We start from the raw sequence: 72,089 nt of genomic DNA, 5'->3' as shown, positions 1-72,089 counted from the left end.
AAATTAATAACAAATTTGGTATTCATTTTGATATTTTATTAGGCATTAATTCACATGAATAAGTAAAAATTTAAATTAGATTTTATTTTAAATTTACTAGAATCTCGTGATTGAAAACTTGTTTTGTTTGATACGATATCATCAGAATATGACACCTATTAATGCCGTAGTATTATCGATTGTAACATTAACATTTCATCAACAGTCATTTCTAACTTCGAGCCTAAACGAAGAAAAATTGTATGGAAATCGGATATGATATCCTCATAGATATGCAGCATAACTATACCATGATTCAACTAAAAGATTAATGATAGACATTGAAATGACAAAGAAAAGTAAATTTGGAGTCAAAGGACAACTGCCCTTAACCTTCCGTAACTCGCGCGGTTGACTACCTGCGTCAGCACCACGCTAATGCTGAGTACAAAAAGCGAGATTTTTTCAACGTGTTGTACAAAATACAACAGCGCGATCGCTCGAGGGTTAATATTTTTGTATAGGTAATTATATTTTGTTAACGAGGTAGGCGTTGGATAACTGTCTTTGACACTCCTGAAAATTTTCAACCTTATTCCACACCAAGACACCGAAGTGTACAGAAGCTTTTTACGATTAATAAAACTTGTTCGTTGTTGTTTGAGCCACGTCTGTTCATTCCGTCCAGCCCTCCCCACACCGTATTCCTTCATATTTCCTTCTGATTATATGCACTACAGCAAAACAAATGTGGGAGATATTCACGACATCCCAGAGCCACAGGCATCGGGACTCAAATTGAATGACATCGAGCAACGAATTGAGTCGCATTCGGCTTCTCAGCTTTTTCCCTCGTTACCCGGGGAAAATGATGACATTGAAAAAATAAGGCATCCGATAGGAAAAATATTTAACTACAATAATTCTATCGGGTATGGCATAATGTCGTTTGGCATAGTCTTTTGGAATAATGGCCAAATGGCATAATCTGGCATAATAGTCGATTGGTAAAATGGCCGTTTGGCATAACAATAAGTGAAATGGCATTCATCATTTTCATGTATGATAAATATCTGTGTTATTTTCAAAATTTCAAACATCACGAGATTCATCATTTTGGTACGGAGCTACAATGAATCCTTTTTCGCGCGAGAATTCTTTAAAAAGGTAAAATATGTGTCCTTCAACAGTAGAATGACCGTGAATTACTTCGGTTGGTCATATCTAACTTCATTTGGCTTTTTGAAACCTGTTGAATTCAAAGTTGACCTCAAATCTTTCCCAACCAAGCTATACAACCAAGTTTCAGGAAACTTGGCCGAAAAATACCCCCTTATAACGAAGAGAACAAACCTGTCGATAATATCCTGTCACCCTAAAAAGACTTACTAAAGTTCAAGCCAATTTAAATCAAGCATGATCATTACCCAGAATCAGCAAATTATAAATTTTGTGTCAATATGTAAGTAAAATAAAATACTCTGGTAGATTTAACAAATATTTTGTGAATATAATTAATATTAATAAAGCATATTAAACCTTTTTTGGATTTGTGAAATCAAATCTTGTTATCATTGAGTTTTTGAAATGATAACAAAATGATATCTCAATTTGATATTAAATAAAAACAATTCGGAAAGAAAACTTATTTTGATTTCATTTTGTTATCAATAACAAAATGAGTTATCAATTTGTTATAGGTTTGTTCTCATTTCCTGCTCGGGATGTGAAACCGTCTGAGTATTGATATTGTCCTCAATCGACCGCTGATCCACCTCGGTTGGCAAAAAGCAGGGGAGTAAGCTGGCTGTCAACTGGGAACAAATTGCGCCTACACTGAAAAACGGCTTGCAGTAATGCCAAGCATAACAATGTTTTTAAATTTACTATGGCAAAACATGATCATCGACCCACCAACGCTTCTTGTGTGCGTTTTGTTTCTTCTCACATCAACCGGTTCGATAGCCGAGTGGTAGCGTGCGAGCCTGGTGATGTCAAGGTTCTTGGTTCGAATCCGGTTGCCAGCAGAAACTTTTTTTAATTGAAAATCGAGTCCATGGTAAAATTGAAAACATAATTCTGTTGAATTGAAACGAAAATCAGTCTGCACAAATTTAGTGGCGTTGTGTATTTAAATTGACCCTCAGAATAGTAATTTTCACCGCAAGCCGCCGTTCAGTGTACCTTCTACTCAATTTTAGTACCATTAGAAGGACGTAACGGCCAACCAAGAAAATATCTATTTTCGTTCGCAAAATTGATTTTAACACCGTTTTATCATGCTAAAAGCAAGTCAGCATGTGATTCAAACATAATCTCACACATTTTATTTAGATTATATTAAAAAATGTTATTCCGAAAAAAATCAGTGCTTTGTTTTCGCCATTATGAAAATTTGCCTCTACTCTCGCTTGTTTTTGTTTTCGTGTTGTTTGCAGTGCGGAAATCGGTTGAAAATTAAAAACTCCCAGAGCGGTTCTGGTGCCTTAATATGAGGATAATTTAACACTACAACTCAAGAAATTTCGATAATTACCTAAAAAACTGAGCATCAACACCGAAAGGAAGAGAAAAACGCTAATGTTTTTACTATTGTTGATGTTTATAAACAACTACACAAAAGATGTTTACAAATTAGAACCAACAGCAGATGGCGCGCAGGTGGGCATGTTTGGGTGGGCGTAGAGGGTAGGATCTACCACCCCTGGCAAAAAGGCACTCTCTCCTTGAAAGGCAAAACGCTTTGAAGTTTTTCGGCGAGAGGCTGGCACAACCTTAACCCTCTAAGAGCACCTTTAACGGTGCGCTTCTATACCCCGTTTGGCAGCCCTCCATCATTGCAGCAAACTTTACCGGTCGCTGCTGGATGCGCTCGCAAAATAGTAGCGCTATGGGTGGGTGACCAAATATAGTAGCGGGACAGTTGCGCTGCTAAAAATTCTATGTGAATATGACAGCCCCCCCGATACGAATCAGGGTGACTAATTTGATTGCTACCGTTGTGGAAAAGGGTGGTTAAGTCAAAATGGTAGCGCTGCGCGGGTTGCTCGAATAGTAGCCGCCGTTAATGTTGCTCTAATACCCAACCCCGCCTTTAGACGGGGTATAGTTTGAGCATTTTTGTAATTTTTGTTTCGTGGACAATCAAAATTTTTATATTTTTGGCTAATGTTTAGGACTGTTCTGTATATCTCAAAATGGTTTTTGGTGTCTTTGGAAACGTAGTCTAGAAACTCAAGCGGGTTTTCTCGTGCATTACGTTTCTTTTTGTTTTTCTTTTTCTATCTTTTCGCATCTCTTTAAACTGTCATGCTTACACGCCAAACGTAATATAGGTAAAAGCAACGAGATTTAAACATTCGAGAAAATAAATATTTGTTCCATTCTATTCACCACAGGTAATAATCGTTAGATTGCCTTATAGAAGTTGCGATGCGGCGGCGGTCAGACGTCAAACTCGTTTTGACATCGATTTTGACACTGACAGTGCTTTTTAGTTGGGTTTTGCCCCAACCAGTGAACATTCAACCATCGAGACAGCCCATATAGCGAGCCTCCAACGAACGAATCGGCACTGTACGTGGGTTTTAATATACCGTACATTGTATGGTACATGTATGCTGCCCATGATCGCATAGTCCACGTAACCACCATTGACAATGTCAGCATTCACAAGCTTATATCTATCACATGTGCATAATTGTGACCAGTTTTATTCAATAGAGCACAAGATCTAATCACTAGCTAGATGTCAATGTGAAGAAAAAACTAAAACTTTCCATAATTCATTGTTTGAATTTCAAAAGTGTGTTGAAAACTACAGTGGCGCTTACGTCAACTATGTGAATATGGGCAGTATGGTTTCAAACCATACCCCCTGGGCTTGGATTATATCTTCCAGGGAGCTTTGATTTCAGGCAAGTGGCCGATGTGCTTTGCAGTAATGACAGATGAATGTATAATCAATGGCAAACAATTATGTAAAAATCAGATCTTCAAGTCATCTGATATAGTTATACTGATCATGATGCTGCATAGTATATTGAACATTTGTCGAAGTCATTTATGTGCCGGGAAAATATAATTCCAAGTTGGTGAGAATATTACAAACTGAGGGAGGGTAATAGACCCAGTCAGACCCCTGAATGGGCAATGTGGGTTAGTGTATGGGAATGCCATTGAAGGTTTGTAATATTCTCCGAGGCTTTCGAAATCCAACAGGGCGCGTCCCCGGGTTGCGGATAGGGGGAAAAGGGAGATTTTTCGCATTTGTACTGTAATCAGCCAATGTGATATTATCTCCTATGGTGTTGTAGTGCGAATGAATGATCTCATTCTATGGGAATTCGATCCTTGCAATTGTATTGTTTATTAACTTCAGGGTCTCCAGTTAGCCTAGTGGTTAAGGCTATGGATCGCCAATCCGGAGACGGCGGGTTCGATTCCCGTTCCAGTCGGGAAAATTTTCTCGACTCCCTGGGCATAGTGTGTCATTGTCCTTGCCTCACAATGAACAAATTCATGCAATGGCAGGCAAAGAAAGCCCTTCAATTAATAACTGTGGAAGTGCTCGAAGAACACTAAGTTGAAGCGTGGCAGGCTAAGTCCCAGTGGGGACGTAGTGCCACAAAGAAGAAGAAGAAGATTAACTTCAATTTTCTAAGCTTGACAAGGTTTTGAAGACAAACATGAGGTGAGAGAATTGCCTAATAGGAAAGTCACATCAGCAAAGCTTTTACATATGCAAATGCTATCCATGGGGTCATGTCTAGCATTTAATATGTATGGCAATGACTCGTTCTTATCTAGTAGGGGTACTACAAGACCACGCGGACAATTCGAATAAAGGCCTAATTGGGAATAATATATTTTCCAGAACTGAAAGGACATTTTTTCCGGGGTGACTGGTGAGTCGGAGAGGGTAGAAGTTTCCGTTTGTTATAATTGACAAAATAAAAAATCGGGCGCTTTTTCTTTCTATGACTTGCTTGGAATTTTGTAAATTTTTTGTTTTTTTTTTTTGGTTTTGGAAGGTATGCGATTTATTATTGAGCCTTAAAATTATTTTGCATCTGAATAGCATTGATATTGTCAAGTCTGTATCAACACCCTAATCCCACACCAAAATACCCTTTTCCTATCTGTAACAGCCGAATGTTCCGTCTTTTTTCCGATACACGCGTCGCACACGGAGTCAAGCCGTCTGTCCGTCTGTACTGCTGACCGTCGAATGCCGTCCGAACGCGAGCGTCACTTTCATCCCCACTCGTCACATACACATACACACGTTCTCGCTTGTTCTCTCACACTCGTTCCTAGCTGTCAACACCCGTTACTGAAATATATCATCTTTGTGCAACTTACCCGTTCATGAAGCTGTCTAATATCTAACCGTTACATTCCTCCCATTTTTTAGTAATATAGTTGTTCTTCTAATTTAATAAAACTTTATTGAATGATTGGCATACCAATACTCTCACCCGTATGTTTGTTCAAGTCGAGGTTCAAATTACGAAATCGTCCCATCTTGTTGGTCGTCTGCAAATGCGCTTCGGATGTCTATCGCTAGGCTGGCTGTCTGTGGTACAATGCTCCACAGGATCCAGAACTCGTTCCGAAGTTTCGTCGTCATCTCCAGGCCTGGATTCCGCTTGTGCCAACTTCTTCAAGTGTGAACTGTTCCGTTTATAAGTCTTACCTGCGTGACCGTGAAAATTTTAAACATTTTATATCCCCAAAGGTTCGTATAGCCAAAGTTTGGGCCATTCGAATTAGCATTTAGTTCTTACCCGTTTCCTTCGATCGTATGGTGATTTCTCCTCCTTTGATGTCTGTAACTTCGAATTCTTCAGGGCCGAAATTGGGCTGGTATGATCCAACCTTCGAGTTCTTCAATAAAACTACATCTCCCCTCTCCAATTTATGTTCCTTGGCTTGTCGAGATTTATCACTTTGAACTTTACGTTGCTCTTTCTGAATCATATCTCTATCTCTAGATGATTCCAAGTTCAAACTCGGAGGATGGTGAATAGATGGTATGCGGTTCCGAATTTCTCGACCAAACATCATTTGTCCGGGCGATAACCCTGTCATCTCTTGTGGTGTTGAGTGGTAGAGCGTCAAGTACTCGCAGAGATCAGTTTTCCAATCTGTTCCCTGGATACTACTGATTTTGATTCGTTTCCCGATATTTCGCATCTGCCTCTCTACGGCACCATTTTGTTCGGGCCAATATGGTGTAGAAAGGTTTAGATGGATGCCGTAGCTCAGACAAAAATTCCGAAACTCAATCGCTTTGAATTGTGGGCCGTTGTCTGATGTTATTGATCGGGGGATGCCGAACGAGCTAAACATTCTTAGAAGAGTTCCTATCACCTTTTGGGTTGTTGCGGGTTTCATCGGCTCCACCTGTACAAACCTTGATGTATAGCAAACGACAACCAACAACGACATCTCCCCCGGAAGACCTTCTTTGAAGTCGATGGCCAGATCTTGCCAAGGCATGGTCGGAATCCGGCGGGCCATAGGGTTGGGTTTGTCCGGGAGTGCTGTCATGCTACAGGGTTTGCAATGGCGGATAATCGTGTCCACCAGCTTATCCATGAGTGGAAACCATATCTTGGATCTGAGCATGGCTTTCATGGATATTCCACCTTGATGCCCCAAGTGCGCCAAATGTACCACTTTCTCTCTCATTTGTTTAGGAATGACGATTCTGTCCCCTCGCAATATTAATTCTCCGTACAGTGTTAAATCATTTTTAACCGTGGCTGTCTTGTACTCGTTCGGTACCTCATCCCAGATCCCTGAATACAACGCATCCTTGACCTTTTGAAGCTCATCATCGGCTAAAGTAGCTTTTTCGAGTTCTTCGATGGACAAAACCGATGGCTTGATTTCGTCGGCTAGCCAACCAATAACGTCCGAGCCAGAAACGCAATCTTTTACACCTTGAGACAGGCGAGAGAGAGGATCAGCCAAATTCTCTTTACCCGGTTCGTATTTCACCGTGAAATCAAAGCTCTGAAGTCGTAGGATCCATCGCTCTATACGCGCTGATGGTTTCGACTTCACCCGATTGAAGAGGTATTCTAAGGGCTTGCAGTCGGTAACAAGGGTGAAATGTTTTCCGTACAGATAAACATACAATTTCTCCATGGCCCAGATGATAGCATAGCATTCTTTCTCTGTTTGGCAATACTTTTTCTCGAATTCCGCCAAGCTTTTAGATATGCATGATATCGTCCGCGATACCCCGTCCTTTATCTGGATCAAAATGGCCCCTAATCCGTAAGGGCTGGCATCGGTTACCAGAATCGTCTCATCATTGGGATCGAAGAACCCGAGGTAGTCCGCACTAGCAATCATTTGTTTGATCGTATTTAACTCTTGGGTGTGTGTCTCACTCCAAACGAAAGAACTTTCCTTGTTCAAGAGGGATCTCATATGGAACGTAAGGGCTGATAGATTCGGTATGAACTTTCCCACGAAATTTACAAGACCTAGTAGAGATCTTAACTCAGAAACAGATGAAGGGGGTTGCAGGCTCCGAATAGCTTGCACTTTTTCGTCCGTTGTTCTAATTCCTTCGGTAGATACAATATGGCCTAGGAATTCTACGCTGGAGACCCCAAAAACCGATTTTTCTTCGTTGATTTTCATGTTGTATTTCTGAATTCGGTGGAGCACTTCCTTTAGCGCTGCATCATGTTCTTCAATAGTTTCTCCATGGATTAGAAAGTCGTCCATGTAAACTACCAGCCCTTCAATTCCCCTGAACAAGTTCTCCATTTCTCGTTGAAAAAGTTCTGGAGCCGATTTTATACCGAACATCAATCTGGAAAATCGGTATACCCCACTCCTAGCCACAAAAGTAGTGATGTTCCTGCTCTTTTCGTCAAGTTCAAAATGGTAATAGGCTGCTTCAAGGTCAATTTTAGATAATTTTGCAACCTTCAAACAAAAATCGATCAGTAATAAAACAAGTTCAATGACATATTTCCCATCTATTGTTTATTTACATACCTTTTTGATTCCGGATATCGCGTCATCGATATTTGGCATCGGGTAGTTTTCACGCCGCACTGCCTTGTTGGCAGCTCGCATGTCGACACATAATCTGATCCTCCCATCAGATTTTTTCACTGGAACCAGGGGTGACACCCACGTTATGGGCGCCTCTGCTCGTTCAATGATGTTTTTCTCCAACAAATCCTGAATCGTGCGTTCTACGTCGGCTTCCATGGACATCGGAAATCGACGTGCAGCTTGAGCAACGGGCAGCACCGAATCTTCAACTTGGATGGTCAACTGAACATTTGGTATCTTTGGGAATCCTTTACGAGATTTATCTTCGACAGCCGTTTGATCCGTAGCAGATACTTGATTTACGTGGTACCCGATTTTTAAAATCCCCAGGGCAAAAGCTGTTCCTTTGCTCAATAGGCTGACCTGTCCACCTGGTGCTACCAGAACGTGCGACCAGATTCCAGCCTCTTCATCGGGAATTTTGATCTCAGTTTCGAAAGCTGCACTGAAGAAGATATTTTGATCCGAAGCGAAAGCTTTGAAACTGATTTCATCATTCTGGGGTTTGCGTTCGTTGAGAATTCGTGCTCCTTTATTTATCAGGTGATTGTAGGTTTCTTCGTCGATGATATTCGCTGGGGATCCTGAATCGATGACCATTCTGGTTCTTACTCCTCCAATGTCCAGTTCGAGAATTTCGCTCAGCTCTTCCGATGTCTTCACAAAAAACACGCCTTTCTCTGTTTCCGTGTCGCCACCCACAATTGCGTGAATCCGTTTAGCTCCATACATCGACTGCTTAGTGGTGGACTCGTCATGTTTACGTTTACGGCAACAGATCCTGAAGTGTCCTTTTGTCCGACAACTGAAACAGTCCACGTTTTTCGCCGGGCATTTATCCGTTTCTCTGGCCAAATGCCCTGGTTTGTTACAATTGTAACACTTCCTGGAGCTCTCCGTGAACCTTGAGGTTAGTGGACCTCTACCGACAACCTTTTGGACTAGTCCGTGTTCTCCGTACGACGTAGAGGGTTTCTCGTATTCTCTCGATTGTTTCAGCACCTCTTCAAGAGTTTTTCCCAACGATACCACTTCGGTCAACGACATCTCCGTTGTCAAAAGTTTCTTTCTGAGTTCAGCTGAACTACAGCCTTCAATTATTTGATCAACGATCATATCGTCCACGTCGGTAAAGACACAACGGTTGGCCTGGTCACGCAGTCGGAACACAAATTCTTCGAAAGACTCTTGGTTGCCTTGTCGCATCGATCTCAAAAGATGTCGTTCAAACCTCTTGCGCAGCTGAGGAGCGAAATATTGATCGAGCGAGAGAATAGCGGACTCGTATTGCAAAATAACCACTTCTTCCAATATTTCTTCGTTTTCCCCGACGGTTTTCTGTACTTCCCATTTGGCGACCTTGTCATAATACGATTGAAGGTCGATACCTCCCAAAACCAGCAGGAGGTTGAATTTCTCTTCGTCTTCTTCTATTTTGTTAGCTTGCAAAAACCGATCCAAGGCTCGCTTCCACTTGATCCAATCATTCCTTGGATCTGTGCCCACTTTAAAAGGTGGCATCGCGGACGCATCTATAATCAAAACAAAGATAAAAAAAACGTACTTCTTAGCTTCTCCTCATCACATGTTTTTCAATTTTGTCGCAAATCTCAAAACCGTAAGCATTGGCTACAATCTAACATCACTTCACTAGGAAATTTTGTATTTAGTTTCTCCTTTACCCATCTGTTATATCTTCTGCTTGTTCCGATTAAGATCTCTGGTCAGTGATTCAGCACGTAGCCTACACACGGTGAATGAATTGTATTGCACGGGAATGATCCACTTGAAACACGAAGTCAGCACGTAGCTAGGCACGAAGCGCACTTTATAGATTCATGCACGAAGTATTCTCTCATCCATGAAATTCTTAATCATCGCACGAGGCTTGCACGAAGCATTTCATTCTGTTCCAAAAAAAATATTCCATCATGGCACGGAGCCGTTCTCACCACGTCAATCAAAATCGCACGTAGCATCCGATCGTAATCACGAAGTACTTCCTCTGCATTAATTTTCAAGTTGATAAACTCCTATGTGTTGGTCGCTCACTAATTCCATTATCACTACCGTCCGTTTTCTCCGCCAGATATTTTTCAACCGCCATTTTGTTTTTCCCCATGCCAATCCAGATAAGCCACGCCACTCCATATCAGATGAAATTTCACTAAATTCAGCCTTTTTGTTGGTCTCGTATGCCTTTTCAACTCATTTTTATTCTTTTCGTACATTAACTTACCGATTTTTACCGTCGCCGCCATTGTAACAGCCGAATGTTCCGTCTTTTTTCCGATACACGCGTCGCACACGGAGTCAAGCCGTCTGTCCGTCTGTACTGCTGACCGTCGAATACCGTCCGAACGCGAGCGTCACTTTCATCCACACTCGTCACATACACATACACACGTTCTCGCTTGTTCTCTCACACTCGTTCCTAGCTGTCAACACCCGTTACTGAAATATATCATCTTTGTGCAACTTACCCGTTCATGAAGCTGTCTAATATCTAACCGTTACACTATCCCATGGCGTTTATGTGGTCAGCAAAGACTGTTCAGCCATTATCCCTCCAGTCCTTATCATCGGCTTTGGACTGACTTGCGCTCTCATTGCCCCACCAAATGCTGCAAAATGAAAATGAAAATGAAAGTATGGTTTCAAACCATACCCAGGTAATAACGAATATCACTGTTGCGGACCCCTCGACTCTGGAGCGATGTGAGCCCCACGTAGGTATGGTGACGTTTGTCAGTGTCATTGCTGACCTGTCATTCGTAAACTGTCAGTGAGAATGAGAAGCAGTTGTTGAAAATTGTAGATGACAGAAGTTTATTTCAACGATATCAAGTATTTTGTGAATTTTTCTTCCATAAATTTTATTTCATTATTGTTATATTTTTGTAGATTCCGTAAAGTATAATTATTTACCCTAGTTCTATGTGTGAATTGAATTGTAGTCGGACACTAAGCTGTAAGAACATACATGAATTGAGAAATTAGAATCGACTAATAAAAAATACTTATTGCTGCTTTAGCAATACCCAGCAAAGAAAAGCGAGTTGCTTAAAGACGCCCGAAAGACGGAATTCACACGAACAATCACCCAGTTCGCTGATCTCGAATGACTTCTTCAGTTTCCTCGCGAGTGCTTCAATCATCGGTGGATCTTCACTCATTACCACGAGATCGTCGACGTATACGAGGACACAACACTATCGTCCTTTCACCTGCTTCCGATACAGGCACGGATCGGAATCACATCGTTGGAATCGCTGTCGTACCAGTTCTTCGTGTAGCTTCTGGTTCCACGCTCTTGCTGCCTGCTTTAGACCGTACAAGCTTCGGTTCAGTCGACACACTTTACGTATTGCTGACTAAAGCCTTGTGCCACCAGTCGAGCCTTGAACCGCACAATTTCTCCGTTGATGTCACGTTTCATTTTGAACACCCATTTGCATCCTACCGCTTTCCGTCCTGGAGGGAGATCAGCCAACGTCCAGGTATTGTTGGCATGAATCGACTCCAATTCCTCCGCCATCGCCTTTTTCCAGCTCTCTACGTGCGGCGACGCCATCGCTTCCCGGTAGTTCTGCGGTTCGGTATTCCCTCCGATTGTGGTTGTCCTTCGGTCCGAATTCGTAGCCAAACATTGGTTGGGATCGGGTCTGTTGTCCATCTCGCCAAAACCCTCGAAATCGCTTGAATCGTCCGACCTGACCTGAGAAATATTTTCTACGGGGAATCGTTTGCCTTGCATTTAGGGATTCCTCTTGGACTTCTTTCGGGGATTCCTCCTAGAATTCATTCAGGAATGTCTCCTGGAATTCCTTCGGGTATTCCTCCTGGATATCCTTCGTGGATCCATCCTGAAATTTCTTCGGGGTTACCTCCCGGAATTTCTTTGATGGTTTCTCTTAGAATTCCTTCGGAGATTCCTTCTGGATTGGTTCAGGTATTCCTCATGGAATTCCTTCAGGAGCCTTTCTGAAATTCCTTTGGGGTTTTCTTCTGGAATTGCTTCATTGATTTCTCCTAGAATTCTTTCGGGGATTCCTCCTGAAAATCCTTCGAGTATTCCGCTTGGAAATGCTTCGGAAATTCCTCCCAGATTTGCTGCAGGCGCTCCTTCTGGGATTTCTGCAGGGATTTCTCCTGTAATTTCTTCGGGGATTTCTCCTGGAATTCCTTCAGGAATTCTTCCAGGGATTCCTTCGGGTATTCCTGCTGGACTTCCTTCAGGGATTTCTCCTGGGCTTCCCTCGGGGACTCCTCCTGAAACTCTTTCAGGGATTCCTCCTAGATTTCATTCGAAGATTCCTCCTTAAAACCCTTCGGGGATTCCTCCTAGAGTTCCTTCGAGGATTTCTCCTGGAATTCTTTCGGGAATTCCTCCGGAACTTTCTTCGAAGATTCCTTCTGAAATTTCTTCGGGGATTCCTCCTCATATTCCGTTCTACGAGAATTTCTCTTCGAATTTCTTCGGGGATTCTTCCTGGAATTCTTTCGGGTTCTCCCCTTGGAATTCCTGCGGGAACTCCTCCTAGAATTATATCAGGGGTTTCTCATAGAATTCCTATGAGGGTTCCTACGAGAATTCCACCTGGAATTTCTTTGGGGCTTCCTCCTGGACTTCCTTCATCAAATCCTTCTGGGATTTTTCGGGGATTCCTCTTGATATTCCGTCGTGGATTCCTCCCTGAATTCCTCCGGGATTTCCTTCTGGAATTCCTTTGGTGATTCCTCTTTGATTTCCTTCGGAGATTCTTCCTGAAATTCCTTCAAAAATTCATCATGGAATTACTCCAGGATTCCTCCTGGAATTCTGCCGGTATTTCCTTCTTTAATTTCTTCGGTGATTTCTCCTAGAATTCCTTCGGAAATTTTCCCGAGTATTCGACGATTCTTCCTTCTTGAATTTCTTTGGATTCTTCTTAGAATTCCTCCGGGGTTCCACTTTGAAGATCCACTTGTAGTTCCTACGCAGATTCCTCTCGGAATTCCTTCGGAGGTGCTCTCTCGGATTCCTGCAAGGATTTCTCCTGTAATTTCTTCCGCTCCATGCTGGTCGAGTCAAGCATTCCAAAGATGATGTGGCCCGAAGCAGTCCTCATCGCTGTCTACCTCATCAATCGAAGCCCGACGGCAGCCCTGCCCAAGACGGTAACCCCTGCTGAGTCCTGGTATGGGAGCAAACCGTGTTTGAAGAAACTTCGTGTGTTCGGGTGTAAAGCCTACGCCTTGATATCAGATCAGCAGCGCAAGAAGCTCGACGCGAGGAGCCGGGAAACCGTGATGGTTGGATATGCTCCAAATGGCTATCGATTGTGGGATCGTGCCGCGAGGAAAATCATCATTGCTCGTGATGTGAAGTGCGACGAAAATTGCTTTCCGTACCAGAAATGTCCTGAGAAGAAGGATTCTCCGCTGGTGGTGTGTTTCCCTCCCGAGCAAGAGGGGGAAGGTGATCTCGATGCTGAGGATGGCAACCCCAACCGTTTCGAGGAAATCGAATCCGATGTTGAAGTCGAATCGGATGCTGATGAAGATCACGACACGACTGACGAGACTGTAGACTCCACCAACACCGGGGCGCTCCCTTCGCAACTAGAACAGCACGAATCCGAGGATGAGGGTCAACCGTTGCTGAGGCGCAGCGAACGGGAGCGCAAGCTCCCCGGTAAGTTTCTCAATTTCTTTACTGGTTACGGAGCTGTTTCTGCCGGTCCATGTATTACAGATGTCCCAAACTGCTACAACGGTATTGGAGGCCGAGACGACCGTACCCTTTGGATGAAAGCCGTTCAAGAGGAACTGGATTCGATAGAGGCGAACGAAGTGTGGAAATTACAACGCTGTCCTCGGAGTATCAAGCCACTTCAGTCGAAATGGGTGTTTCGTGTGAAGGAGGACAACAACGGCAAGGAAGTACGCTACAAGGCTCGTTTGGTGGTGAAAGGATACCTGCAGCGTCAAGGCATCGACTACGAGGACACCTACGCTCCTGTTGCGAAGTTGACCACCATCCGTACTGTCCTGGCTGTCGGCGTGCATAATCGTTTCCTGTTTCACCAGATGGACGTGAAAACAGCGTTCCTTCATGGTGACCTGAAGGAGGATATTTATATGGCGGTTCCGGACGGCGTTAAAGCGAATCAAGGCATGGTGTGCAAGCTACAGAAGTCCCTGTACGGACTGAAGCAGTCTCCCCGCTGCTGGAACGAGCGGCTGAATGGACAGTTACTGAAGATGGGATCCACTCGGTCATCCCACGACTACTGCCTGTACACTAAATGCACGCCAGGGGACGAGCTGTAGGGGCAGCAGGGACGGATGTCCTGGGGCCTGACGCACCCCCCCGCTTGCGAGTCAGCCGCGTAGTTGCCGGCTAAGAATAGGACTACTAACCCCAATTCAAGGTGTCAAGCGACCCGTGCCGAGGAATGAGTGATCGAGGGGGTTAAAAAGATGCTCGATCTTTAACGGAGCCTGTGGGGTACCTGGGCACCCCCCACAGTAAGCTGTCCCTTACCGCGTTAATGCAGAGCTCTGGCGTGGTGGACATTCTTTCTCGTGCAACTCGTGGGAATAAGTATGAGCAAAAATTCGAAAAACAACATAGGTGGAATTAGTGGTGCGGTCAACCCCTTCGCAAGAAGCGGGTTGATGAGGTCTCCTACAAGGAGAAGCGAGGAGTCAGGTGCTGGAAGCTGCTTACGCAGCTCAAGCGTGGGAGCTCCTGTCCACTCCACGGCAAGCCAGCCGGCGGAGGTCATGGACGGAGCATGGCTGCTGAGGGCCATCAGCCAAGTGGCAGAAAAAGGACGGCCCGCATTTGAGGTAGCTGAGCAGCAGCTTGGCAAAATTATCGACTTTGCGACAACTTAGTCGAATATAAGCAAGGACCTGAAAACGGCCTTGCTTCGGCTTAGAGCATCTGTCGATGATGCCAAGCAGGAGCACGCGGTTGCGTTGCTGGCTGCAGCAGCGGCGGAACCAGCAAAGGAGAAAGCGTATAAGTTTACACAAACGGAGGCATTCTCCTTCGCGGGTAGTCCGAAGAGAGTGGAAGCGAATGCTCGCGACAAACGCGACAAGCATTCGCAGAAGCGGGCGAGGCAGCCGTCAGGTGAGGAGCTGTCTGGCGGCGCCCGCAAGGCCAGGCGTATAATAACCCCGAAAGCCGGTGGTAACGCCGGAAAGTCGGACCCCAGCCAGGGTTCCCGGAAAGCTGGGAAGGGTGGGCCTGAAAAGGCTGGCCCGTCCCGGAATGATGGGAACAAGGGGTTGCGACCAATGGTGGGCCCTCAGCAGCCACAGAGCAGGGCGATCCAAGGAGAAGACCCTCCTTGGACAAAGGTAGAGCGGAAGAAGAAGAAGAAGGTGAATCCGCAGGTAGAAGTGCAGGACGCCAAGCCAAGGCGTAGGAAGGCAGGTGCCAGGCGTGAGAAAGGCGACGCTATCGTCATCAAGACGGAACAGTCCAAGTACTCGGACGTCTTGAAGACGATGCGAAGCGACGCCAAGCTTGAGGGTCTTGGAGCCGACGTACGCAGTATTAGACGTACTCGTACGGGCGAGATGATCCTGGAGCTGAAGCGCCAGAAGGAGCACAAGGGCGCCGCCTACAAAAGGCTGGCAGAAGAGGTCCTTGGCGAAGGTGTGCAGGTGAGGGCTCTGACACATGAGGCGACTCTGAAGGTCAAAGACATTGACGAGATCACCGAAGTGGAAGAGCTCGTCACGGCACTGCGGCAACAGTGCGATGTGCAGGTGGCCGCCGCAGCCGTTAAGCTACGGAGAGGGCCAGCAGGGACACAGATAGCTTTGGTTCAGCTACCTGTGGCGGATGTTAAAAAGTCCGTTAAAGTAGGGAGTATTAAGGTGGGCTGGTGTGTATGTCACCTGACATTCCACGAGCCACCTGAGGTTTGCTTCAGGTGTCTGGAAGCAGGACACAAGTCGTGGGACTGCAAAGGCCCCGACAGGCGCAAACTGTGTAGGCGATGCGGCGCTGAAGGTCATAAGGCCCAAAGCTGCACGAGTCCGCCCATCTGCATGATCTGTACCGGGAAAACCTCGAAAAACAGACATCCGATGGGTGGTCCAGGGTGCCCGGCCTTTAAGAAAGCCGCAGTGAACAACAAATCACAGTGCAGGTAACGCAGCTGAACCTGAACCACTGTGATGCGGCTCAGCAACTGCTTTGTCAGGCGGTTTCTGAGTGGGAGACGGATATCGCCATCATTTCGGACCCATACCGAGTACCCGCCGGCAACGGCAACTGGGCCTCGGATGGGACCAGGAAAATGGCGGCGATATGGACGACGGGTAAATACCCCGTGCAGGAGTTGGTGTCTACTACCTACGAGGGCTTCGTGGTCGCCAAAGTAAACGGGGTCTTCTTCTGTAGCTGTTATGCGCCTCCGCGGTGGCCGATCGAGCGGTTCACGCAAATGCTGGACCGCTTAACGACCGTGCTAACAGGGCGAAGGCCGGTGGTAATAGCGGGTGACTTTAATGCCTGGGCTGTGGAATGGGGAAGCCGTTTCACGAACCAGCGGGGTCAGATCCTGCTAGAAACACTGGCCATCTTAGATGTCGACTTGGCTAACGTCGGTACCAAGAGTACCTATAGTCGAAATGGAGCGGAGTCAATTATTGACGTGACCTTTTGTAGTCCTGGCCTAACAAGTAGTCCGAACTGGAGAGTAGATGATGGCTACACTCACAGCGACCACCTGGCGGTTCGCTACAGTATCGACTACAACAACAGCAGACAGCGGATAGAAGAAGAGGCGGCTAGGCCAAGGCCAAGCCCTCGTAGGTGGAAGACATCATACTTCGACGAAGAGGTATTTAGGGAAGCGCTCCGCCGTGAGCGAAACTTAATCGGTTTAGACGGCGACGAGCTGGTAGCGGTGCTCTCACGTGCGTGTGATGCGACCATGCCTAGGCGAGTCCACCCTAGAAATGGGAGGCCACCGGCTTATTGGTGGACCGACGCGATTGCGGACCTGCGCCGCGCCTGCCTACGGGCTAGGCGGCGGATGCAGCGAGCACGATCAGAGGAAGAGCGAAACGAACGGCGGGTGGTGTTCGCCGCTGCAAAAGCCGCGCTCAAGACCGAGATAAGAGCAAGCAAAAAGGCCTGCTTTGAGGGTCTCTGTCAGAGTGCCAATACGAACCCGTGGGGTGATGCCTACAGGATCGTTATGGCCAAGACGAGAGGTGTGATGGCTCCTACAGAGCAATCTCCAGAGATGTTGGAGGGGATCATTGGAGGACTTTTTCCGCGTCATGATCCTAGTCTTTGGCCTCCTTTCGTAGGACAGCCGGGGACTGGGGCTGGCGATGAGGAAAGGGTCACCGATGTGGAACTTGCGGGGATAGCTAAGTCCCTTAGCGTAGGTAAGGCCCCAGGTCCGGACGGAGTTCCGAACCTGGCCTTAAAAGTAGCTATTGCAGAGGCTCCCGAGATGTTCAGGTCTGCTATGCAGAAATGCCTGGACGAGGGAGTTTTCCCAGAAGCTTGGAAGAGGCAGAGCCTGGTACTATTGCCAAAGGCGGGGAAACCACCCGGAGACCCGTCGGCATATAGACCAATATGCTTGATTGACACGGCGGGGAAGGTGCTCGAAAAGATCATCCTCAATAGAATGTTGCGGTTCACTGAGGGCGTAAATGGTCTTTCGAGCAACCAGTATGGCTTCCGGAAGGGGAGGTCCACCGTAGACGCTATCTTGTCGGTTACAAAAACCGCCGAGAAAGCACTCGAGCCTAAGAGGAGGGGAATTCGCTTCTGCGGGGTAGTGACTCTGGATGTAAGGAATGCATTTAATAGCGCCAGTTGGGCTGCTATTGCCGATGCGCTCTTGCGTCTGGGGATACCGGAGTACTTGTACAAGATTCTCGGAAGCTACTTCCAGAATCGCGTACTAGTATACGACACGGAGGTGGGTCGGAAGTGCTTTCACATAACCTCAGGAGTCCCGCAAGGTTCCATCCTGGGTCCGGTGTTATGGAATGTCATGTACGACGAGGTGTTGAGGTTAGAGTACCCAGTGGGAGTGGTGATTGTCGGATTTGCCGACGATATTACGCTCGAAGTCTACGGTGAAACGATCGAGGAGGTGAAGTTGACTACCGACCACTCGATCAAGGTTGTGGAGGCGTGGATGCGGTCCAGGAAACTGGAGCTGGCTCACCACAAGACAGAGGTGACGGTTGTTAACAACCTGAAGTCGGAGCAGCAGACGGAGATCAGTGTAGGAGACTGTACTATCCTGTCAAAGCGCTCCGTCAAACACTTGGGCGTGATGATCGACGATAAGCTTACCTTCGGTAGCCACGTCGATTATGCCTGTAAAAGAGCCTCCACAGCTATTGCGGCACTGTCCCGGATGATGTCCAATAGCTCAGCGGTGTACGCCAGTAAGCGCAAGCTTCTGGCTAGTGTTGCTACGTCCATACTTAGGTATGGCGGCCCGGCGTGGGGTACCGCGCTAAGTACTGAATGCTACCGACGGAAGCTGGAAAGTACTTACAGGCTTATGTGTCTGAGGGTTGCAAGCGCGTACCGTACCGTGTCACACGACGCTCTCTGTGTCATTACTGGTATGGTGCCTATCAGCATTCTTATCAGTGAGGACATGGAGTGCTTCGAAATGCGCGGCACAAGAGGCATACGCAGGACTGTCAGGATGGCCTCTATGGTCAAATGGCAGCGCGCGTGGGACAGTTCCACCAAAGGAAGGTGGACCTATAGGTTGATACCGAGGGTAGATAGTTGGATTAATAGGCGCCATGGGGAAGTTTCATTCCACCTGACACAGGTCCTTACAGGTCATGGTTGCTTCCGACAGTATCTACACCGTTTCGGGCATGCGGATTCTCCCGAATGCCCAGTGTGCAATGGTTTAGAGGAAACGGCGGAACACGTGTTGTTCGTGTGCCCGCGTTTTCGCACAATGCGTGACCGCATGCTTGCCACATGCGGGGAGGACACAACTCCGGACAACTTGGTCCAGAGAATGTGTAGGGATGAGATTAGCTGGAATGCCGTTTCAACGGCTATCACCCATATCGTCTGGGAGCTACAGAGGAGGTGGCGCGTGGACTCGGAGAATGGCTAGTCCAGATGCACTACAAGAGGTGATCCAGGGGTTCGGAGTCGGCTTCGTAGGTCATACCGATGCCCTGCGGTCGAGATCGACCCTTACAGCGATTAAGTGGCCGCGGAGAGGAAGTCCCGGTAGCGGTGCTGTCGTGGCGTCGGTCTACTGGGTTGGATCCGAGCCCGCGGTTGGAAAGGGGTCCCCGGCAAGGGTCGGGGTAGGTGAGATCCTGCTGTCTGCAACCTACGGGTGCATCTGATAGGGCCTGAAGGGTAGTGATACCCTTCCTTTGCGGGCAGGTCAGATCGGGTTGCACGTGGGCATCAGTTCTTGATGTCCGCTCAGCAGTAGGGCGCGGGCGGGGTTGACCCTGCCCGCCTTCCGAGGACAAAGGGAGTGGCGAGGACCACTCGGGAAACTGGCTAAGCGCCAGCATGCTATCGTGATGGACTCTCCAGAGCGAGTCATCGATGTTCGTTGCTGCTAGGCTACGGCAGCTAACCTTGAGGGTGCGATATGCACTAGCCCCTCTCTGAAGCAATACCTTCTTGGTGGTTCCGGAGAGACGTAGGGTTTGGCGACCATAGGAATGTGTTTTAGTGGGTCAAGGAGAGAGTAGTCCTGGCTTCTACCGGCATTGTAGAAGACGGCCTCATCCCCACACTACCCTAACCTTCCTGTTAGGGTGTCTAATGAGCAGATTTATCCCCCTATGGTTTAGAAGGAAAAAAAAAAAAAAAAAAAAAAACAAAAAAAAAAAAGGGGACGAGCTGATCATCGTTATATACGTGGACGACCTGTTGATCGCTGGAAGGAAGCTGACTTCAATCGTGAGGCTCAAGAAGGAACTTTCTGCCGTATTCAAGATGACCGACTGCGGCGAGGCGAACTACTTCCTGGGCATGAAGCTGGTGTACAATCGTGAGGAAGGAACCCTTCGACTTTCACAAGAGGCCCAAGTAAAGAAGATCCTGCAGCGATTCGATATGGTGAACTGCAATTCTTGCAAAACCCCGATGGAGAAAGGACTCCAACTGAAGCGTGACGGACCATTGACGAAGGAACCGTATAGGGAGCTGTTGGGTAGTATGATGTACACCATGTTGTGTGTGCGTCCGGACATTTGCTACCCGGTGAGCTACATGGGACGTTTCCAGCAGAATCCAGCCGATCATCACTGGCAGGGGCTCTGTTTGGAATACAGACGTGAAGAAGGCCCATATAGCCGAGGCGGTAAACGCACGGGTATTCAGCATGACCATGCTGAGGGTGACGGGTTCGATTCCCGGTCGGTCCAGGATCTTTTCGTAAAGGAAATTTCCTTGACTTCCTTGGGCATAGAGTATCTTCGTGCCTGCCACACGATATACACATGCAAAATGGTCATTGGCAGAGGAAGCTCTCAGTTAAAAACTGTGGAAATGCTCATAGAACACTAAGCTGAGAAGCAGGCTTTGTCCCAGTGGGGACGTTACGCCAAGAAGAGGAGAGGAGGACGTGAAGAAGCTGCAGAACCGCTGGTAGGATTTGCCGACGCAGACTGGGCAGCGGATACCGAGGACCGAAAATCCGTTAGTGGCTACTTGTTCAAGGTCTTCGGCGCAACCGTGTCATAGTCGAGCAAGAAGCAGACGACGGTGGCAACATCTTCAAGCGAAGCCGAATACGTCGCCTTAAGCGCAACAGCATCCGAAGCGATTTGGTTGACAGGCCTCCTGAAGATAACGGTGAAGCTAGTCATTATCTACGAGGACAACCGTGGCTGCATTGGTATGACCAAGAATCGTGAGACGAAACGCAGCAAGCATATTGATGTCAAGCATCATTTTCTACGTGACCATGTGGAAGCAGGACGACTCCAAATCGAGCCGGTGAGCTCTCAGGACCAACTTGCGGATATGCTCACTAAGGCGTTGGATACTTCCCGTTTCCGGGATCTTCGACGTTCCCTTGGACTAAACGATTGAGAGGGGGTGAAGACGAAGCAACCCGGCGCAACCGTTTGCGTCAACAAGGCAACCGCCTTAGGCTTCCCTAGTTACCCTTAGTTACTAAGATTGTTATTTTTTCCTAACAATTAGTCTGAAACTGTTCTTCAAATAAACTAGACCTAAGATTTGAAGCTCTGCCTACCTTCACTTATAAAAGTTTGTAACAACCACGTGACGCGAACGGTCGCTCTTAACTTTTCGCTTTAAATAAAACCATTCTGTTAGTTTGTACCCCGTGCCTTTTCCGTGTTCCGGATAACCGAATCCCTTCAGTTCCGTCTACCAACATGTACTTTGTTTTGGACGCATTCGTCACCAGTCCTACCTCCCGGATAAAAACTAAGCATAGGGTATTTGGTGAAAACCATTCCTGTACCATACAGTGTACCAGCTACAATATAGTGTATTGTAATGGAATGGTTCGCTAAAAGCTTTGCACATTGGTAGCTACTATACATTTACATCCGATTTTTATGTAACAATATATTATACTGTTTTTCTTACGTTTGAACCATTTATTTTTCGGAAACAACCTTTTTCCGTGCATTTTTAATTATTTATTCAGTTTATGATTTTTTCCGTGCTTTGTTTTATTGATGTTCGTGACATTTTTGTTGCAAAGGAAATGAAAGAGAAAAAAGTGAATAAGTTGAAACATCTATTTAAAGTCAATAAAATGTTTAAATAAAGTGGTAAACCAGGTGTCCTAAAGACTGCATATCCAAGAGATATGGTGGGCTAGGTATGTAGAGTGCAATGAGAGGAATACGAATGTAGGTCAACCCGGAAAGACGCAGGCCAGATTACCGTAAATCAGTGGATGAGTTCTACACTGTTCTTTCTCTTCTTCTCTCATGTGAAATGGCCTTTATCTTTGACATTTTTAACATAAGGACTGGACTGGACACTGAAACGACTTCTGATATAAGTTCGTCTTCGCTTTTTAACCTAAAGTGCCCCACACAATGCATACGTTTGCGTGTGCGTGACAATAGTTTGACACATTTCCCATGGGAAAACTGTCAAAAAAACGCAAACCTCGACGGAACGGACGCTATGTGTTCCAGGCTTAACTTATAGTTGAATCGAACTTGACAGTTTTCTCATGAGTTGTTATGTACATATTTCATAGTTCAGTCAAACTGGAGCCTCAATATTGCAATAACGGTTAAGCACGCTGTAATGATACTTATGTACCTCGTCACCCACTTCATGCAACTACATTAGTGGTCTAATAACACTTAGCGCGCTAGGCATAGTTCCATCATGCCGCTCAAAGTGTTGCCACAAATAATGCTTAGTTTGCAAAACCCAGTTATCTGGCTGGTGGGACATGGGAGCCTAAGCTTCAACTGTTAATGCAATCAGAGGCTACTCAGACTTAGACGAGTTTAGGTTAGTTTGGCTAGAACTGCCATTATCGAAGGAACATGACGAGATAATATAACATTATATGGTTTATCTAATGTAAAACAATACAACATAGCAAAAGAGAACCATTCCAAAACCATGATTAAATTTATAACCAGTAGTGAAATTACAATTAAAAACAATATATTTACGGTACATTTTATTGTTTGAAACCATACGTGTACCATACAATGTACGGTATATTAAAGCCCACGTATCAGTATTTCGAACAATTCATTTACAATAAAATATATGGTTTTGTGAAAAAATATATATGGAGAAAAATATTTTTTTATATTGTTACGATACTTAACAACCCGTATAGTATATTGTAAAAATTGTATTTACAATTCACTGTATGGTTGTCTACATTACATCTTATTGTTTTTGTATTTTTTATTTTTACAGTGGTGTTTATTGTAACAATATGGTTCTAAATAGTACTGTTACAATACAACATTCGGTTTTTCTACTGTATTTTTTATTCGGGCTCTGCTGCTTCGCGTTTCAGACGAGTAGCTCTGCCGCCTTTCCAAATGTTTTGACGATGAATGTTCTGTTGTCCGGAAAGTTCTGAGAAGACTCGAGGTCAAGTCTGTCTGAAGGCAATTGTCAGAAGGAGTAGGAACTCTTAGGATCGATTTCTTTACCGCCACTTAGGCCCTAAACTAGGTTTAATTATATCGATAAACGCCGCTTACGAGTTAAAAGGAGGTACACGCGAAGAACGTGATTGTTGAACAAACTCTGATAAACCCCAACAGAATCCCAGATAGTCAACCTTGGCTGCACAGATGACGGTAGGTATGTCGTTCTTCGGAGCTAGATAAAATCATGAAATCCGGTCGGCAACAACGAGTTCAAGGATATAACTTTGATCGAAAAAGAGATAATGTACCTTAGATCACGTTCCATGAATTGCATCTATGGATTATAAAGAAACACTCTAGAAATGAACGGTTTGCGATATCGAGGCCTTATCTCCAAGCTTATCTCCCATGTACATACATATGGCCGGTCCGTTATCAAATGCGTTATTTTGGCTGCAGGGGATTTACCATTTCCGAAATAATAGGTAATCGATGACTTAGTCATTGCCCAATCCAGACGACGCGACGGTTCGAAAGTAAAATTTGATTTCGGATACATAACATTTGCTTGACGATCGATCTTTTTCATAAAAAAAAAATAATTTATTATCACCCACCCTACATCATCAACCGCTGCACAATTTTCCCATATAGTAACCCTAGGGCGACTAGCGCTACGGCCATTCCACCGGCCACCGACCGTTGGGCGCCACTCGTCAATATCCACTCGCGGTAATGCGCCACATCGGCATATATCCCCGGGAAGTTCGCCAACCCGCAGTCCTTTCCGTTCGATACGATACCGGCTAGGACGCCGTTGCAAACCAGCGGCCCTCCGGAATCACCCTGACACGCGTCCTTGTTGCCGAGTACATCACCGGCGCAGAGCATCCCGTTCTTGATGAACCCGTTATAGCTGGACGTCCCGTTGCAGACGTTCGTCGCTTGTACGGTAACGTTGACGGCCATCAGCACCGCCATTTTGATATTTTGACCCTGTTTCGGAGGAATTTGAGGTTAAATACTTTGATCGGCCGTGTCGGACGCAGGGCGCAGATTACTTACGAATATTGGAGTTCCCCAGCCGCTGGTCTGACAAACAACCCCGGCATTGGGTTTGATTTGAATCATTTGGATTGGACGAAGTGTTGGATGAGTGGCCGGAACGATGGAACTTAGCTGTAAATTTGAAGAATCTGTTCTCATTACGTCCTTTAACCTCAAAAATCTATGAGTACTCACAATCAGCAGTCCCACGTCGTGTTCGAAGTTTGCGGGATTGTACCGCTGGTGAATCACCACCTGGGATACGTCCAGGATTACGCTGTTGGCCGACGTTACGGTGAGGTTCAGGTTTCCTCCGACCACTCGGAAGTAGTTGGCCGCACGCTTACGATTGCTGCCGTCCACCAAGCAGTGGGCGGCCGTCAGAACCGTGTGGTTGTTGATCAGGCTTCCGCCGCAGATGTGGCCACTGCCGAACGACTTTTCGTCGCTGGATTTCACCCGGATCGAGACCTGGATGGGGAGATAACACGGATGGATCAGTTATTGCGTGTTCGAATGTGTTTGCGTCAAGGGATGATTTACACATCAAGATAGAGTTTCACTAGACCTCTCCAATTGGAGAGGCGTATGCCGCGACATTACGATACGGTATCTTCACAGCACTCAAGAAACGTAATATCCAATGGCGTAGATACAACTACTATTTGGACGAGGCGACACGAAAAGAGTGCGATTAATTGCTGAAGCATGAATCAGAACGATACGCAGAAGTCTTACGCAACTGTAAATGGTGCGCGGCAGAAGCTTAACAGGACAGGAGGGGGAAGTTGTGCGCGAAATGCCAGTGAAGGGAATCCTACACGCTAGAACGCCGAAAAAGGTCATGGATCGATCGTGGTTGATGAAGATCATACATGAAATCAGACAAACATCAGCAAGGACCCAGTGGCGTAGCAAGGGGGGGGGGGACGGAGGGTGCGGTCCGCACCGGGCCCCCGAATCTAGGGGGCCTCCAAATCAGGGCAGGTCTAGTGTTATAAACCTTCCCTGATTTGGAGGCCCCCTGAATTCGGGGGCCCAGTTTGAATAAAGTTCTGTGATTAGCGAAAGATCCTTACATGTAAGTATAAGTTAAATACTTTCCGATCTGCTGGTAGGTATGTAGGGGCCTCTTCGTGATTATCGAGAGATTTTGGAATGGGGAACACAGATGGCTATTTTGATGTTCTATTATTAACAATTATAAATGTACACACTTTATTCATGTAGTTTCGTTAGTTTTGTTTATATTAATTTGATGATTACTCTTTGGACCTGCAGGAGTCCCAAAATACAATAAAAAATGTGTTCGAAATCAAAATTGAATTTTACGATATTCAGTACCGATATGGAAGTATAATTCATGAGCATTATGAAAATGTCCCTGATATCCTAACCACAGAACCAAACATAGGTGTTGATTTAGCATAAGATAGCAGCTAAAATTCAGGGGCCCCATTTATCAAAATTAAGAACTGAACGCATGTTACGTTCTTGAAGGCTTTCTGCGGGAATTCCTTCGGGCAAGAATATATTTTTCGATTTATCAGGCAGTTATTGCGGCGCTCATAATAAATCCACATTGGGCGGCGGCGATATGCCCGCGAGGAGATTCCCGCGATACAGACGCAATGTCAAAATCGAACAGATACTGTCACCCACCCAGCAGCATCGCAGCAACCTTCAGGCCGTGCATATCAAAACAAAAGTTAACACAATAGTGGTTTCTGCTTTTAGTGGTGTTTCGTGTACGTACACGCTGCATTACACGAACACCACCTGAGTTACTGGTTGAAAATAGTAAACAAAGATCAGCTGTTCCCAGCAAAATCAAATGGGCATATTTTCAACCAGTAGATTTGCATTAGTGTTCGTGACACCGCGCTGCGAAACCACTATGGCAACTCAGGTGGCCAGAAATCGTAATAATATTTATCGCGGCATACGCATCACCTCGTCGGCTTTGTGTTTAATAATCGGGATGTTATTTAGTGATGCTGCAGGGGGATACGGCTTCATCTTTTCCATTTCCACATTGCGTCTGTATCGCGTGCATCTTCTCGCGGCCATATCGCCGCAGCCTCATGTGGATTTGATATAAGCGCCGCATGTAGAATTTCTGACCATCAGGTCGCTCATAGTGGTGCGGTCATATTTTTGCAACTTGATGGAAAAGAAGAAGACTAACGCGTTTCGCGGATTTATCTTGCAAGGTACAATACTTCAAAGACTTCTACAAAAATTCCTCTATGATTTACTTCAGAACTTTTTTCAGGGATTGCTTAAGAAAACTTTCTAAGCATTGGTTTACGAATACTTACAATGATTGCTTCAGGAACTCCTCCTGACATTTCTTCAAGAATTTCTTCAAACAATTATCAAGAAATCCTTCAGGAATTCCTTTGAGATTTTTTTTGTAAGAATTTCTTCAAGCAGTCGTTCAGAAATACCATTTCGGTACCGTTCATAAAGCCATTCAAGGATTATATCATGAAACTCTTCAAGAAATCCTTCAGATGGACCTCAAGGAATTTCTCCAAGAATGATTTTAGAGATTTCATCAAGAAGGAATCTTGCAGTAGTTCCTCATGGAAAATATATTTGATGATATTTTGAGATTTTTGAAGCCATACCCGAATGGATCCTTGGGAGATTTTCCAAAGAAATTTGAATGTATTCCCGAAGGAACTCTTGTAGAAATGTCTGTAGGATTTTTTGTAGAAATTTCTAAAAAAAAATCTTTCAGAATCGCCTAGATGAATTCTAAGATGTATTAGGAAAGAATCATTGGGTTGATTTTGGAGGTATATTTGATGATGTTCTGGAAGGATTACTACAGTACTATGAAGTAGTACTACAAGTACTAGGAGTACTATGAGTAATTACTTAAAGGATTCCTTAAAAAAATCTGTAAGCAAAGGGATTTTTGGAAGAACTAATTATGAAATGCCTAGATAACTTCTCAAGAAATCAATGACGGAAACCCCAAAGAATTCCAAATTCTTTGGTGCAAATAAAAAAACAATCTTCAAAAGAATTTCCGCAGGAGGCCTTCGGTGAATTCCTGTAAAACCCCCTGAGGAAATTTGTGCAGGAATTCTTTAGGGATGAATGTGTCCATCCTTGTAGGGTTATCTGAAGAAAAACTTCGAGAAATCCATGAACGAATCTTTATACGTAACTTGAAAAACAAAATCCTTGTTGAAAAGATTAAATTTTTACTGGAATTTCTTAAAAGATTCTTGAACGAATTGTGAAAAAAGACTTAAAAATATTGCCTAAGGAATCTTTGAATGATTTTCTACAGAAATTATTAGAGGAATTTATGAGGAAATCCCTGCAGATATGATTACTAAAGAAATGCTTGAACAAATTCTTAAGAAATCCTTGAAAGGATTTCCAAAAAAAATCGTATGAGGCAGTGCAAAAAGAACCCTTGAAGAAGTTTCTAAAAAAATCTTGAAGAGAACATGTGGGAATCGTTTGTGGATATCTTTAAAAAAAACTCTTTATAGAGTTCTTGGGATTACATAATACTGAAGAAAATCCTTCAAGGAATTGAAGAAGAAGTTTCCTAAGGAATCGCTGTTGCAACTTTCGCAGAAAATCTTCGAGGAATTTGTAAAGAAGACCTTGAAGTATTTCCCAGATGAATCGTAAAAGATACCCAAGAAAGAATTCTTTTAGCTCCGCACTTGAGAAAAAAATATTGATGAAATCGTTAGAAACATTTCGTTACAAGTTTCGTGAAAGAAATCCGGATAAAACTGGTGTAATCACTAAAGAAACCGTTAAAGGTATCAATAGAAAAAAAGCTGATAAAAACCTTGGAAGAATTCCTAAAGGATTCATTGAGGAATTCCAGTAGAATCTCTTGGAGCAATTCCTGAGAGAATTTTTACATAATTTATTACAATTTTTGAAGTATTTCTTCGGATTTTTTTTTATCTTTTTCAGTAATTAATTCGGAAACCCGTGTACAGATTCGTTAAGGAATATCTATAAACATTAATTTGAGAATCCATTCGGCTATTGCTCTGAAAATTTCCTTTGACGATATATTTGATTAATTGTTAGGCATTTCCTTTGGAAACTTGTTCAACTAATTCTCAGAAATGCTACAAAAATGGCTTCTGATTTTTATTAACTTCTTTAGATTTCTATTTCTACGAAAATTTTGTTGGGAATTCCGTCTGCAACTTTTCACTGACTTTTTTTTGACAATTCGTTTGAGAAAATCTCTGGTAATAACTTTCGGAATAACTTTAACACTTTTCTGGAAACTTCTATGCCAATCCCTACGGGAATTGATTGGGTTATTCATTTGGCATTTTTCTTGGTAATTTATTCGGCGAATTTTCTGTGAGTTACCTGAAAAAACTTTCAAATATCTTTTGGCGGTTTTTTTTTTGACAAATTCATGGGAAATGCTTTGGATTTGATCCGAAAGTTCCTATAAGAGTATTCTTGGAATTTTCTCTGCAAATGTTTTTGAAAACTTTTTCGGCATAACTATTTTGGAATTTCTCGGCAATAATATTCAAAGTTGAATTAGGTTATTATTTTTGAAAATATCTTTGACAGAACTTTTTGAAATTCTTTGGGTTTGGAAATTTATTACGGGATTCAGCAATTTCTCTAAAAGTTCTACCAGCAGTCCCTTTGCTCATATACCTGACAATTACTATTGTTATTCTTTCAATAGCACAGCGTAACAAAAATTAACTTTTGGTCTGTCTCAAGAGCAAACTAATGTGTCTCTGACAGATTTTGTGCCGCGGTTATGTTAGGTACGATACAAACCACCCTCCAAAAATTGCATGCAAGTTTACATATTAACATAAAATGCTTAAATCTTTCAAATTTGATTTGATAAAACGACCATTTTACCTTTTAATTGCTTAAAAAAAATATTTCCATGCTTGCAGTCAAAAAAGCCCAAAATCGCATATTTTGCTCTATAAATTGAGGTACCGTGATTTCGGGTGAAATTGATCACTTTTCACAATTTTTGGCTTCTAATTTTTGAATAGTGGTCGATATGGTCAAACTCAATGCTTTAAAACATGTACGACCACGGGTTTCATCAGTCAACGAGGTTGAAACTTTTACTGCAAATCAAAAATAAAAAATCAGAAATTTTAGTTTCGGGGTGAAATTGATCAGTCACTGAAATGCCTTTGTAAGTGCCGAAAATAAGTTTTCCATCTGAATTAACCACCCCAGAATGCGAAAAGCTTTGTAAAACTATTATTATAGTTTAGTAAATTCTTTATTATTCAAATTTAAAGTTTAATAAATCTAAAGAAAACGCCTAATAGTATGCAATTTTCATACTAAACAAGTCATTACTTTAGCAAAAGTACAATTTTATGCATAAATATCAATATTTATAGAACTTTTGATGACGAAATCGGGTTTAGCGAACACTTGGCAGCTATAAACATTTATTCGAATATTTATTCCATGTTGCGATACAGCTACGGTAACAAAAGTTTAAAAGTGTCTTTGAAATTCGCCAAACACGCAGTTTCGTAAAATATCAAATTTAATACAGAAATACATGACTAATTGGCTGTAAAACATGTAAACTTATCATTCAATTACCCAATAGCCAGATGTTGGTCATTTTCAACAAATTGTTTTAAGTTCAAAGCTTTATTTTTGACAAATAAAAATTGACTTCACGTCGATCAATTCCACCCGAAATCACGGTATAGCTCAAAATTGTAGCGTCCTGAAACAAATCTGAGCCCGGATTCGGATTCAGCGGCCCAAAACCTGTCAGAGACACATACAGGTACTTTGAAAATTAATTAGTCGATTCGTTTGTAAATTTAAGTGGCAAATTTGGTAATTCCTCTGTAAATTTCTTCTGATAATTCTTTATTAAATTCCGTCTGTTATTACTTTTGATATTCTATGAGATACATCTTTGCAAATTAAAAATAAATCCACGAATTTACAACGGAACGACCGAGAAAAACCTCAAGAGAATTACCAAAAGAATTTCCAAAAAATTAAGATGATTACCAGAAGAAATCACAAACAATTTCCTAAAAATATATGAAGAAATTTCTATAGAATTTCTAGGATGAATTTCTGTGAGAATTGAAAGAATTCTTTTTTTTTGAGTTTCTAAAGTATTCATTGGAGGAATTTATGAATCCTTGAATAGGCTTATTAGAGGAATTTCTAAAAAAAAATCTAGCAAAAACACTCAATGCATCCCCTGGAGGAATTCCTATGGAATTTCTTAGAGGAATTTGTGTAAGAATCTCCGGAAAACCCTTGTAGTAGTAATTAAATAAATACATGAAGAAATCCTTGCATAAAAAGACCCCAAAAGATTTCTTGTACAAAATTATTTGTAAAATACCTGGAAAAATCAGTTTAGGAATGAATGAATGAAATCAATTGAAGAAACTCTAAGAGAATACTTGAATAGAATCTGAACGAATCTTTGGGCAAATCGCAAGAGAATTACTAAAGAAATCTCTGGAAAAAATCCTGAAGGAATTTTGGGAGCAATTTCTAAAGGCTGCCTTAAAGGAAATCCTTTATAATTTTGAATAACCTTAGAACATTTCCTAAATCCTTGGAGAGACTTCTGGAGAAGCTATGTATTTGTTTTGATAAGATAGGATATCTGTTTCTTTACTATTTAGCCATTTACGCTGCCACTCAAAACAATGGAATGGAGCGTTTTTGTTCTGTTTCTTATTTTTGTATATTTGTTAGAAGTGAGCACGGATTATATAAAAAATAACGTAATAATTCTGGAGGAGCTAATCATAAATTCTGGAGAAATAAGTTTTTTTAAAGTGCCCAGAGGAATACTAGCAAAACTTCCTGAAGGAACTCTTGAGAAAACTCCTAGAGTTGATGGATATTGAAAAATTCGTTAGAGGAAGTCCAGAAGGATTTTTCGAAAGAATTCCTACAGAACTCCTACAGAAGTCCATCTAAAAATTTAATTTAATTTAATTTAATTAATTCAACTTCTTCAGTAGGAATCCTTGGAGATTTTTTTTAATTAATGGAAATCCTATGATGAATCTCTTAGTAAAACCTTAGAGAAACTTCTTGAAGAATCCTTGAAGATTTTTTTTTTGGAAAAGGGAATTTTTGGTGGGATTTCTGAAGTAATCTTAGGAAGTAATTCTTAAGAAATCTTTAAAAGGACATCAAGATAAGTAATGAATGCTTGAGGAAATTCTAAGTTTAATTATTTGAGAAATATCTGAAAGAGTTATTTGAGGGAAGAATTGAGAAATACTTGAAGAATCTATGGAAAATCACCAAAGGAATATTAAGAGGATTCTCTGAAAGAAACGGAAGAATGTTTAAAGAAACCCTAGAAGGGCTTCTCTTCCTCTGAGGGAATCCCGATGTAATTTCTTGGAAGAACATCTGGTTCTTAATGAATCATTGATGATTTTTTGTAGTATTTTTTCTGGAATTTTGAAAGAATTCTTTAGATGATCTTCTAGATGAATCCTCAGAATATAATTGATAGATTCTTGAACTAAAATTTCGAGAAATACTCTATAAAGCCTTTGCAAGAATCTTTTGAATTACTCTGTATTGCATCTTGCATTGCTTTATAGACATTGGCGTAACTAGAGGGGGGGCCAGGGGGGCCAGGCCCCCCCCAGAATCCGCCAGGCCCCCCTCAGAAATTTTTCATGACTTTATATATGGAAATTAGAAAAAATCTGAAAACCACTGTCGACCTGGTGACAAACTATATTCTCAATTTAGTTGAAAATCGGAGTTTTCGACAAGCGAAGTTGGATTTTTCTCCAAATCCGTGCGTCGGACCTAACTTCGGAAGTGGTGCGCTGTATAGCAAACAGCCGCTGAATAAATTAAAAAAAAAATCCCGAGAGAAATTTCGGAAGAAATCATTACAAGAATTCTCGGAGCAATACCTGCAGGAATCCCTGGAGTAATTTGTGAAAGTATACCTGGAGGAATCCCTGGATGAATTCCTGGAGGAATCCGAAGAGTAATTATGCTAGGAATTTCAGGAAAAAAAAAATCTGAAGAAATCCCTGTTGAAATTACTAGAATTTTTTTTAGATGAATCCTTGGAGGAATTTCTGGATGCATTCCTGGATTAATCCTTAGAGGAATTCTTCAAGAAATCACAGGAGGAGTTCCTAGATGTATTTCTGGAGGATATCCGGGAGAACCTTCTGTAAAAATTCCATGCGGAATCTCTGGAAAAGTTCCTGGACTAATGCCTGGAGCATTAGGGGATTTTTTTTATTATCGTACAAATTGTTATGAAGTTTCTGAAATTATGTAGGGATCATATATATTTGAAAAACAAAATTGAAAAAAATCAGGGTCGTCTAATTTTCCGGAAAACTCTAGTGAAAATCAAACATTTTCCACAGACACCACCTACTTTGAAAAATTATAGAACGAAGCATCATAGGCACATTTTTTTGTGAAATCATAAGCAAATTTTCTCAGCAATTCCAAGATGGATTTCTGGAGGAAATCCTAGAAAATTTTTTGGACAAATGCCTGGCGGATTCCCTGGAAAAGTTAATGGATTGATTGATTGATTTGTCTTTTTAAAGAGACTTTCAGCCCTTGGCTCCAAAGTTAATGGATAAATTTCTGAAGGAGTCATCCCTGGAGAAGTTCGTGGAGTAATGCCTGGAGCATTAGAGAAATTTCTGATGAAATTCCAAGATAAATTTCTAGAAGAATTCCCAGAGGAATTTCTGGAGGAATTCCAGGAGGAATTTTTGGGGGAATCTCACGGAAGAATCCTTAGAGGAATGCCTACAGGAATTTCTGGTATATTCTTGGAGGAATTCCTGGCGGAATTTCTAAAAGAACCCGTGAAATAACTCCTGGACGGATTTCTAGAGGAATCCCTGGAGTTGAAATTCATGGATTAATTCCTAGAGGAAACCTGAAAGAATTTCCGGAAGAATCCCTTGGAAAAATTCCTATAGAATTTCCTGAAGAATCTCCTGAAAGAATATCGGAAGCAATCTCTAAAGGATTTCCTGCAGAAATTCCTGGAGGAATGCTGTAGGAATTTCCGAAGAAATTCCTGGAGGGATTTCTGGATCAATTTCTGAAGAAATTCCTGTAGGAATTTCTGAAGAAATACCTACGGTAAATCTTGGTGGAATTTCTTGAGGAGCCCCTGGAGACACTGCGGTAGTAATTTCTGAGGAATTCCCAGAGAAATTCCTGAAGGAATTCCTATATGAATTCCTGAAGGACTTTCTGAAGGAATTCCTGGGGTATTTCTGAAGAAACCTCATAAGCAATTCCCACAAAATTTCTTAGAGAAATTTCTATAAAAATTCTTGAAAGAATCTCTGGAGATATTCTTGGAAAGAACCCTGGAGAAATCCCTGAAACAAATTTCTGGAGGAACCTTAGGAGGGATTCCTGGAGGAACGTCCGGACAAGTTCCAGGTGGAATTTCAGGAGGAATTTCTGGACAAATCTTTATAGGAAATCTTGGGGAAATTCCAGGGAACTATTCATGGATGAATAGATAAGAATTAATTGGATGAATAGATTAGAATAGATCTAAAAACTGGTCGCAGTGACTTATATACCCAACAAGGAATAAAAAAAAAAATTCATGGATGAATTCCAGGAGGAATCCCTTAATCAATTCTTTGAGGAATCCTTCAATGAATTCCTGGAAGAATCTCTAGAGGAATTCTGGAAGGAATCCATGGAGAAATTTCTGAATATATTTATAGAGAAATTCCTAAAGAAATTCCTAGATGAATTCTGAGAGGAATTTCTAATGGAGTTCCAGGAGAAATTTCCAGAGGAATTTCTGGAGGACTTACAGGAGCAATTTCAGAAGGAATTTTTGGAAGAATTACTGGAGAAATCATCGGAGGAATTTCTGGAGGAACCCATGAAATAATTCCTGGAGGAATGTGTAGAGGAAAACGCGGAGAAGAAATTCCTGGATTAATTCTTGGGGGAAACCCTGGAAGGATTTCTGGAGGAATTCCTGGAACAATTCCTGAAGGAATTGCTGTACGAATTTCCGACGAAATTTCTGGAGGAGTTCCTGGATCCATTCCTGAATAAATTACCGAAAGTATTCCTGAAGAAATACCTGGGGTAATTTTTGGTGAAATTCGTGGTAGAACTCCTGGAGGAGTCCCTGGAGAAATGCCTGGATGAAATCCTGGAAGAATGCCAGGAGGAATACCTGGAATAATTCTTGAATAAATTCCAGAAAGAATTTGTGGGGAAATTTTTCAAAGAATCCCTTGAGGATTTCCTGGAAGATTCCTGAAAAAATATTTGAAGGAATTCCTAGAGATATCTCAGGAGGAAATCATTCAGGAATCCCAGGAAGAATTATTGGAATATTTCTTGGATAAACTCCGGGAGGAATTCTTGGGGTAATTTCTAAATGAATCCTTGGAGGATTTTCTAGATAAATTCTTGGAGAAATTGTGGTAGTAATTTCTGAAGAAATTCTGGATTAATGCCTGGAGGAATCCCTATAGAAACCTCTGGAGGAGCTTCTGGAGGAATGTCTGGATAAATTCCTGGAGACATGCCTGTATCAATTACTGGAGGAATCTCTCGAGAAAATCCTTAAGAAGTCCCTTTTCCTTGAAAAATCCCTGGAGAAATTCCTGGACTAATGTCTGGAGTTGGAGTAATCTCTGGATACATTTCTAGATGAGTTCCTGGTGGAGTTTTCAGAAGAATTCTGGGAGCAATCTAGTGGAGTTTGGAGTTTTTAGAAGAACTCCCGAAGCAATCTCTAGATGAATTGCTGGAGAAATCCCGGGATGAGTCCATGGAGAAACTCCCAGGAGAAATTTCTAAAGAAACCTCTTGAAAAATTCCTAGAGGAATCCTTAGAGAAACTTCTAGAGAAATTCTTGGAAGAATCTCTGGGAAAATTCTTTGAAAAATCCCTGGAGGAATCCCTGAAGCAATTTCTGGAGAAACCTCAGGAGGAATGCCTGGAAAGTTCTGGACAAATTCCTGCAGGAAGTTCTGGATAAATTCCTTGCGGAATCCCAAGAAGAATTCCTGGATTAATCTGTAAGGGATTTTTTGTGGTAATTCCTTGGAACTATCCCTGGAAGAATTCTGGAACGAATTCCTGGAGGAATCTCGAGAGAAATTCTGGAAGCAGTTAATGGAGGAATTTCTGAAGAAATTGCAAAAGAAATTTCTGAAGAAATTCCAAGAGAAATTTCTGAAGAAACTCCAAGAGAAATTTCTGAAGAAAATCCAAGAGAAATTTCTAGAGGAATTCCCAGAGGAATTTTTGGAGGAATTCAAGGAGGAATTCCTGAAGGAATTGCGGTAGTAATTTCTGAAGGAATTCTTATGGGAGTTCCTGGATCAATTCCTGGAGGACTTTCTGAAGGGATTCTTGGGGTAATACTTAAGTAACCTCTTGAGGAATTCCTGGAGGCATCCTTAGAGGAATTTCTAGAGAATTACTTGGAAGAATCCCTGGGGGATTTCTTGAAAAAAAAACCTGGAGGAATCCCTGAAACAATTTCTGGGAGAACCTCAGGAGGAATTCCTGGACAAATCTCTATAGGAAATCTTGGGGAAAATCCGTGGAACTATTCATGGAAGAACTGCAGGAGGAATCCCTAAATGAATATCTTGAGAATCCCTGAATGAATTCCTGGAAGAATCTCTAGAGGAATTCTGGAAGGAATCCATGGAGAAATTTCTGAAGGAATTCCTGGAGAAATTTTTAGAGGAATTCAGAAAGGAATTTCTGGTGGAATTCCAGGAGGATTTTCTGGAAGAATTACTGCAGGAATCATCGGTGGAATTCCTGGAGGGATCCATGAAATAAATCCTGGAGGAATGTGCAGAGGAAACCCTAGAGAAGAAATTCCTGGAAGAATTTTCGGAGGAATTCATGGAAGAATTCCTGGATCCAAACTTGAATAAATTCCTGGAGTAATTCCTGAGGAAATACCTGGGGTAATACCTGGAGAAATTTTTGGTAGAACTCTTGCAGAAGTCTCTGGAGAAATGCCTGAATGAAATCCTAGAGGCATGCCAGGAGGAATACCTAGAATAATTCTTAAAAAAAATCCGGGAGGAATTTCCGAAGGAGTTCCTGGAGGAATCTCAAGATTCATTCCTGATGAAATACAAAGTTCGATTTCTGAGGGAATTCCAGGAGGATTTTCTGAAGAATTCTCAGGGGAAATACTAAAGAAACCGCTGAAATTCCTGAGGAAATCCTGAAATTCCTGGATTAATTTCTGCGGGAGTTTCTGTAGGAATCCCAATAAGAGTTCTTCTAGAAATGTTTAAAATAATCTCGGAATTCGATTTTGTAATAATAACAGAAGAAATTTCCGGTGAATCCCTGGAGGAACTCTTGAAGTGATTTCTGAAGAAACCCGATGAGGAATCCCGAAAGCAAGCCCCATTAGGAACTCTTTATGAAATCTCAGAAGAGCTTTCTTAGCGAATACCTGGAAGAATTTTTGTAGGAATATTCCTGGATAAAAAAATGAAGAAATCAATGTCTGCAGCAATTGTTAACGATTAACGATCAAATCTGACTATACATATCAATGGTTGCTCCTCCGTGATTGATCTGAGCTGGTACCAATTGCACTGAGACCCAAATGAATAAGGGCTGGGACACTCCACTTATTCTCAAAGTGCAATTTAAGCAGCTCATACATTTTGAATCAATAACGGCGCCGGCCAAGTCCTTATAGTCAGTTGGGAAGGGAGATGAATGTTAGAGTGTACTGGTTGTTGTTACTAGAGACCGAGAGCACTCTGCGTCCCCACAACCAGCACGGACTGGGGTATTTGTTAGACGGAAAGGATGGGAGATCTGGGAGTCACCGTTGGGTCGGTGATGCGATCCATGGAAAGGGGTTATTTTTATAGTGTTCGTAAGGTGATAGATTGTGTGGTGAATAAGGTGAATAAGGTCAAGCGGCACAGCACGCTTCGGTTGCATAACTTGTAGGCGTTATATACACTGTGCTGTGAGTGGAAATTGGAAGGGAGGGAAACGACTCCCAAGTAACAATTCCATTGCTGATTGGTTTTTATTGATTTTTATTAAGGTTTTATTACAGCAATAATTAAAACTCACAGTTTTATTACTGCTTTTATGAAAACCATTGATAAAATGTTTTATAGTATACTTGAAGATATCCATAAAGACAGATTTCAAGAGTAAACAAAACTTTCCGATATGTAAACCTTCTGGCAATCATTATTACCACAATAAAACTGTTAAAACTCTCAACAGATGGCGATCCGTTCGATTAGTAACGACATCTGTTGGTGGAAAAGCAGAAACTGTGACACTGCTAGGTTTATTGCGGTCATCATAAAAGTAAACTTGTTTTCGTTTTATTTTCGCTGATTATGGTCGTCGCCATATTGAAGAATTAGCTTACGTGAATGGAAAATAGTTAATTTTGCTCAAATTGTTGAATATATCTTTTTACCATTGGGGCGCTGACCCACTGAACTAAAATGTAAACCCTACCATTGTTATTATTTACCTAGTACTTTGCTCTTCATCAGTTTAATAGAGAACACGTTTGTAAACGCACGTCGCGAGTTTCTGTGCTTTCTCCGAATCACAATTTCCCCACGCGGTTATCGATTCCCTGTGTTAAACTCTGCTGGGTGGCCAATTTCCTTCCCACAGGTTATGGGCCCAGAGAGGAATCGTGGAATTCGGTAGGTTTAACGGTGTTATTCGCGGAAGTTTGTTCGGTCGGTTTCGGCGTCGTCGTGCGGAACGCATTCGGCTGATTGTTGCCTGGTGGTGATTGCCGGTTGTGTACAAAATGGCGGATCCGGGAAAGTTTGCGATCAGCAAGCTGGGGAACACCAACTACGCCAGTTGGAAGTTCCAAATGGAGATGTTTTTGATCCGGGAGGATCTTTGGCATGTCGTGGCGGATGCCAAACCGGAGCCAGTAACCGACGCCTGGAACAAAGCTGACCGGAAAGCCCGTGCTACGCTAGGACTGTGCATTGACGAAAGTCAATATGTGTTGATAAAAGATAGTGTTAGTGCGAAGGCGGTATGGGATGCTTTAAAAGCATACCATGAGAAGTCGACAGCGTCGTCGCAGTTGTCACTTCTAAATCGACTATGTGATGCGAAATTAATTGAAAATGGAGACGTTGAGAAGCACTTGCTCGAGTTGGATTCGCTTTTCGAGCGCTTAGTGAATGCTGGCTTGGTGTTGGCGGAGAAACTGAAGATCGCCATGGTGCTTAGGAGCATGCCAGAGTCGTACCATTTCTTGGCATCTGCTCTGGAGGCACGGCCTGACGCGGATGTTACGATGCAGTTGGTACGGTCCAAGCTCATGGACGAATACCACAAGCGACAGGAGCGGGGCGGAAAATCTTCATCTGGGGAACAAGTGCTAAAAACGCAGAAAGTAAACAAAGAGAAGTTATGTTTCTTCTGCAAGAAACCGGGACATTTTAAAAGTGACTGTCGGAAGTGGCAAAGCGTGAAGGACAAGAACAGTAGTGGAGGCCCATCCGGTGGCAAAGCGGGTGGCAGCGGTCAGCAAGCTGCGAAGGCCAAACAAGTGAAGAATCCCGAAGTTAACAGTGTTTGTTTTTCTGCCCACACCGAGAGTGATGCTGTCTGTGCAGCGGCAAAAGTGGATCGTTTGTGGACGATCGACAGTGGGGCATCTTGCCACATGACCAGCAGTGAGGGTTTTTTCGATAAGCTGGAAGAGTCGTGTGCTACGGTTATGATGGCGAATGGAAATCGCTCTGAATCCGGTGGTGTTGGGTGCGGATCTTTGAAAAGTGTTAACGGTACGGGAGATCCGGTGGAAATAAATCTGGAAAAGGTGTTATACGTGCCGAACCTCGACGGCGGACTGCTGTCCGTGAGTAAAATGGCAGACAGGGGTTACAGTGTGCTATTCACGAAGAACAATGTTGAAGTGCGTGATGTGTCGGACTCAGTCGTGGCCTTGGGGGAAAGGCGCGGCGGCCTGTACGTTTTGAGTGAGCCAGAACGGGTAGCGGTGGCAACCACCCAGTGTCATACAGTGAACTGCCAACACACATGGCACCGAAGATTCGGGCACCGGGATCCGGCGGTGTTCGAGAAGATTCAGAGTGGAAAGCTGGCTTCGGGTATGAAGTTAGTGAACTGTGGTACCAAGGTTGTGTGTGAGCCGTGTATGGAGGGGAAGATGGCCCGGCTGCCATACCCGCAGCAAGCCGAACGGAAGACGACGCAGCCGTTGCAGCTGATCCACACAGATCTTTGCGGCCCGATGAGCAACGTGACTCCCGGCGGGAAGAAGTACTTCATGACCCTCATCGATGATTTTAGCAGGTATGTAGTCATGTATTTGCTATCTGATAAAAGCGAAGCGAAACACTGCATAATGAGTTTCGTACGGATGGTTGAGAACCAGTTCGGCAGAAAGCCGCAGGTAATTCGATCTGATCGAGGCGGCGAGTTCGTCAACCATGAGCTTGAGAAATGTTATCGAGAGGAGGGTATTCAGATGCAGCTGACGGCGGGCTACGCGCCGCAGCAGAACGGCATAGCCGAGCGGCGGAATCGCTATCTTCAAGAGATGGCGGTATGCATGCTTCTTGATGCTAACTTGGATAAGAAGTATTGGGGAGAGGCAATAGCAGCCGCAGCGTTCATCCAGAACCGCTTACCGTCACGATCGGTAGCAAAAACACCGATGGAGCTATGGTGCGGAGAAAAGCCCGATTTGAGCCGCCTAAAGGTGTTTGGATGTGAAGCATTCGTCTACATTCCGGACGCCAAACGAGCGAAGCTGGATAGCCGAGCGAAGAAGCTAACTTTCGTCGGCTATGCTTGTGGTTCCAAGGCATACCGCTTCCTGGATAAGCAGACGAACAAAATAGTCATCAGTCGGGATGCCAGGTTCCTGGAACTCGAATCAGAGCTGCAGGAGGAGCCGCAGAATGAAGAAAAGAAGCAGAGGTCACTCGCAGGTCACAAGACGCTGCCTACGGAGAAGAACGCGATGCCGCGGAGGAACGCGGAGCAACTGATTACGGTTGAACCTGATTTTGCGGACAACGCTAGCATCGACGATGAAGCGAATTGTGAAGGTTTTCCGGAAGAGGATTCGGACGGCGACAATGACTTTTTCGAAGCGGATGATGAAGAACTCGATGAAGATCAAGCGGAGCATGGCAGGCCACAACGCCGAAATGCCGGAGTACTGCCAGCGAGGTACCAGGATTTTGTAGTTGGAGTTGCGAAGATGGACGAACCAGAGCCGAAGAACTATCGTGAAGCAGTGAACAGTGTGTGTAGTGATAAGTGGATAAACGCTATGAACGATGAATACAAGTCACTGTTGTCGAAGGGAACGTGGTCGTTAGTTCCACTACCGAAAGGACGGCAGGCGATAGGCTCAAAGTGGGTCTTCAAGAAGAAGAAAGACGCTTCTGGACAGGTGGTGCGCCACAAGGCGCGGCTAGTGGCTCAGGGGTTTGAACAGCGGTACGGTAGTGATTTTAGTGAAGTGTTTGCACCAGTTTCAATGCCGCAGACGTTCAGAGTGCTTCTGGCGCTAGCAGGTCAGAAGAAGCTTCAGGTTCGCCACATCGACGTGAAGAATGCGTACCTGAACGGAAGATTGAGTGAGGAACTTTATATGCGACAACCTCCGGGCTACGCAGCACCCGGAAAGGAGGAGCTAGTATGCAGGCTGCACCGCAGTCTATACGGGCTCAAGCAGGCAGCCAACGTCTGGAATGCGACCGTGAAGAAAGTGTTGTTGAACTTGGGCTTTCGACAATCAGACTCGGACGCTTGTCTGTTCTCGAAGAAGTTGGACAATGGTGAGTGGATGTATCTCTTAATATATGTGGACGATATTGTCGTGGTTAGCGGTGATGAGCATCAGATGGATCTTCTGGAGCAGCAGCTGAGCAAGCATTTCGAAATCTCGCCGTTGGGTCCCATAAGCCAATTCCTGGGGATCAAGGTCGAGAGGAGCAGCGACGGATTCTTTTCACTCAGTCAGAAAGCTTTCATCAACGAAATCGCGGAACGCCACGGATTGGACAAGGCCAAGACATCAAGATATCCTCTGGACACAGGATACATGAAGCAAGCGGATGGTGAACCATTGGCAGACAACGTGCAGTACCACAGCCTTGTTGGTGCTTTATTGTACTTAGCCACTAACACCAGGCCAGACATAGCCGCAGCCGTGTCTATACTAAGCCGTAGTAGCAGTCGTCCTACGCAGCGTGATTGGGTCGAACTCAAACGCGTTGTTCGTTACCTGATCGGAACGGAAGATTTGGTATTGCGACTCGGATTCGAACGAGATGATGGATTGACTCTGACGGGATATAGCGATGCGGACTGGGCTGGAGACACCTCAGACCGAAAGTCAACCAGCGGGTTTGTTTTCATGCTCGGAGGTGCGACGGTCAGCTGGGGCAGCCGAAAGCAGAACTGTGTATCGATGTCCACTATGGAAGCGGAATATGTCGCTCTTTCAGAAGCGGCACAGGAGGCAGTATGGCTACGACGCTTGTTGGACGAGTTAGGAGCCGAGCAGGAGCAGCCAACGAAGATTAACGAAGACAATCGCAGCTGTATCGATTTTGTTTCCCTTGACCGGCAAAACAAGCGCAGCAAGCATATCGATACTAGGCGACATCATGCGAAGGACTTGTGCGCGAAAGGAGTGATTCAACTCGGCTACTGTCAGACCGACAAGATGGTGGCCGACATCTTTACCAAACCGTTAGGGCCACAGAAGATCAACCAATATGTAGCCGATCTTGGACTGGTAAAGCTGATTAAAAGGGTAATTCGTTCATTAGTTCAGCGAGGAGGAGTGTTGAATATATCTTTTTACCATTGGGGCGCTGACCCACTGAACTAAAATGTAAACCCTACCTTTGTTATTATTTACCTTACTTATTACTTATTTACTTATTACTTATACTTACTTATTACTTATACTTACTTATTTACTTTGCTCTTCATCAGTTTAATAGAGAACACGTTTGTAAACGCACGTCGCGAGTTTCTGTGCTTTCTCCGAATCACAATTTCCCCACGCGGTTATCGATTCCCTGTGTTAAACTCTGCTGGGTGGCCAATTTCCTTCCCACACAAATTAGCAATGAATTGATAGTTTGCCACCATTTTCATAACATGCTCACATAAATAAACTCTCTCTGCTGAGTTTTCTTGTGATTCGAGATAGTTTTACTAAATTCACAAATTGATTTATTTCATTCCAAGATGATAATATTCACTTTTTCCGAAGCGCATTAATTTTATGATTCTGCAACCCCAATATTCACGGTTAATTCGAATGCGCATATGCCTACCAGCACAATAACTACTAAAATATAACTTTGAAATGATCGCTTTCTACTTACGAATGATGTATCCTCCTGAACTTAACGTGCCATCGAAGAAGCTTCTCTGCATTTTGAGCTGTCATAGTTTTTGTTGAAAAAAAAAACAACAACAATCGAGAGGTTTTAAAACGGGTTTATTGCTACTCTTAATGCGATTTGTAAAACCTCTCCGAGAGTGGTCCACTTAGCCGGGAGATGCTCTTAAAGAGGTTATCAAGAGGTTTTGATGTATGATTCAGTTTTATTGTAAGTTCTATAAAATTGGTCATGAAGATCTCTTGTAGAGCCGAACAAAACTTATTATGTTTCCAGTTAAAAACCGAATTAGCGACATTTTTTTTCGACTTCCGCTGCTTTTGCCTTGCGTTAAACACAATGTCGGAAGTCGGGCGCTGTATAGAGCACCAGCTGTACAATACAGCGCCCCACTTCCGACATTGTGTTTAACGCAAGGCAAAATCAGCGGAAGTCAAAGAAAAAATGTCGCTAATTCGGTTTTGCACTGGAAACATAATAAAATGTTACTTGGGCTTTGTTTTCCAATTCGTTTCTGGTTCTAGCGATGGCTATGAATATATAAATATACATGAGTTGTATATGTAGAGAAGAGAGAAAGAGAGAGAAAGTGGATAGAAAGATACAAAGTAGGATGAAAGGGACGGGCCAGGGATTGAACCCATGACCTTCTGCATACGAATCAGAAGCGGTAGCCACTAGACCACCAAGCCCTTCCAATCTATGTCTGCAGAAATTGTTGAAGAAATACTAGGATCCCTAGTGGAGCGGACCTGGTGGGATAGTTAGAACACTAGACTATCACGCCGAGGACCTGGGATCGAATCCCAGTCCCGACAAACTCGGAAAATGTGAGTTCTACCTTCGGAAGGGAAGTAAAGCGTGGGTCTCAAGATGAACTAGTCTAGGGCTAAAAATCTCGTTAATACAGATAAAAAAAAACTAGAACCCCTTAAGGTTTTTTGTACAAATTTTTCAAGCAATTCCTTATTACGTTCTAATTCCGGAATTCAATCTTCCAAATACAGGTGTAACTTCCGAGCTTAATTCCTCGCCCTGTTCTTTATTTGTCTCCTTTCTCTCAACTAACTCCCCCAAAGTCCCTTACACATATAGGTATAGTAATTCGGTAATTCATTATTACACGGAAAATCAGATCAATGCAAATGAAAGAATATAACAATATTTCCTCTTTTTCGTGGCTGCTTACTCTCCATCACCATCAACTCCCAGATCGTAATCCTCAAACCGTAGTGGACGTCGCACTTGTCTGCGTGGGCGACCAACTGCATCTGACTGCGCTTCTCCTTCTGCAATATCCAGATTATGCTCAGCCGGCGTTCCCCATGTGTTCGGGTCATCTTCTGTAATGGGAGTATCTGTCCTGGCCTGAGGCAACTTCTTCAGATGCGCTGAACTCCTACGATACTCAGTTCCCTCTGGCGATTTCACAGTAACGCAGCATCCCTCCTTTTTTACCACTGTGCATGGTTCTGGAACGAAGGGGGTAGACAACTTATGCTGCTTTACCGGATTTCGCATCCACACCTGATCTCCTTCTCTTATCGTTGACTCTTGTGCATTCTTGGTTCGGTCGTATCGATGTTTTGCCGAGAATTTGTACGCCAAATCCCTATCACGAATCTCGCAGTCATCATCTCGGTATGATGTGTAAAAGTAAGGAATCCAATCCCTGAATTCTCTTCCAAATGCCAGTTCTGCGGGTGTCCGTCCAGTAGCTGGATGGGGTGTCAGCGAATACACGTAGTTCAGCTCATCCAGATCTTTCTTCCAGTTTGATTGGTTGATACCTGCGATCCTCAGAATTTTAAGGATGCTCCTATTCTGCCTCTCCACCTCCCCGTTGGCTTGAGGCCAATAGGGCGTGGTATGCTTCAGCTGGATGCCGTAGTATTTGCAGAAGTCAACCATTTCCCTGCTCGAGAAATTACTACCGTTATCCGTGGTAATTGTGTCTGGCAAACCCATTCTCATAAAAATCGGTCGAATTTTCTCCAAAATGTCGGCTGTTGTAGTGCGGCGAAGCACTTCCACGATTCTGTATCGGCTATATGAATCGATAATAACGAGAAGTGAATCTCCCGATGGAAGCGGCCCTAGCATGTCCATGTTGATCTGACTCCACGGTGACTGGGGAAGCTCTCGTATAGCCATTGGTTCCGGACGGCTTGGCTGACCACCCGAGCAGGAGAAAATAGCTGAAGAATAACTAACTCAGGTATGGAAAACCGAATACCTACAACCTGAATGAGGTATTAAGTAGCCCTACATAAGAGGTAAAATACCTAAAATAATAACTGGTGTGTATTCTGTGCATAACGCGTGAATAATTACATCAGGTATGGCAATACCTAAATAATAATCGGAGATTTTTCCATACAAATAGCGATTTTTCCATAATCGAATAATACCTGAAGCAGTCCTCAACACCAAACCAATAACTCGTTGAGGTATTTCATCAATACCTGCAAAATACCAAAATAAGTTATTTTCAATACCTTGATAACCGACCAATACCTTGTCTTGGTATGATACATGACTTTGGTATGTTCCAGTTATGTGGCAGTTATTCATTCCTGCTCGGGCAACTATTTGGCAGTCTAAGCATGATCTTACTGCACGTTCTGCTTCCTTGTCGATATTCGGCCACCACACTTTGGAACGTAGTCGTTGTTTTGTCCTCTCTATTCCAGGATGGGCAATGTGGGACAGATCCAGGACACGTTTTCTCAAACTTGTTGGGATTACGATCCTGTCACCCCTCAATACAATACCATTCACTACCAACAGCTCGTCCTTGAACGGCAGGTATCGCTTCAGTAGTTCTTTCCAGGTACCGTATAGGGTAGTGGAGGTATTTTGGACCGGGCAGGTATTTTGGCCCACCTAGGGAGTTTTATGATATTTATCACATAATCTCTACTAAATCTTGGTATTTTTTTTAATTGGAACACGAAAAGTATTCAACTGTGTGGTGACCTTTATTTTGGATGTCAGTTAAATATGCTGTTCAGTATCAAAAATAGAGAAAATGTTTTCACTTCCAATGAAACACATGGAAAAGCACCAAAAACAAAGACGGTGACAAATTTGTAGTCGGCTTCGAAGAGGTATTAAATTTTACAAATAAATATTTATTTCATGTGAATGTAGTTAGGGCCATGTTAGAACTCAGAATAAACTGTTCTTAACCTCGGTGGAGCGATAATATTTATTAAAATGGTGGTTTGAGGTATGGCCAAAATATGTTCAACATAATCAGATGAGGACATATTTTGGACCACCTGTTAGATCCATCTCTCCAGTTCCTTCTAAAGGGGTAAAACATTCATGCCAATGTAATGTACTCTGAAAACAGACAAATAGAATAAGTTGGGACCTCCCGTGATCTGGGTTGTTATACATTTATTTCACAATGAGATTGTTGTGGATTCGAATTGTTCTAACAACTTTTCGCCAATTTCGTTTCGATTTGATTTGTGTCCTAACAACTTTTCGACAAGATGAAGTTTTCAGGTGTTCAGTCATCCAGTTTAGAAAAGTTGTCTTTCTCGGCAATTAGTTGATAACTGAGACAATGTATTATCTAATGTATGTTTGACAAATTACGTATCATTCAAATTACTTTATTTTTGATGGCTTTTCTACTCATTGCAATATGTGTGGAACGCCTTTATATTTAGCAAAATCATTAGATTTTCACACTTCCTATGAAGCGTTACGTAATTTATACATGGTGGATTACGTCATGCAATAGTTAATAAATACACGTTTTGCGTAATATTTTTTTTATGAAATATCATACTACAATGAGTAAAAACTGGCAATATCAACAAAATTACATCTTTTTTAATTGTTACGTAATTTTCAAACGTTCCCTGCCTAAAAAAATAATAGAATAGATGTAAACTTCACGTAGTTTTAGCTATGTTTTAATTTTTGCTAAGGTGGCTTTCATTTCATCGATCAATTTAAGTTTAATTTGGTGGGCCAAAATATGTGCACTTGGTGGTCCAAAATAAAGTCAGGTGGTCCAAAATAGAAGCCCGAGATCCTTCAGGAGTTTCGATATTTCTTGTATTTACTACATCAATATTGAGTTCTGTTTGGCCTTTTTCGACAGAAAACACGTTGCTCTACGTAATGCCTACTGAAATTATCCATATTTAGAAGTGGGAACCTTCTTTTTTCGCTGAATTGTCCATCCACTTCCTAAAGCGGTCCAAAATACCTCCCTTACCCTAGCAACGCCTCCTTCAACGCGAGCAGCTCGTGGTCCTGTTGGGTTTGGCTAGAAATTTCTTCCAACGAAACCGCCTCCGGCTTCTTTGATTCCATTATTGCCATCAGCATTGATTCTCCTTCCTGGTCATACGTTTTACAATGCTGGAATTGCGAAAGGCGTGACAATGGATCGGCAATGTTTACTTTACCCGGAATATGGACAATTTTGAAGCGAAAAGATTGAAGGCGAAGTGCCCATCGTTCAATCCTCGGGCATGATTTCTGTTTATTGCCAAAGATTACTTTCAAAGGTTGGTGATCAGTTAGCAACAAGAATTCCAGGCCACGCAGATACATCTCCAGTCTTTCAGTGGCCCACACGAGCGCTAAAGCCTCCTTCTCATTCTGAGCGTAAGCCTTTTCAGTTTCGGATAACCCTTTGCTGATATAACAAATCACTCGCTTTTTGTCGTCCTTCTCCTGTATAAGCACCGCACCGAGCCCGGTGGGGCTTGCGTCAGCGATAAGGATCGTCTTGTCCATCGGAGAATAGTAGCCCAGGTTCGATGGATTCCCCAAGATGTCCTTGATCTTGCAGAAAGCATCCTGTTGTTGACGCTCCCACCGAAATCGAGAATTCTTGCACAGCAGTTCACGTAGTGGCGTTGTCAATGTTGCCAGGTCCGGAATGAACTTTCCTAGATAGTTGACGAGTCCCAGAAAGCTTCGAAGCTCCTCAACGGAACGAGGGTCCCGGAAAGATTTCACTGCTTCCACCTTGTCCTCGGTCGGACTGATTCCATCTCCTGACAGCCGATGACCCATCCAAATGACCTCCTTTTTTCCGAATTCGCATTTCCGGGTATTGATTGTGACGCCGTGCGATGCCAGACGTTCTAGAACCGCTTTAAGGATCTTGTCGTGCTCCTGCTTTGTTGCCGCAAAAACCACAACGTCGTCGATGAATGACTTTACTCCCGGTATACCTGCCAACAATCGCTCCATAATGCTCTGAAAGATTTCAGAAGCGCAGTTGAGCCCGAACATCAATCTTTTATACCGGAAGTAGCCGCTAGGTGTCGCAAAAGTTGTGATTTCTCGCGAAGCCTCAGACAAAACGACCTGATGGAAAGCTTTATTAAGGTCGATTTTCGAAAACCACTTACAGTTGTGCAAGTGGGGCACAATACTATCGAACGTTGGCAAAGGGTAATGCTGCGGAATGATCGCCCGGTTGGCGTCCCTCATGTCCACGCACAGCCGTACTTCCATTGGATCGCCAGGCTTCGGTCTGATTACCAATCGCGAAATCCACTTTGAATCCTTCGGTGCCGGCTCGATTATATCCTGCGCGATCAGCCGCTCGATTTCCTTATCCGTTTTGTCCCGTAGAGGGATGGGAATGTTGCACTGCGTGTGTTGCACGGGTTTCACTGATCCGTCGACTTGGATGTTAGCTTCTATGCCGATTATTTTGCCGATCCTATTCCCGTCCGGATTCACCATCCACACGTCGGTTTCGATTCTCAGGATCCCCAATGCCTTTGCTGTTCTTCTTCCGAGTAGGCACACACCTTCCTCCTCTACCACATAAATGTCCGCCTCTACTGACTTATCTTTGGTCGCTACGTCCGCGGTAAACATTCCTTTAACCTTGATTCGATGCCCACCGTATGCTTTCAGGGTTTCCTTAACCTTCGTAGACTGCTTCTTCACCTGTATACGGTTATCCTTCAACGTTTCCCATGTCGTCTGGTTGATCACGTTGACTCCGGCGCCAGAGTCCACCACCCATTCGATCTTCACGCCACCCACGGCACACGTCACCTTCTCTCCATAATCCGGCTCTGTCTGGAAAAGATACTGCACACATTGTTCATCGGATTGTTCGCTGTCCGAAACATCATCATCCGAGTCGACTGATTGTTGATTCAGCTTGATCTCTCTTATTCGACCGCTATCCCGTTGCTTGTTGCGATGTTGGTATTTTGTCTTGCACCGTTTCTTGAAATGCCCTGTCAAGCCGCATCTCTCGCATTTCCGGTCTTTTGCTGGACATTCTTCGTCGTTGGCGTAGTGGCCAACACGACCGCATCGGAAGCACTCGTTTCTCGAACCAGCTGCAGAGCTCGACGACACTTTGTTGACATCAACTGCTGTTTTATGAAGAAGATTTTTCCGGTGTTTGTCGATCGTCTCCAAGGACCTACCTAGTTCGACAGTTTCCGCCAACGTCATCCTTGGTTTTGTTAGGATCTTTGCCCGAAGTTCATCCGAGACGCCTTTTTCAAAAACTTGTTCCTTTATCTCCTCCTCCAGATGATCTCCGTACTCACACAAGTTGCCCTGTTCGCGAAGACGAAGAACAAAATTTTCGATGGGTTCGGATTCCTCCTGCTCCAGAGATCTGAATCGATGTCTTTCCAGCGGCAAACATTTCATCGGCAAAAAATAATCGTCCAGCATCCGCACCGTTTGTTGATAAACATCATCGCCCGCCTCCAGGGGAATGTCAGCTTCTCCGCGCAGACTGAAGTAAATGTCCTGCACTTGGGCACCGGCATAGTGCAGAAGATATGATTTCTTTCTGGCTGCCAAAGCAACATTGTTGACGTCAAGAAATATTTCAAAAGACCTTTTCCATTTTTTCCACCGTGTTGACACCGTTGACGTTTCTCCTGGGACGAACGGCTGCAAATTTTGATTATTCGTTGCGACGTCCATGTTGCTTTTTCTCCGACTTATGCGCCGACAAGAACTTCTTCCAAAGTCTTCGTTTTTGCACCGGATCGAACCAATTCCACCTTCCGCAGGTTCCCGTGGGTCGTTACCACCTCGTCGCCAATATTACGTTCTAATTCCGGAATTCAATCTTCCAAATACAGGTATAACTTCCGAGCTTAATTCCTCGCCCTGTTCTTTATTTGTCTCCTTTCTCTCAACTAACTCCCCCAAAGTCCCTTACACATATAGGTATAGTAATTCGGTAATTCATTATTACACGGAAAATCAGATCAATGCAAATGAAAGAATATAACATTCCTGGAGTGTTTTTTTAAGAATCTCTAAGTAAAATTTTCTTAAAGAATTTCTGGAATAATATTCCTGCAGAAATACTTCGAATCATTCCAGATGTAATTATTGGAGCAATCTCTAGTGGAATTTTGGAAGGCATATATGGAGATTATTATTATTATTATTATTTTTCTTTATTATCGAGATTTTCAGCCCTCGGCTGGTTCATCTCGTAAATATGGAGATATCCCTGTAGAAATCTCTGAATACCTGCAGAAATACCTTAAAGGATCTCTGGCGAAATTCCTGAAGGAAACTTCAAAAAAAGCACTGGAACAATTACTGGAGGAACCTCTAAAGATATTCCAGGACAAATCCCCGAAAAAATGTCTAGTGGAATCCCGAGATGAATTCTTGATTGAATTTCTGGAAGAAGCCAAGATGGAATCACTGAATTAAGCTATGGAAAAAAATCTTGGAGGAATTGTTCTTACTCATATAGTTTACAAAACTATGAACAAATCTGAAACAGTCATTTTGATTACTCAAAACTACAATACTGATTTGCATATTCACATATCGGGCGCCCATCCCGCTTAAAATTCATCTCAGGTCAGGCCCCCCCTGGGCCCCCTCCAGGAAAAAATCCTAGTTACGCCAATGCTTGTTGATGAGATCGTCGTTCTTCTCTTGCTCGGTAACCTGACCGCTTTTTCGGCTTTTCTTCTTCCACCTATCCACTAGAGTCCAAGAAATATCCTCTCTCTGAACCGCCCTAACTTTTGTCTGAAGACACACCCCATTTCTGGCCCATCCTATGAAGCTATAGGGCACTGCATGAAATTCTCTCCTCCTCATTCACTCTTACAGAAATTTTGTAAACAAACAAGGCCAACAAACGTCAAAATCCCATACAAAATCAAAACAGTGCAACTGCTATGATAAATGTCTTTGACGTTTCGTGGCCTTGTTGTTTACGTTTTGCACTTAGAAGAAATTCGCCAGCTTTCGGATTTTCTTTCGAGAGCTCCATGAGGGATTCCTCCGGGATTTTAATCTGGGTTTCTGTCAGGAATTGCTTCTGGAATTTCTTCAGGAAATTCATAGCGGATTTTTTTCGGGAACTTCTTTCGGCATTCCTTTTGGAAGTTTTTCTAGGATTCCTCTTGGATCTCATTCCACGATATTCTTCTGGATTTTTTTTTTCAGAAACTTCTTCCAGGATTTCTTCAGGAACTCTTTCCAGGATTCACCTAGAAACACTTTTCTGGATTCCTTCAAGAGCTTCGTTTGGAATGTCTGCAGATCTTTCTGGAATTCTTTCAGATGTTTCTCCAGAAGTTTTTTGGGGAGTATTTTGTGAAATTCCTTCTGCAGTTTTTGTTTATGGATTTTCTTATGAAGTTCCTACAAGATTTATTTGAGGAAATACTCCACCCCAACAGGTTCTTTCTTCAGAAGTTCTTAGGAGTATCTCGGATGGAACACCTGGAGGATACCCGAAACAGCATGAGAAATCCCTTGAAGTCCAAGAAGGAATCTTTGAATAAACTTCTGGAAGAACCCCACAGGTAACTTCAGAAGGAACCCCAAAAAGAATCTCAGATATAGCTCCCTGAGGCATAGGAAATCCTAGAGGTATCCTAGAAAAATAAATTGTGGAGAGACCAAGGAAGGAATTCCTAGAAGAATCTCAGGAAAAATTGTTGAAGTCATCTTGGTGGGAGTAATCCTAGAGGGATCTCGGAATTGATTTCTGGAGAAATTTCGAAAGGAATTTAAAAAAAATCCGGAAATCCTGAAATCCTTTCGCCAGCACCTCCCACAACCGCAACAATCTCAGAAAGTATTCCTCAAGGAAACCAGGAAAGAATCTCTGGAAGAATCCCGGGTGTACTTTCTGGAGGAGACCTGGCAAGAGCTCTTGGAGGAATTCCAAGAGGAACCACATTAGAGATCTCAGGATAAATTCCTGGAAGGAATTCTTCTGAAGGAATCCTAAATAAACCCCCTCATCAAGAACTCCCTGAGAATCCTACAAGAAACTCCTGGATGAGTCTAGGAACAAATATGTGAAGATACTATACTAGAGTTGAAAATCTAGGAATCGTTAGTGAACTAAAATACATGGGATATCGTACTTTTTTTTATCTTGTTCATTTATTTGAGGACATATCGTAGTTTTAAAGAGTACTTAATTTACTGAAAAACACTACAGAAACTTAGAGATCGCCTTTTCCGAGCATTGTAGTTGAACGTGAAAAAAAGAGACTATGCGATGATAAGAAGTTATATAATTTGAAAAGTTCAATCGAAAGTTCTCGGGATGATAACTATCAGCCTATTCTTAGAAATGAGGATCGTCAACTTGTCAACACAGGTGCTTTTGCTAGCCTGGGCGTCCGTTCTCCAAGAGTGGCTCATAGCAGCGTATGTTCCTCATATTAGAGGTGGCTAATCGACGTCCGCGTTCCAGTGTTGAATTCTAAGCTAAATTGCACATTTTCATGTTAGGAGTTAACTGCAACGCACACACAGCAAGAGATAAATGCAAACCGATATCGAAGGCAGCGACCCCACAGCGAAGAAAAATGGTTTGCCATTGGAAGCTCCGTACGTGGATCTACCGCTCTATTTACTCCAGTCGGGAACACCCGCATACTCACCGACTACTGAAAGACCGCGGGCTCGGTATCGTAGCGTTGCAGGAATTGTGTTGGACAGGATCTATGGTGTGAACGTTTAGAGGTAATCATTGATCAACTTCGGCATAATCAACGTGCAAAGCCGTCACTCCACAAGCACCGATGATGGCTAGGACGTATCCTACGTTAGCGTTAGCGTTAGCGTAGTTACGGTATACTTCGTAGATTGGATACTAACAACATTCATGTACCATTTGCTAATCTTGCTCTACGGTGACGCGTGATGGAATAAAACCGGAGACTAGACATATACGTTTTACATGCTTTATTGTCGAACGGCTAACATAGACTAAAACCTAATGTAAATAATGTCTTTCACGAACGCCCTGACAAGAGCTCAGAACGTCACACAATAGTTCATAGATAGAGTGACCAGTTGAAGATATTTCATAGTCTCTACACTCCTCCTCGATATCATCAACAGTTTCTTGAAACATAAAAACACTGATAGCATACTTCATGCCAAATGTCTTCTTCTAAAAATTAAGTTCGAAAAAGAAAACACTTCAGTTTCACTTTTTCGAGTTTTTCTTCGGCCGTTGAATAGTCGCCAATCCAAAATCGACCTCGAAATCCTCAAATCGACGAGGTAGTTTACCTCTGTTACTTCGCTTGGTATTCTCGATTGGTACAGTTTCCTCTGCTACAGATTCCGTACCTACTTCTCCATTGTTGCACTGCACCTCTTCCCTTAACTCCGCTTGTTTCTCCTCCTGAACTGCAACTCGGTGATTAGGCAGGGATTGTTATTGCTGTTGTTGCATCACGTTAAACCAACCATTGTCTCCGACGGATACATCTTCAACAGAACCTTCGGACGTCATGATGTCTTTCTGCAACTCGTTGAAACTGGCATCACAACTAATTGCGATTCTATCGTTGCTTGGATTGATGAATCTGCAGGCCTTTTTCTCTTCACAATATCCGACAAAAATCAATGTCTGCGTCCCACCATTCTTGTTCGAACCCGTGCGAACATCAGCCGTGCATCCGAAAACTCTTAAATGGTCCATATCAGGTTTCTCGCCAAACCATCTTTCGTACGGAGTAGTATCGACCGAACGAGAGGGTAGACGATTTTGCACGTACGCCGCCGTTGCAACTGCCTCCCCCCAGTACTTGCGATCGAGACCGGCATCTAACAGCATACATGTTACCATTTCCTGAAGTGTCCTATTCTTTCGTTCCGCGACTCCGTTTTGTTGCGGAGAGTATGCTGTCGTAAATTGAGCCTTGATTCCTTCTTGATCATAAAAATGCTTTAGTTCGCGGTTTACATACTCTCCTCCTCCATCTGAACGAATAGCACACGGAACTCTTCCAAATCGTTCCTTCGTGTATGCCACAAAACGCTTGATACATCCGGCGGCGTCAGATTTTCGCTGCAGCAAACAAACGACCGTATAACGACTAAAGTCTATTAAAGTCATTAGATAGTGACTTCCCCCTGGCGTAACTGTATCAATTGGCCCACATACATCAGTATGAATCAGGTCAAGAACGCGAGTGGCCCTGTTCTTGCTTACTTTTGGAAAGGGAATGCGGGTTGACTTACCGGCCAGACAGTGCTCACAGACGTGTCTGATTCCACAGTCCTGCATTTTGAAACCGGTTCCGAGACCTTCTTTCACAAATCGACCCAGAACTGCTGGATCCCGGTGCCCAAAACGCCTCTGCCAGGTATGTTGGCAATATGCGAGATGATGCTGCTTTCCTGGGCAATCAACACGATTTGCTTCACACGCCGTCTTCAAAATGTACATGTTGCCACTTAGTTCACCAAAAGCTTCCACATTTCCCGCAGTGTTCACTATTGCACAAGCCGACGCACTGAACCGCACTGAGAACCCCTTTTCTGTCAACTTACTCACTGACATCAGTGCGCCATCCAAGGCTGGAATGTAGAGCACATCCTTGAAGATAACTTTGTTCACGGCACCACTACCATTCACGCACATCACAGGTCCCTCTCCAATACAGTACATTTTGGCCACCGATCCATCAGCAAGTACCACTTCAGTCTGTACTGATTCGTCCAGCTTTGAAAAGAATGCCTTGTTGCTGGTCATATGGCTGGAACAACCGCTATCGATGTACAGTAGACGTTCGCTCGGTGCAAACGCTTTAACTGCAATGCTTTTCAACTGCAAGTCCACTAAGTGCAACAATTTTGCAGTTATCGCACCGCTATCCGTCAAAATGAAATGTCAACAGCGATGCGATGTTTTTCGCATGCACTTTTGTTGCAATGTGATGTTTTTCGTATGCACATTGGTTGCATTCTGTAGCAACTGACAGTTATGCGACGTCTGTCAGTTGTTGCAGTTATCGAATTTCATTCGGTAAGTGAAACGTAAACATGTTGCACTTTATCGAACGCCTTTGAGGCATCACTTTCACTTTTCTTCTGTTCCTGCAGTAGTCGACCATTCCGCTTGTAGTGTCCTGGCTTTTGGCGGTGGAAACAGATTATCTCCTTCTTCGCTTTAGACTGCATCTTCATCGCCCTCTCAGAACTTTCACCGCCTCGTTCAACTCGTCGTTGGTGTTCGTCCAGTATCCTCCGCTTAACGAAATCAATTGTCAAGTCTGCTTCTGGTCTGCTTTCCAGCGCTGTCACCAAGTTGCCATACGAATCAGGAAGACTACGATGAATCATGGCTATCTTCAGCGAGTTCTCCATCGCCTGTCCTGCACACGCCAAACGGTCGAACAGCTCTTCCAGCTCCAACAAATGTGCCTCCATATCACCACCTTCTGCCATGTTGTGACTACAAATCTTCTTTAATAGAGACACACGAGACGTCATGGTTGCCTTTTGGTGATAGTCTTTCAATTTGTCCCAAACTTCTTTGGCCGACACACTACACAGCGCAACATTTTTTTGTCTCAAGAGCAAACTTATGTGTCTCCGAAGGATTTTGGGCCGCTGAATCCGAATCCGGGCTCAGATTTGCTCCAACACGTCACAATTTTGAGCTATACCTCAATTTATAGGGCAAAATATGCGATTTCGGGCTTTTTAGACTGCATGCCATTAAGCTTGGAAATATTTTTTTTAAGCAATCAAAAGGTTAGTTGGTCAATTAACATCTAAATTAACGACTCATGCAAAATATTTCGTTTTACCTAATCAAATTTAATAGATTTAAGCATTTTATGTTAGTATGAAAACTTGCATGCAATTTTTGGAGGGTGACTTGTATGGGAAATATCGTACCTAACATAAATTGCTTAAAACTATCAAATTCGATTTGGTAAAACGAAATATTTTGAATGAGTCGTTAATTTTGATGTAAATTGACCAACTAACCATTTGATTGCTTAAAAAAAATATTTCCTTGCTTAATGGCTTTCAGTCAAAAAAGCCCAAAATCGCATATTTTGCCCTATAAATTGAGGTATAGCTCAAAATTGTGACGTGTTAGAGCAAATCTGAGCCCGGATTCGGATTCAGCGGCCCAAAAGATGATGTTGTCCAAACTCCAAATCCGGAAGCCTGCTTTTCGGTCGTAATAGGACTTAGTTCGCTGTCTGCACTTCACGATCTTCTCTTTAACACCTTCTTCAAGCTTCGGGGCGTATTTTGATTCGGACATTGGGACATCGAAACGAGTTCTTCTGTTGAATAGACGTTGAACTGGAGAACATCCAATTTTGTTGGGGGTGTTTCGCCATTGCAATAGTAGTTTCCAGAAGTCTTGTTTAGACTCACGCGATTTTTTCAAGAGCAGCTTCGCAATTTTCACAGAAGACTCGCCTTGCCGTTTGCCTGTTGATGAAACGGGGCTGAAACACTGTGTTTGAATCCCCACGTTGTAGCAAAATGGCTGAAATCCTGGCTCATGAACTGTGGACCACCATCACTGGACACTTCTTGAGGTATTCCGAATCTAGCGAAATTCCGTTTGCACGCCTGGATCACTGCTGCTGTGTTCGGAGTCTTCAGCTCGTCGACATCAAAGTAATCCGAAAAATGATCCACCGTGACAAGGAAAATCCGTTTCTGATTTTCGAACTCACATTCGCACAAGTCCATAGACACTTTCTGGTAAGCGTACGATGGAATTTGGTGGCTTTGCATGGGTTGTGGACTCTGGTTGGCCGAATATTTTGCACAGACATCGCAACTCTGGATGCGCTGCTTAATCTGATCCCGTATGCCCGGCCAAAATACGGTATCCTTCGCCAATTGAATGGTTGCTTCAATACCAGAGTGGGATTGGTGAAGACGTTTCAGCATATCTCTTCGCAGACTGTATGGAATCAGTATTCGATCGCATCGCAAAACCAATCCATTGTGTGTGCTGAGCTCGGGTTTGTATTTCCAATAAACCTTGAGATGGTCCGGATCCGCGTCACACCTAGCAGGCCACCCGTTGATAATGTACTGGATAATGGCTTGTATATCCGGGTCCTCTTGCGATGCTCTTCGAATCTGCTCTACTCTGTCATCTGAAATTGGCAAATACTCCACAGCGTTGATGGCCTCGATCCCGTAGATATCGTAGATTTCTCTACTGGTCTCATCGTTGCTCGAAACTGCCGCCCGGGATAGCATATCCGCGATGACAACTTCTTTCCCCGGAGTAAACTGCAAGGTGATGTTGTACCGTTGTAGGCCTAAAGGCATTCTCTGGATACGCAATGGTGCCTCTGTCAGCGGTTTCTGGAATATTTTAATCAACGGTTGATGATCTGTCTGAACGGTTACTGGACGCCCCAGGATGTACGTTTCAAATTTCCGACATGAGAACAGAATTTCTAAGGTTTCCTTTTCAATCTGCGCGTATCTGCGTTCAGTAGCACTTAAGGTCTTCGACGCGTAGACGACTGGCTGGCCTTCTTGCAGAAGAACAGCACCTAGTCCTACGCTGCTACTGTCGCATTGGATCACCGTCGATTTCGAGGCATCGAAGTAACGCAGGACTGGAGCTGTTGTTATCATTTTCTTCAGAAGTTCGAAGGCTGCTTGTTGTTGGCTTGTCCACGTCCAAGGTTCATCGTTGTATGTCAGACGTCGAAGAGGTTCAGCCACTGTTGAAAGACTAGGTAGATAACGAGACAGGTACGTGATCATTCCTAAAAATCGTTGAACCGCCATGACATCATCGGGTACAGCCATCATCGTAATACTGCTGATCTTCTCCGAGTCCGGTTTCACTCCTGCTGCTGTTAGGGTATGACCAAAAAACCGTACACTGTCCTGGCAAAGCTTGATTTTATCCGGTTTCAGTTTCAGGTTCTTTTCACGCATTCTCCGGAGAAAGGCTTCAAGATTCTTATCGTGATCCGCTACTGCTTCAGCTACCGTGGTACCACAACCGAAAATTAAAAAATCGTCCATCAATGCTCTTACGTTCCGTAATCCTTGAATGGCTTCGTGTGCTTTTAACTGGAAAATTTCAGGCGCTGATGTTATTCCCATCGGCATCCGTAACCACTTGTAACGGCCAAACGGGGTCCAGCAAGTGGTGAGCCTTGAACTTTCTTCGTCCAGTTGAATTTGCCAAAATCCTGACCGTGCGTCGACAGTTGTAAACACCTTCGCATTGGCTAGCTCTGGAAGCAGCTCATCCAACGTTGGCATTTGGTAGCGAGGTCTTCTTAACGCTTTGTTCAGCATAACAGGGTCAATACATACCCTCAATTTCCCATTCCGCTTAACCAGGACAAGGTTACTGACCCAGTCGGAGTGTTGCTTTTCTGGCGCAATGATACCGTCGTGTTCCATATCTGTCAAAACCTGGTGTAGCTCCTCTCTGAGCGTCACAGCAATACGACGTGGGTGCTGAACTGTTGGCTTGGCACCTTCGTCTACTTCCAAATGAACTGAACCTTCGAGCTTTCCTAGGCCGGTGAAAACGTCCGAAAATCGATCGATGATTTGTTTCGATGTTGACTTTTGGTCCACTGAAAGTGCAAAACATACCTGGATGAGCTTCAGATCCAAGCATGTCCTCCACGACAAGATTGGCGGCTGGTCGAAGTCGACGACGTGGAAAACCATCTTGTACGGTGCGCCGTTATACACACAATCAACCTTGGTTCTTCCCAGCGACTTGCACGTTCCACCTCCGAAGACCTTGAAAACGGCTTTGTCGTTGTCTAGACGCAGCTGTTTCACTCCCAGTAGTTTCATCACGTTGCTTCGACCAATCACGTTGCAGGATGCTCCAGAGTCTAGCACGCATCGCACCTGACGTTGGCCTTCGTTGCTGTCGATGAATGTGATGCTCGCTCTGAGCAGTTTGTCGTTTTCCTGCTCCACTCAAGGCTCCACTCCATAGAGATACTGCACCATGACCACCGACTCCTCATCGCCCGAACCTTCCGATTCGCATCGCTGGTCTGTTTCCGCCTCCAAGGTGTTCACTTTTTTCGTCGATCTTCTTCCTGAACTACTGCTGCCCGCTTGTTCCTTCTTCTTCTTGCACACTGCAGCGAAATGATTCTTCAAACCGCAGAAATTGCAGATAGCACCTCGGGCTGGACAATCAGAGAGGTTGCTGTGGTATTTCCTCCCGCCAAACAAACACTGTTTCTGTTTTGGTTTTGCTCCCGTCACTCTGTTTATCGAGTGGACCTGTGTGTCTATCCACTGGTTCCGCACCATTTCTTCACGGGTCACTTCTTCGGTTTGACATTGCTGGATCACCAGTGCTGCTGTCAAATTTGGCTGCTCGATGAAACGCTTCTTCAGTGGTACATCCATGATGCCGGTAATAATCTTGTCCCGCAGCATCTCGTCCTCCATGGCACCGAAGTTACAATCTTTGATGAGTTCGCGTGCCCGGTTGATGAACTGCATCATCGTTTCCGGTTGATTGATTTCATCGCCGGTGTTCTGGTGGCACTGATAAAACTCATAACGAGCTAGTTTTACGTTGCGCTACGGGATCATGTTTCGAGACAACGCATCCATACACGCAGCCACCGTGTCTCGTTCGTGCAGCTGGAGAGGCCACAAGTTGAAAATCTTCCTCGCCTCTGCTCCCAAAGCCGACTTGAAGGTCGCCACTTTGACTCGTTCGTCCAAAAACTCGACACCGGAGGCGATGAGGTAGTTTTCGAACGCATCCTTCCAGTTTGCTATGTTTTCCCTCAGATTTCCGCTTAGTTCTAGTGGCGTTGGAAAAGGGATACCACTGTTGATGATCGGTACTGCCGCCATGTTCTGTCCTGCTTGTTGTTGCTGCGCAATTCCCCCTGCTAGGGCTCCAGGCAGTTGCTGCTGCTGCTGCGCAATTCCAGCCGGATGATGCTCACTGTTTTGAGCCATCGGTTTCCGCGGCGGGAGTTTCGAAATACTGTTTATAGTTTTCCGCAAGTTATTATTCGAATGCTTGCTATTCGGTCAAGCAGATTTGCAAATAAAAAGAACTACTTTCGCGAAAAAAACATCCGCACTGACACCATGTTTGCAAATCAAACCAGGTGGGTTCGTAGTTCTACAATGACTGCTTTTTATTTTCGTTTTCTGTTCACATACATGTCATAGGGCTGGGGGTTATTCAAATAGGTATGGTAGATATTTAGAGATATTTAGTAGCAAGGTGGGTTCGAATTCAAGGTCATATAACACAATGTCTATTGTTCCTCCTCCTGCGGCTGTATGGCACGCCGCAAAAATGCCAATGTCTGTTATTCCGAATAGCTTTAACCGAGCTTTATTCCGGATCTGGGCCATAACCTGTGGGAAACGTCGACCAGCGGACACAGGTGTAACAGCGGACAACACCGAAAGAACCGAGAAAACTACCGTGAATACTTTCGGTAACGCGTGATGGAATAAAACCGGAGACTAGACATATACGTTTTACATGCTTTATTGTCGAACGGCTAACATAGACTAAAACCTAATGTAAATAATGTCTTTCACGAACGCCCTGACAAGAGCTCAGAACGTCACACAATAGTTCATAGATAGAGTGACCAGTTGAAGATATCGCATAGTCTCTACAAAAAGCACCCAAGGATTTGATATATTGTAACCCAACTAACATTTTCAGCGCTATAAGCTTCAGTCATTTGCTTTCTGTTGTGTAACCATCGAGTAAAAGCAGTCAACGCTGAATAAAAGGAAAGCTAGTCAAATATAAATCATAAGTTAATACACGACTGCAAAACAAGCACCATACAGCTACCAAACTCGGTTTTCAGAAACCCATTGCTTGTCACTTGGGCTGCCTTTACTCCACTCTATTCCAACTCCGGGATATTTTCCGGAAGATGTGAAAACTTGAACACATCGAATAGGAGTCCCCACTAGCAAAACAGCTGCTACTATACAGTACAATTCGTTATACTGACAAATCCCCAAGCCAGCAGCGCTTTAAAGGCCGTTATGCGATTTCATTACAGCTAGAAGCTGTAATAAAGAAACTGTTGGTTTATTAACACGGCTTGTCGGATGTAAACATTATTGTCAAAACAAACTTTAAGCGGGATATATAGCTACTACACAACACTATTATTTAACAACTGCGAAAAGGCTGAAAAAGCGCCTTCTCAAGATGTTATTCAATTGGGTTTTTAAATTTTGAAAAATGTTTTGATTTTATACGCAAGAGCACCTTTTTCTGAGCCACTACGATTTTTTTCAGATTTTTTAAACTTTATTTTGGTACCTAAAATCAATTTCAATGAAATTTTTTGAAATCACCTTTTGACAGCTGAGCAACTGCTTGACAGCTCTGTCCAGTATATATACTATATGTATGTACGGATGGCAAAAGGAGACGGGATTTCGACCCGGAAAAGGCTAAGAGATTAGGACATCGAGCAATCCGTTTATGCTGAGAAACTCAACGAATGCATTCTTGCTACTAAATTTGTTAAATTCCATCTATATATAATAACGTAACAAAATCGATTTTAATAAACACTTCACAGTTTTCCACCGTCTACGTGATTAATTTGTTTTAATATTAATTATTTAAAATTTAATTTTCTAATGCAACACGAAATTTATTGAAAAGGGAGGGTAAAATTCACCCATTTTATTGTTTTCTACAGTTCAAGATAAAGGGTAAAATTTACACCTTGTTTTGGCGTACAGTCGATTTACTCTTTAAAGAGTACGATGACTTTACTCTTTTTATGAGTTCACCTAGTTACTCTCAAAGAGAGTACTTTTTTACCCTTTAAAGAGTAGTTCGGTTTCTCAGTGTACTGTGAAACTAAAGTACTCTTTAAAGAGTACTTTTTCACCCATTTCGAGAGTAACTAGGTGAACTCATAAAAAGAGTAAACGGCCTGTACTCTTTAAAGGGTAAACCGCTTGTATGTCAAATGAACGAGTGATTTTTACCTTTTTTATGGAACGATTTGAAACTTCGAAAAGAGTAAAATTCACCCTGTTTTCCCATTTTTATGGACTTATTGAAATTTTGAACTTTAAAAACCACTAAAAAATAATATACAAATAATAAAATTAACGTTTATAAATATTTAAACTAATTTATTGTTCATTTAATTAATAATCTATTGTTGCTGTATATTTTGCCAGTAACAGTATCCTGGCCGTCTGCCAATGGCGTTTGTGCTCCCAGCAACTTCCATCCCGGTGGAGCTCTGGAATTTGTTCTGGAAATCACAGGCATCCTAAAAACATAGAGTTGACCAATCAGTCATCATTTCCGAGAATAATTAAATATTTAGTTCCACTTTACCTGCATAAATCGTTGAGCAGCATCGAAGAGCATGAAAAGTCACCAACATGAATCTTGTACGGATACGCGGATACTTCGCGGAAATGTTCAAGGAGATTTTCACCCATCAAAGAGTAGCTGGTCAGAACCTTAAGAAGGGCAAAAATTTGACAGGTACTCTTTATTTTGACAACTTCATAGATAAGCAAAAAGAGGGTACTTTTTACTCCTAAGAGGGTAATGGTGGATTCGCAGTGACCGTGCAAATGTTCAATCGTCTAAAACATGGGTTCCCAACCGGTGGTCCGCGGCCCCCTGGGGGGCCGTGAAGCCAGTCTAGGGGGGCCGCGATGTTACCAAAAAAAAGTGTTAAATTATTATTCTATTTTGTTCAAATTATACTACATTTTAATGTTGTATACCACCATCTCCAAAAACCACAATTTGAGGAACAAATTTTCAATATAAAACGCTTTCAGAAAATATTTTCGGCTGCGCCACTATTTTTCAGCTACGACTCAAATTGAATATACATAACATATTGCATCTTGCATTGATCTTTAGATTACCGTGCAAATGTTCAATCGTCTAAAATATTTGTTCACACGTAAAACACCAAAGAAAGTAGCAAGTAAACAAACCGATTATTCCATGCACCACCCAAAAGTGTAACCGACGCTTAAAATTTCTAGCAGCGAAACGAACCAATGTATGCAGAAACTGGTGGGAACATATTGTGGTGTGACAAAAAATTTCTGCAGGGGGTCGAATACGGTGCAAAAAAAGCAATAATTTATACGAAATGTTAGTGTCGAAAAAAAAGAAAAAAAAAAGATCGCCGAAAATCCCTCTCACAGTAAATTGTTGGCTACGTCACTGTACCCAAGAAACTCGGTTTCGTTTATTAAATACATATTTTTTCTTCTAAAAAAAATCATTGGACCGCAGATGTTTTGACAATTCTTAAAGGGGGTCGCCACCTCAAAAAGGTTGGGAATCCCTGGTCTAAAATATTTGGTCACACGTCAAACACCAAGGAAAGTAGCAAGTAAACAAACCGATTATTCCATGCACCACCCAAAAAGTGTAACCGACGCTTAAAATTTCTAGCAGTGAAACGAACCAATGTATGCTGAAACTGGTGGGAACATATTGTGGTGTGACAAAAAATTTCTGCAGGGGGTCGAATACGGTGCAAAAAAAGCAATAGGTTCCCGGGCACCAAAACTCATGAAAATTTGGATTTCGGCTCAGTTTGGCAGGCAGATTCAGATTATGGAATCATCTCAACACCGCTAAAGAAGCCAATTAGTGGTTACATAGGAGCCGAGAAAAGAGCTATGACTTCGTGGCATAGAAGCTGCTCGCACAGCATATACAGGGGTTACTCAAAATAACTGGGACAGGTAAAATTTTCACTTTTCAAAAAATGTTCAACTCGCTGTAACTTTTCGAAAAGTGCATCACATATTCTCAATTTTTTACTGTGAGTTCATCAACTAGTTGTGTATCAGTGGTCCAATTTTGGAGAAGATCGGACCATTGTCCACGGAGTTATAAAGATTCTAGAAAAAGGTAAAATTATCCGATAGCCAACTTTGAGCTGTTATATCTCCGGATTCAATGAACCAAATGCAATGAAATTTTGACCATTCATGACTTGTATAATGAGCTATGAAAAACCTTTGACTTAACTTAAAATTCTTAACACGGAAGAAAATTATAACGATTAGATTATTTTTCTAATAAAACACCAAATTATCCAAAACTTCAACATCGTTTCAAAATTCAAGATGCAAATTATAGTTCAATTAATTTCCCTCTAAATGACTTATTTATAAATGTGTTTTGAAGGAAAGTTACAACATAGCCGCTAATAAATTGAAAAAGTAATGGGATGCATATTAGAAATTGATGAATTTACTAAAAAATCGTGAAACGAATGAAATCGTTATAACTTTTTCTTTTGTTAAAAATTTAAAGTTAAGTTAAACGTTTTTAAAAGTTCATCATATAAGTCATGAATGGTCAAAATTTCATTGCAATCAGTTCATTGAATCCGGAGATATAAAAGCTCAAAGTTGGCTATCGGATAATTTTACCTTTTTCTAGAATCTTTATAACACCGTGGACAATGGTCCGATCTTCTCCAAAATTGGACCACTGATACACAACTAGTTGATGAACTTACAGTAAAAAATTGAGAATATTTGATGCACTTTTCAAAAAGTTGCAGCGAGTTGAACATTTTTTGAAAAGTGAAAATTTTACCTGTCCCAGTTATTTTGAGTATCCCCTGTACATGTGGATTAAGTTCGCCAGATTCATTGGGATAGGGCTTGCATAGAAGCTTCCGTCCATATGTACAACACAGTAACTCAGCATCAAGCCGTATTGAGGACGCTTCGTTGACGTTTACATTCACAAGTTGGCAAGGTTGAGCATGACGTTTAGTTTGTGGAGAAAAGCAGAGGAAGCGAAATTTCAAAGGAATTTGAAGAGGCGGGGGATTTGTTTTCAGAATTTCTCACGGTGAAAAAATAATGGCCGTCCAGCCAGTTTTGACATCTAAGACAATCTTAGAATTTATAAAAACCTTGAAAGCACCCATCAACGACGCAACCGAGAGCACCATCGGGTACGTGAGAAACGAATTGTTCGACGAGGAGTGCAGAGCGATTTTGGAGAAGAACGCAGTGCGGACGATAGTGCTGCAGCAAGGGACCCGACAGAACGTAGAACGCTACAAACAGAGACGAAGAAATGAAACTGCTGTGCCGTTCCCAAGAAACACGGAAGTTCTACCAGAAGCTCAACGCATCTTGCAACGACTTCGTGCCGCGAGCCGGAATATGCAAGGATAAGGACGGGGGCCTCTCGACGAACGGACGTGAGGTGATCGAAAAGTAGAAGCAGCACTTCGATGAGCACCTGAATGGCGTAGGGGACGTTGGCACGGGAGACCACTGCAACGGAGGAAACGGCTTCATCGCTCTAGAAGGTGTAATGAGACGGGCTGGGCTTAATTTTTATGTAATCCGGATACGGACACGAGGCTTTACACATGTCTGCGCAAGCATTCGCAATATCCGAACTGATTTTGCTAATCATAGTTCTGACTCATTCAAAGTGGGGTTCATGTACCGCCGAAGTGCTTAAGCTACTTCAACAGAAAACAACCTGTACTGGAACAATATTATCTAGGTACTTGAACATAGCGATTGTCCCCCGGCAGATCCCGGCGCTTCCTATAGAAGCACAATATGACTAACAAGCACTCAATACATTCGATCTATTAGTCATCCATTGATGATAAGGAAGAATCAGCGTTATCATCGAAAACCTTCGACAACCTCCGCCAAGTGTTCATGTGTTCTACGCAACTTGAACTGGCGATACCATTAATGATATCTAAACACATTACCCACCTGGTGCATGGTTGCAGCCTGCGATGCTGGAAAACCTCCCACGATGCGAAGGTCACTTCCGTCGTATCCTTCACCACCGACCACCATCACCGCTGAGAATCCAATGGCGAGCAGGATGGCTGCCGCTGGCACTGACCTCGCCGCATTTGGCCACATTTTCGCACAGAACCACCTGTCGTTGCCGTCGTCGTAGTCCAACAAGATTCCGATTTCCGAACCAACCCGTACCGTTTCGCGAACTGGACTGCGGGCCTTCGATCGGTCGTCAATCCGTCATACTCAAATTGGTGGGACAATCGATTGCCGTTGGAGGCGTTATCAGCGTCCGACCGCAGGAAGAACTCGGTACGCTACGCACCAATCAGCGAGGAATGCTTAGCGGTGTGTCATCATCATCATCATTGTCGTCGTCGTCGTCGTCGGATTCGGTTATAGGCGCAAACGTCTCCCCGCACATCGATGATATGGAAGTGGCCTGTTATCGACGCTTATCGCTTGGTTCGGTATCAAGAATGAGTGCCTTCGAAACTTTTGACTGCCGAGCTGCTCAGTCAATGATGCTTTTTTGTACACCAACTACCTACGTATTCAGTTTGATCAGTTGAAAACAATGAGCGATTGCAAATTGATGGCTGATAAGGTTCCACATTGACAAATTCAGTCGTGAAGGATACGTAGAAAGTTTAGATACCTTATCTATGAGGTGGGGTTGGCAATAACTAATCAGGTGTTTCGGGTTTATCGTCGTTTTTGGATCGGGCTTAATGTTAACAACTCTGAATTGCCAGCAAGGTCGATCTGAATGATTCACACTTCGCAAATAGACAAGATAGGGTAAAAGCCCCCTTCTTCGGCCTAGTACCTATATTCATCTCATTTTGTCTCAAAGACTAGAGATGTGCGCCGTCGAGATTTATTACTTCACGCCGCCGGATGTTTTGATTTTCTAGCACGCCGCCAGCTTAAAACTCATCACGCCGCCGAACTTAGAATTTCCCCAATAAGGCTGACACAAATTTCGATTTTCTCTTATGTCACCCCCCCCCCCTCGGAATTTTTTTGGCAGAATTCGACATTTAGAGGGGGGACACAAATAAATTATTAAAGAAATTTAAAAATTTTAAAATGAAATTAGAGTTGTCCAGAAAACTTCTTAACAAATCCGATGAGTTTGACGATTTTGCCTAATCGTTTGGGTAATTTTTCAACAAACACATTTATTATTTTTCATGCCCCCCCCTTGACGAGTCAACGAGCAAGGTGACAAAAGAAAAAAATGAGATTTGTTCCGGCCTAATCTTCAGAAAATAATCGATTTAAGTTTAAACGCTCCCAAAATTATGGGCTTCGTGGCCGTGCGGTTAGCGGCGTCAGTCGTCTAGGCGTTTCGTAAGCCTTGGAGTGCGGGTTCGATTCAAGCTTCAGTCGGAGAAAGCTTTTCGTCAAACGGAAAACTCTCCACTGGGCCACTGGGTGTTATGTGTGTTATCCGTTGTCTCTTGTATGTAATGTTCAGTCTGTGCAGCCTATGGCTGAAGACGGAGTAGTGTCTTTTTTTTTTTTTTTTTTAAATGAATGCATGTCATTCATTGCCGAATAAACAAAATATTTCGTTCAATGATCCTGTTGAGATTTTAGTTACTTTTTAGTCACTTCATCATATAAAAATCCTAGCAAATATCATATTCTTCACACAAGGTGTATAAAGCATGCAATGACAGCATGCATGATTTTCCCCGCGTGACGTCATAACGACGTTCGTTTATAATTGAGGGGGTTAGAAGAAAAGGGGTGTAAGTGACAAAAACCCACTTTCAAGTAAATGAGGTTTAAAATTTTTCGTCATTTTTTCATTACATAAAGGGTGAGTCGTTAATTATTGTGCCACCCTACCTTCAACTGATTCGCAAATTGTCTACAGTTAACGAAATGTAACCAAATTTTTACAGTAGTTTAGTATATGTATGTATTTCAACTTTTTGGTACAGGTTCAAATTTTGGATACGTTTTAGTGAAATTCACGACATTTTCAATTAACGCCCTCCATGTGGACATGTTCAGGCTCCACTTGAAATAAATAATTAAAGCTCTCTGGTTTGTTTATGCGCATCGTGCCTGGTTTTCACCCAGCTCCAAGCTTATGTTTCACTGACAACCGTTCCTGAAACCTATTGACGAACATTAAGATGATCTGATAATGTATAATCATCAATTGTTCCAATGCGCTATACCATGATTTTAGATTTTAGCATGTGATTGTACAACATCTTTTTTAGAACTGTTAACTAAATTTATTCTATATCGATCGGAATCTCATTGATAACTGCTCAATTCATTATATGCAAACAATAGACTATAGAGAGAAATTGTGCAAAATTTGGTTGATTTTGGTGGAGTAAGAAAAAAGTTACGTTAGTTTGAAAATGGCACAATAATTATCGACTCACCCTTTACATACAAAATGTGAGGAATTTCAAAATCAACATAATTTTCTCCGATTTATTATAAGTTTTTTTTAATCATCGTAAAAATAGTCTTAAAAAAGTTCCTGAAAGCTTGAAATCTGAAGAATTCAGGTCCTAATATTTCAATTCATGCCATATCTTAAGAATTATTTAGGCAGCATCCATTTATTACGTAACGCTAAAATTGATATTTTTGCGACCAACCCATTGCTTCCGATTACTTCCGCAGCACCTAGATAACAATACTCTTCAATCAATCACACAGGTGCAACAAGGTTTAACATAACCTCCATCTTCAATGTTTGGCTCCTGATGTTTGGCTCCCGCTGAGAGAGCATATTGAGTCAGTCCGCGACACTCAGGGCCATACTACCCCCCTCCCCCAAGAGTGTTACGTAATTTGTGGACTGCGCCTTATGGATTTTTTTTATTATGGAACGTTTAATTGTCTGCCGCACTATATACGAGTGCGCAATTACAAGTTACTACACTAAAACCTCAATTTATGCACATGTCTGGGGGTGCATAAATTAAAAAAGGCATAAAATGAGGGAAATTTGTGCATAAAAAAAAACTCCTCCATAACGCTTCCGTAACGCCTCTGAATCCCGCCGAAAATGCTCTGAAACTTCCTGAAATGCCTCGAAAATCCCCCTAAAACTCCCTCGGACCTCATGTAACGCACCTGCGACGCTCCGAAACCGTTGAAAACTCATTCGTAACGCTTACGTAACGCTTCTGAATCCCGCCGAAAATGCTCTGAAACTTCCTGAAATGGCTCCAAAACTCCCCTTAAACCGCCTCGGACCCCATGTAACGCACCTGCGACGCTCCAAAACCCCCGAAATCTCCTCCGTAACGCTTCCGTAACGCCTCTGAATCCCAAACCCCAAAATTCCTCTTAATAAGACGCTCCGAAACCCCCGAAAACGCCTCCGTATGGCCTCTGAATCCCGCCAAAAATGCTCTGAAACTTCCTGAAATGCCTCCAAAATCCCTCTAAAATCCCCTCGGACCCAATGTAACGCATCTGAGCCCCCAAAAACGCCTGCCTATCACCTCCGAATCCATCTAATACTTATGACACACATGTGATACAAGAATCACTGTACAATTGCGCTTGAAATGAGTGCCATACTGAAAATTCTCTCAGTTCAAGTCAGTCTTGTTAGAATTTTCTTGACACTGCGTACCGTTGTACAGGAATCACACTCGTATCACATGTCTGTCTGGGGTATAAGACCCACTTGCACCCGTTTAACGCACATGAGATCCTCGGAAACCCCCGAAAACGTACCTGTAACGCCTCCAAACCACGTCGAAAATCCTCTGAAACTCTCTGCAATGCTTTCGAAAACCCCCTCAGACCCCCGAAAACCCCCCGGAGATCTCCTGGTACCCCGCGGAAACCCCTTGGAACCCCCTGAAACTCCCCTGTGACTTCCATTTGCTCATCCTTATAAACACCCTTTAGCCGCCGTTGCAATAGTTACCGTCATTATTAAATATTCTTATGCACAATATTGGTTCTGAGTAGCTTTCCCTTAATTTATGCAGGTCATAAAAAAGGTGCGTATATTAAAAAGTGCATAAAAATAACATGCATAAATTGAGGTTTTAGTGTATTTACATTCTCATATGCAAAGTATAGTTTGTTAAAATGTTTCGCTATATGAGATGTAAAAGAACGAAATATTGGAATCTCATTTTTAACGCCGCCGCCGCCGACGACCAAAAATGATGTTTTAACCGCGGCGCACATCTCTGCCGAAGCACCAAAGCAAGCATCACAGCGGTGCCAGACATCAAGAAACAAGTAGTTAATTGAATGAAATTTGGTCACTACAAATACGATGTTTTTTCAATCAGAATATGGTCGTTTCTTGGTTTAAAATCTTGGTAATCGAACTTCTACGCAAATCGATCAATAATTTCATTTTCCAACGCCATTTCTTTCAAAATATTTGGATTGGTTTTCATCTAAACATGCTGCTACCGCTCAAGCTTTACGAACTATCATCCAGTTCGGCAGCACTGATTTGCCAATCAGCTGTGAATGTATGCGAGTGCAAAACGTGGGGAGCGAGCATAGACGATTCGTCGCGCCGCACATTGTTGTGACTTCTCCTTTGCGAGAGAGAAAAACAATCACAATGAAACTGTCACCTGCTAGGGAAAGGGAGTGCGTTAGTGGGTGAGTGCAGAATGCTCTACGATGAGAAAATGTGAGAGTGGTTGTGGATTTGCTGTAAAAACTGTTGAGATGAAAAAGGGGCCACCCGGTGGACCGCGATGAGATGAAAATTTTACGGTGTGCTGAAGATAGGTGCGAGTGGCTCGCGATTTGTGATCGCAATTAAATCAAATATTGAAGATAAATCCCACTCTAGTGCATCGTAGGATCAACAGTGGAAGTGAGCACGTGTGTTAAAGGTTTGTATCATTAAGTTTGAAGCGTATACATTGCGCTGTGAGTGATTTTTCATGTTGCACATCCTTAATGAGACTAAGATAGGCACAAATACCCTATATCTATCTCTCTAGACAGATAGATAGATAGATAGATAGATAGATAGATAGATAGATAGATAGATAGATAGATAGATAGATAGGGAGCTAGGGGAAGACGTGAAGAAAATTAGGCGCACCCGCAATGGGGAAATGATCCTCGAGTTAAGAAGGGATCCAAAAGGAAGCAGCTCCTCCTACAAAGAGCTTACCGAGAAAGCTATGGGCGATAAGGTCGAAGTCAGGGCCCTATGTCCGGAAGCAACCCTCCTATGCAAAGACTTGGACGAGGTCACATCGGAGCAGGAAGTTGAAGTAGCTATGAAGGAGCAGTGCGAGCTAGGAGAAGCCAGGATGACCATCCGTGTAAGAAACGGACCTTCTGGCACGAAGGTGGCATCGATCAAACTACCGATCGATGCAGCCAATAAGGCACTAAGAGTTGGCAAGATCAAAATAGGCTGGTGTGTGTGCCCCCTGAGTATCTCTCAGCAACCGGAAGTGTGTTTCAAATGCCTAGAGTACGGCCATCTGGCAAGAGATTGCAAAGGGCCTGACAGAAGCAAACAATGCAGAAGGTGTGGTGAGGAAGGCCACAAAGCTCAGGATTGCAGGAAGTCCCCGAAGTGCCTCATCTGCGCAAACACAGAGAACAGCAATCATCCGACAGGTGGCCGAAGATGCCCGGCCTTCAAGCAAGTGAGTGCAACTAAGTCCCAGTGGAGGTAATCCAAATCAACCTCAACCACTGTGAGACTGCACAGCTTTTGCTGCGACAAGCCGTTGTGGAGCAAAACTGCGATGTTGCTATTATTTCGGAGCCATACCGAATCCCCCCCGAAGATGGAAACTGGACAGCAGATAGGGCGAAAACAGTAGCAGTCTGGACAGCGGGAAGATTTCCCGTGCAAGAAGTGGTGTACTGCGCAGATGAAGGTTTTGTGGTTGTGAAAATCAACGGAATTTTTATATGTAGCTGCTATGCCCCACCAAGATGGACGATAGAGCAGTTTAACCAAATGCTGGACAGGATAACCGAGGAGCTAATCGGCCGAAGACCAGTCGTCATTGCCGGCGATTTTAACGCTTGGGCGGTCGAATGGGGTAGCCGTCTCACAACCCCAAGAGGAATTAGTCTACTGGAGGCCCTAGCTAAGCTAAACATAGACATCGCCAACGAAGGTAGCACCAGTACGTATCGTAGGGAAGGTAGAGAGTCTATCGTCGACGTCACCTTTTGCAGTTCTGTTCTGATGGGAGCGATAAATTGGAGAGTATGTGAGGAATACACCCACAGCGACCATCAAGCCATCCGGTACCATATTGGAGGCAGGGCTCGGCTGGAGTCACGTGGGACACAAACGAATGAGCGGAGGTGGAGGACAGCGAACTTCGAAAAGGACGTGTTTGTTGAGGCGCTAAGGC

At 43.3% G+C, this 72,089-nt stretch overlaps 2 protein-coding genes across 2 annotated transcripts; both read right to left on the bottom strand.

Annotated features, from left to right (window-relative positions):
• Nucleotides 1-5,123: 5,123 nt before the first annotated feature.
• On the bottom strand, nt 5,124-10,580 carry LOC115258030 (uncharacterized protein K02A2.6-like). The gene is made up of 4 exons (XM_062849979.1): nt 10,307-10,580; nt 8,005-9,599; nt 5,769-7,932; nt 5,124-5,677 (listed from the first exon to the last, which is right to left on the bottom strand). Exons 1-4 carry the CDS (start codon nt 10,326-10,328, stop codon nt 5,484-5,486), a joined length of 3,975 nt encoding a protein of 1,324 aa, XP_062705963.1. The 5' UTR covers nt 10,329-10,580; the 3' UTR covers nt 5,124-5,483.
• Nucleotides 10,581-23,763: 13,183 nt separating this feature from the next.
• On the bottom strand, nt 23,764-66,038 carry LOC115255731 (trypsin alpha-3-like). Its single transcript, XM_029853854.2, has 4 exons — nt 65,692-66,038; nt 24,415-24,690; nt 24,238-24,351; nt 23,764-24,168 (listed from the first exon to the last, which is right to left on the bottom strand). The coding sequence occupies exons 1-4, from the start codon at nt 65,845-65,847 to the stop codon at nt 23,791-23,793; spliced, it is 924 nt and encodes a 307-aa protein (XP_029709714.2). The 5' UTR covers nt 65,848-66,038; the 3' UTR covers nt 23,764-23,790.
• Nucleotides 66,039-72,089: the final 6,051 nt, after the last annotated feature.

Source organism: Aedes albopictus, chromosome 2 (assembly GCF_035046485.1).
Source record: "Aedes albopictus strain Foshan chromosome 2, AalbF5, whole genome shotgun sequence".
Taxonomy (NCBI): Eukaryota; Metazoa; Arthropoda; class Insecta; order Diptera; family Culicidae; genus Aedes; species Aedes albopictus.
The sequence above is the reverse complement of the archived record's forward strand: the minus strand, read 5'-3'. Positions and strand labels throughout refer to the sequence as shown.

Coding starts and splice junctions, on each gene's coding strand:
- LOC115255731 (XM_029853854.2), bottom strand. CDS start 65,847: ATGTGGCCAAATGCGGCGAGGTCAGTGCCAGCGGCAGCCATCCTGCTC. Junction 24,691..65,691: donor AGGCTGCAACCATGCACCAG/GTGGGTAATGTG, acceptor CTCCCCATCCAG/GTCTCGATCCGGGTGAAATC. Junction 24,169..24,237: donor GCTGGGGAACTCCAATATTC/GTAAGTAATCTG, acceptor CCTCCGAAACAG/GGTCAAAATATCAAAATGGC.
- LOC115258030 (XM_062849979.1), bottom strand. CDS start 10,328: ATGGCGGCGACGGTAAAAATCG. Junction 7,933..8,004: donor CGATATCCGGAATCAAAAAG/GTATGTAAATAA, acceptor TTTTGTTTGAAG/GTTGCAAAATTATCTAAAAT. Junction 5,678..5,768: donor CATACGATCGAAGGAAACGG/GTAAGAACTAAA, acceptor ACGGTCACGCAG/GTAAGACTTATAAACGGAAC.